Below are 57145 nucleotides of genomic sequence, written 5' to 3' on the forward strand. Positions count from 1 at the left end.
TCAAAGTGCTTCACACTACATATCACATTCACACACATACATATAGTGATGGCAGGTGCCAACTAACTCAGTCACACACACTCACACACTGATGGCACAGCCCTCAGGAGCAATTTGGGGTTCAGTGTCTTGCCCAAGGACACTTCGACATGTGGGCCGGGTGAAACCGGGATTGACCCACCGACCTTCTGATTGGTAGATGACCCACTCTACCACCAAGCCACAACCGCCCGTATATTAATCATCTTCTCCAGGTTGTGTACCTGTTAAATCCTCTGAGGTGAACACAATTTGGCAGGAACTTTTGTTAGAAACAATGTTCAGCATTGTGTCCCACCAGTGAAAATAGCAGACAAACAGCACTACCAGAAGGAACCACAGCTTTATTTAGACTTACCAAGCCATAGGAGGGCTTCTTTAATTACTTCTTGAGAAGAAAATTAGCAAAACAAAACAGAAGTAAGTACTGGGGTTTAGCTTACATGGGCCTTTTAATGTATATATGTAATGATGCTGCCAGAATGTTGTGGCAATATTCAGTATAATAATTTTTTCATTTGTCATGCCAAGAAAGTATTCAGTAATTCCCCCAGAACTGTTTGGAACTGAGTGGAAAAGCTTTTGAAACAGCACTTAGAAACTATACAGGAAACTGCATTATATCTTACAGGTGGACTGTAGTGACTGGCACATTTTGAATGATTGAATGACAATAATTGTCCCATATACTGACATACTGTGTATCAGTCTAGCCCTTGTAGTCTATACATGAAATAAGAATGACACAAAGTTAACAATGGAGATACAGCATGTAGCATATTACATATACAAATTGCACTATTCCTAATGAATAGTCATCCACAGAGCATCTGTATGTAACAGTAATCCAGTTTCCTCTAAGCCTGGTGTCCAGTACTGTGACATACAAGTTTTCCTTCCAGTTGACCAGCTCATTTCACAGATTTCTTCCTCCTCCTGATTCAAACTGTGTTGATCAAATGAGCAGCTGTCATGTTTGGCAAGTATTAAGTCTTTTCATGGCACAGGATTGGACATTACTGGCTTCAATAAAACTGGCTGTAACCTGAGAGCAGATAGCTGTACCTGATGTTGGGTTTACTTTGTGCGTGAATATCTGTTTTGCTACACTATGTCTGAATAGGCACATTTTCTGTTCTTCAGTGTCTTATGAGTCTTTACCCGGCAAAATCCCTGTGTGATTTGCTTGGAATAAAAGGAAAAACTGAGCCACAGCTTAAAACAGAAGAGTGCCACCCTTAGAAACTCAAACAGTGGCGTTTTGCTTTGCCTAGGAGCACAGTTTTCAGCTTTGTCACAAAGAAAATTAAAAGAATCAAGCTGTGGCACAAACAAGCCCTTTAAAAGCCTACTGGGAAAGTAGATTCGCCTGTCATCATTAACTGCAAGCACAGGTGTAAAACTAATGGGCCCTGAAGCTAACAACACAGCAACATCAGTCTCGCAGTGACGATGACAGCCAGACGTTTGGAGTGGACAGACTCTCTGCCCAAGGTGTTCATACCTGCTTTCAAAAGGAGCTTGTATTTGTTACAGTAATTTTGGGGAGACACTGTTGAAAAAATCTATCCACTCATTGAAGCACAAGCTCCCCACTCATTCCACGTAGTTTGTGAATGCCATGGGTTTCTTATTTGTTCATTATGGTGATGTAGCATGTGGTGAAGTGCAGTGAAGACACATCACAGTAGCACTTAGTTGTGGCTCAAAAAAAGAATTTCAAGGATACCACTTTAAGAGTAACTACACAATTGAAATATCATCTGTGTAGCACTTCTGACCACACCCAACAGCAGAGATGGTATTGTCTAGGTTTTGCTGATACCAATCTGTAGTTCTGGCACAAACATAGGATGCATTAAGCAAGGAGACATGACAGTTGCAAACTAGTGCTTCTTTCCACCCGAGATTTGGTCTGATCTGAGCTTTTTAGTTTCACCACTGGCAATTTTTGCCTTCTACTTTTTTTTTTTTTTGGTAAAATATTGAGAATCTGACTTCAGCAGCAAACAATGTTCCCTGTCTTACTGGTAACATCATCTGTGGTCACTAGACGAAAGAGTGGACGATCTGGGAGGAAGTGGAGCGAACTATAGACAATGGAAGTCGCTGACTCTCAGCTGAGGTATAGGGCTCTGGTGAGGGATGGCAGCTATAGGTCAGGTGGGGCTAGGCAGCTTACCTGCCATTTGCTATGACTAGGTCCAGGGCAAGGACAGACATCAACCAGTCCAGGAGGATGTGCAGGCAGGCACTGACAAGGCTTGAGTGCGCAGGAGAAGGAGCTTTCTTGGTCTGACATTTGGCAGGCAGAACCCCAGCGCATTAAATTCATGATTCAGATTGTGTAGGAATGCTTTGATATGTCAGTCTAATCCCATTGCATTGGGCAAGCGTGAGGTGCTGAGATCCCAAGGAGGAACTGTGGAGTATATCCTGAGCAGCTACCAGAAGGCCCTGTGAAAAGGCTGCCATTGCAGGCACCTTGACCAGGTGCTGAAGCAGTGTCGCATAAGACATCAACAGCCGCAACCACCTCCACGCGCTTAGGAAGCACACTGTATTCATGAGAGCTGGTGAGTAGCCTCAACCACAGTCGAGGGTGTCAACAGGCCTACTCATTGCAGTGACAGAGCTGCATGTGGACATGGGTAAGGGGTTCAAGTTCCCTAAAACCATTACACTGTTAGTACTGAGGCATGACATTGTCCTACTGTCAGATCGGAGGCACACAAGATAAAAAATAATCAGGACGTAGAGCTTTACACCGATCAGCCATAACATTATGACCACCTGCCTAATATTGTGTAGGTCCTTCTTTTGACGCCAAAACAGCCCTGACATTTCGAGGCATGGACTCCACTAGACCTCTGAAGGTGTGCTGTGGTATCTGGCACCAAGACCTTAGCAGCAGATCCTTTAAGTCCTGTAAGTTGCGAGGTGGGGCCTCCATGGATTGGACTTGTTGGTCCAGCACATCCCAGATGCTCGATTGGTTTGAGATCTGGGGAATTTGGAGGTCAAGTCAACACCTTGAACTCTTGTGTTCCTCAAACCATTCCTGAACCATTTTTGCTTTATGGCAAGGCGCATTATCCTGCTGAATGAGGCCAGTGCCATAAGGGAATACCGTTTCCACGAAAGGGTGTACATGGTCTGCAACAATGCTAAGGTAGGTGGCACCTGTCAATGCAACATCCACATGAATGGCAGGACCAAAGGTTTCCCAGCAGAACATTGCCCAAAGCATCACATTGCCTCCTTGCTTGCCTTCTTCCCATAGTATATCCTGGTGCCATGTGTTCCCCAGGTAAGCAATGCACACGCACCCGGCCATCCATGTGCTGTAAAAGAAAACGTGATTCATCAGACCAGGCCACCTTCTTCCATTGCTCCGTGGTCCGGTTCTGATGCTCACGTGCCCATTGTACGTGCTTTCGGCAGTGGACAGGGGTCAGTATAGGCACCCTGATTGGTCTGCGGCTATGCAACCCCCATACGCAACAAACTGCGATGCACTGTGTGTTCCGACACCTTTCTATCAGAACCAGCATTAACTTTTTCAGCAATTTGACCTACAGTAGCTTGTCTGGTGGATCGGACCACACGGGCCAACCTTTGCTCCCCACGTGCATCAATGAGCCTCGGCCGCCCATGACCCTGTCGCTGGTTCACCAATTTTCCTTCCTTGGACCACTTTTGATGATAGGTACTGACCACTGCAGACCAGAAACACCCCACAAGAGCTGCAGTTTTGGACATGCGCTGACCCAGTTGTCTAGCCATCACAATTTGGCCCCTTTGCCCATTTATCCTGCTTCTAACACATCAACTTTGTGGACAAATTGTTCACTTGCTGCATAATCCCACCCACTGCCAGGTGCCATGATGACGAGATTATCAGTGTTATTCACTTCACCCATCAGTGGTCAAAATGTTATGGCTGATCGCTCTGCAGTTCCACCATGCTGCTGGACATTACAGAAGCTGCACAGAGAGGAGGCATCAGGAACACATTGGAGGCTTCTGATCAGGAGGAGTGATCTGTGGGGTAGTCCTGCAGGGACACAAATTGGGGGCTGGTCAACCCTGGCTGGGTTGAGGGTGTCTGATGTTGGAAGACGTGAAACACCCAATGATCCCAGGTTTCGTCACTGATGATAGATACCAGTGCACTGTAAGGTCTATCTCAGAATCTTTTAGCTGGGCTTTTGTGAAACAGGCCAGGAGGAGCTCAGGTGCTCATTTGTTTTTAAACTGGGGATGTTTTCAACACATAAAGAGCAGCTGTGTGCTGAAGAATGAATTCTACCTTCTCTACTGCAGTAGCAGGCTCAGCTGTAATGTTATCCAGTGTGCTGCACTACTTCCAATTAATGCCATGTTCATTTGGTTTGACCTGATTTGTCCATCCTCAATGTGTTTGCTATTATTGCCTCCTTCACATATGGCAATCTCTGTTGACAAAGTTAGATTCCAACTGTGCACCCAAACTTTTGAGCAGCATGAACATCCATGCTAACTACATTGTCAACACAGCAACTTGCCTCCTGACAACTAGAACGTAACATGAGTGTGTGATTGCAAACTATGAAATATTTTTGAATTGTTTACCATTAATAATCATGTACTGAACAGTGACATAACAGTTTCACATCACAGTTTCCTTTCTGTTGCAGCAAAGTGACCAATTTCAATGTCTATGAACTTGGGTGAGTCAAGACTCAAATCAGAAGTAACAATGAAAATTGCCCTAGTCTTAATGAATGGGAGACTAGCATTTAAAAATTTTACCATAATGCATTTTATTTCACTGCAGTGATTTTAACTATCCTGCAACTGCATCATTATAACTGGAACATTAAGATCCATAAGTGTCTGCAGAAGATCCTCTGCTACACACTTCAAAGCTCATGTTAATTCTCTTTTTATACTGCATATACCTCATCAGTTTACATAATCTCATTAATTTCTTTTTGTCTCAGCATATTTTACTGCTTTTATTTTACACACCTTTACAATGTTTCAACTCATAGTTTTCATGAACTCTATTAACTTTGTTCCAGACACTGACCAAACTGTCCGAATCATAAGAATCTTACTGCACTGTGATTTTGTTTCTATGCAGCCTGTGGTGTGTTGTCTGCTGTCAGCATCATCAGGTCTTTGGTGCATAGAAATACAATGTTCTTTTCATTTCTTACAAACACAAGTTTATAAATTAAAATTCTCTCTCTCTCACACACACACACACGCACACACACACACACATACACATCAAGGCAGAGCTCATCAGCCCTGGAAGGCGTAGAGCTCCTCTTCACTGAAGCCCTGCTGCTTCAACAACCTAAAAGATGATCAAACAGAAAAGGAGGTCATACAACTGCTGAGTGCAAGACAAAGCTGACACATTCTAGGCAAGAACTGAATATCACTGCACTCTGAGGTCTACAGTGCTTAAAATTATAAATAGTGGTACATGTCCTGTGAAAGGACATGGGTGTATATGTGTATGTACATATGTAAATAACTGTAAGATATGCAGATGGGGGACAAATTAAAGGAGTGGAGAAACATATCAAATGCAGATGCTTCTGTGCACTAGGCCTCACTGAATGGTTTGGTGAGTATGAAAATGATGTGAATAAAATGCTACGGCCTTTACAGTGACCAGATCTCAACCCAGTTGAACACGGAAGATTTTGGACCAATGTGTAAGACAATGCTCTCCACCACCATTTCCATAAGACCAAATGATATACTAATATAAACTTTCATCTTCAAATCTATTTAGTGATGTCTGTGATTGTCTCTGATGTTATATGTCCTTTTGTTATGTCTAGCTATGTTTGTTTTTCCTTTCTATCTGCTGTACTCAGGTCTCTTGTGCAAAAGAGATATTGATCTCAATGAGATGACCTGATTCAATAAAGGCTGTATACAGTGGTGTGAAAAAGTGTTTGCCCCCTTCCTGATTTCTTATTTTTTTGTATGTTTGTCACACTTAAATGTTTCAGATCATCAAACAAATTTAAATATTAGTCAAAGATAACAAGTAAACACAAAATGCAGTTTTTAAATGAAGGTTGTTATTATTAAGGGAAAACAAAATCCAAACCTACATGGCCCTGTGTGAAATACTGATTGCCCCCTAAACCTAATAACTGGTTGGGCCACCCTTAGCAGCAACAACTGCAATCAAGCGTTTGCGATAACTTGTAATGAGTCTTTTACAGCGCTGTGGAGGAATTTTGGCCCACTCATCTTTGCAGAATTGTTGTAATTCAGCCACATTGAAGGGTTTTCGAGCATGAACTGCCTTTTTAAGGTCATGCCACAGCATCTTAATAAGATTCAGGTCAGGACTTTGACTAGGCAAAGTCTTCATTTTGTTCTTCTTCAGCCATTCAGAGGTGGACTTGCTGGTGTGTTTTGGATCATTGTCCTGCTGCAGAACCCAAGTTTGCTTCAGCTTGCGGTCACGAACAGATGGCCGGACATTCTCCTTCAGGAGTTTTTGGTGGACAGCAGAATTCATGGTTCCATTTATCACAGCAAGTCTTCCAGGCCCTGAAGCAGCAAAACAGCCCCAGACCATCACACTACGACCGCCTTATTTTACTGTTGGTATGATGTTCTTTTTCTGAAATGCGGTGTTACTTTTACGCCAGATGTAATGGGACACACACCTTCCAAAAAGTTAAACTTTTGTCTCGTCAGTCCACAGAGTATTTTCCAAAAAATGTTTTCTGGCAAAAATTAGACGAGCCTTAATGTTCTTTTTGCTCAGCGGTGGTTTTCATCTTGGAACTCTGCCATGCAGGCCATTTTTGCCCAGTCTTTCTTATGGTGGAGTCATGAACACTGACCTTAACTGAGGCAAGTGAGGCCTGCAGTTCTTTGGATGTTGTTGTGGGGTCTCTGAATGGCTGAAGAAGAACAAAATGAAGACTTTGGAGTGGCCTAGTCAAAGTCCTGACCTGAATCCTATTAAGATCCTCTGGCATGACCTTAAAAAGGCAGTTCATGCTCGAAAACCCTTCAATGTGGCTGAATTACAACAATTCTGCGAAGATGAGTGGGCCAAAATTCCTCCACAGCGCTGTAAAAGACTCATTACAAGTTATCGCAAATGCTTGATTGCAGTTGTTGCTGCTAAGGGTTTTTTTTTTATGGATAATTCTGGGTTATTACAATTTGGGTGGTTTTTTTTTTTCATTTTGACCATCATCATTCATATGATAATAATGTACAAACCAAGTTAATTGATGAGATCTGGGAACACACTTACACGATACGTAATCATGATAAAAGGTTTGTCTGTAAAATGATGAATCATTTTTTCTGGGTGTCACAAACACCACAAGATGATGTTTTGTTATAATCAGACTTTGATCTATTCGGTTCAATCCTGTGCAATAAGGGATTACTATCAGCATTTCAGATCTGCTCACTTACATCCAAATAAAGTTGTTCAGATAATCTGTATATGCTGTTTGTTTGTCTAATCAGGTTGTAAACTGACTGACTGCTCTGTCCCTACCCCATCTGACTTTGTTATACTGTAGTAATGTCAACGTGTTCCCAGATCTCAGCTATTACTTTGGTGAGTACAAATTTATCAAAACGGATAGAAATTGTTGTGAAAGCTATGAAAATAAGAACTAAATAGTAGTAAAGTGCACTATTTTCTTAGAGCAATAGGACAGTGAGGTAATGGTTCTATAATGAAGGTTATATTACACACCCTATTGTTAGCTCTGTAAAGGCAGTGGGGCCGCACACACACACATAGCATTTGGACCCATCTGGCCTGTTAAGGAAATCCTTGAGCATGGACTCATCCACCCGACCCTTTCTGACGGTCCAGCTTTCACAGGGCTCAGAGAGGACGTACTCCACCTGAAACCTGACACACAACACACACACACACATTCTGAAGATGTAGCAGAGTTTGTAAAGCTGAAAATCTGCTGCATTTCACACTTATTACAAATGTGGATGTGTCAAGCCTAAAATCACAGTGTACATTCACACTACAACTCAGTGTGTTCCGCAGTGTCTATTAGACTTGAAAAAGGTTACATAAAGTCACATATTGTCAAGTCTGATCTAGATGTGTATAAAAAAATCTGATCCCAAGTCTTGAATTTGTAACCATGGCAGTTTTGGTTAGCATAAAGAAAATAAATATATATCAACAAACTAGACTAGGTCGAAGCCTAGTATATGGCTGGACTGTGTATAGTCAATGTGATATATTGTGGCCAAATAGTTACATGGATAGTCAGTGGTGTCTATAATGTGAATTCCTGGATATTAGATGTTGATCTGCAATTTTCTTTAGTGGTCCCAGTAATATTTGTTCTGAAAGTTTGCTGAAGTAGAATATCACATAACATAGTTAGTTAATTATAACTATTGTAATTATCTATTAACTCCCCCTGCTCTTTCATTCGTTTCTGTGGGATGTCTCGTTTTTCTATGACTCACTCTGTATTGAGTGTTTTGTCAGAGTGATTGTTATTTGGGGTGTTTTAACTGCATGCTCTCCCTCATGTCTCTCTGCGCATGGAGAGCGGTTTTCTCTCCTACTCTGCTCTATGCTGGACTGTAAAAGTGCGTTATCATCATCTCCGCTTCTCACAGCAGTTGGTTTCATGTTGTTTTCCAGCTTCATTCCCTCATCCCTCTAAGCTGTGGGCCCCACTGGTTCCTTTAACTAGCTGAAGGAAAAGCTGTTTTTAGGACCCGATTGTCCGTTAGGGCCTATTCGTTTTGAACCCCCCCCCCCCAAAATCTGCTTAAACCTCACACAGAGGGGGGTTTCAGTTATTACAATAATTTCAAGTGACCAACCAGAAATCTTTGCAGGAACAGGCTGTCAATTCAAAACGATTTTTTTTAATACACTGTATACTGTGATACATTTCACTGTAATTTAGCATATCTTGTTGCCTTATAAGCATTTCCATTATCCCATCCCCCTCTGCCCTGTTAAGTTAACTGAAAGAAGACACAGGCCTAGATGAAATCTTCTCTCTTCAATATTTTTCCCAACTATAAACAATTATAAAGATATATTAGGAAATTACACTTATTACCTCGTAATAATCAATATGCTTAAAGTATGGACTTGTGACAACTCACCCTATTCTCTCACCTCTTCCCATCTCTGCTTGTAAATTCTCTTCTCTTCTGCTTCCTTCTCATAAGTCTTTTCTATCCTCACATGCACTTACCTTACACACTCCCCAACCTAATTTATTTAATTTATAATAAATAACATTTGCAGGCAAGGTTGTGGACGGGACAAACAGTATAAGGCTTTCAACACAAACACACAGCAGCAGTACCTCTCATTATTAGCAGCCAGTTCATCCAGTTGACAGCGCCACAGAATGTCCTCCTCTTGTCGGTTAAAAAAGAGCAGCTTGGTTTTTCTGAGGACACAAAAACATGTTGTGGATAATCAGGTAAAACCTTGGATTTATAGTAAAATGGAACACACTATGCCTGTCTCAAAACTGTACTCTGGATGGGAAGGGTTGATGATGACGATGAGGACAAGGAGTCTTTTTCCAAACAAAGAATAAGTTTGTGATACAGCTCTAAAACTTCTCATTTAAACCCAGAGTAATAATACTAAAACTTAATATTTATAATAAACATTTATATTAAGGATGTACTAATGAAGTACTACAGTATTTTAAACATGACACATTAAACAGCGAAGACAAGCCAATAGCAAGATAAAACTGTGTAAGTACGTGTACATAAATAAGACACAAGAGACAAGACTAGAAAAGAAGAAAACGAAAATAGATACATTTTAGTAAGTTAACAAGAGGAGCTGGTGTGTGAACTCAGAGTGAATCCATACATTTACACATTAGTTTAACTATTTAACGTTATTAGAGAGCAAATTATGCTCCCTGTATTATAATATCTGACAGTGCACAAGCATTGAATGACAGGACGTTAAGTTGGAACTCTCGTTTAATTCCTATAAGCTGACATGCTTTATGTGAAGACTTTGCTGGAAATTCTTTTTCTTTTTTAATCCACACAGTTGGAATGAAAATTGAAATTTTGGAAGAGACTGTTACTGTGGTTGTACAAGGGGTTTTTAAACCAGAGAAGAATCTCAACAACTTAAACCTGGCTCTTTCACAGTGTTTTTAAACTGATTTTATTTTGCAACAAGTGTTTTGCCCGGTGTGAGTCAACTGCAAGGTCCCACCTGATGGTGTCAATGTCCTGTAGGGCCAGTTGGATGAGGCGAGCCATGGGCGTGAACCCTGTGCCTGCTGCTAATAGGAAGAGGTATGTGACATCACAAAGGGGCGGAGACTGAAGGTACCCTCTGGACCACTAACAGATATATGGTCACCTAGAGAGTAACAACAGATAAGTGAACAAAAACATTATTAACACAATTGGTCACACAGTGCTGTCAGAGTAAAATAATCTGGACTAACTAAATTCAAGGCTGTCGACAAGAAGGGACAATGCAGACATTTTTGGATAACTTTTTCTTGCCTTTGTTTGGCCTTACTGTTTGGCTTTCTGTTGTTACATTGCCTTCTGGGTATCCTGATTTTGCTTTGCTTTGTCTGTCAAAGCACTTTGTAAACTCTGTTTATAATGGTGCTCTATAAATAAAGGTATTGTTATTATTACCTAAACATGCCTACAAGCTTAAGAATTATATCAAATAGTTTCTCATTTTGAAGTCAATCATATTTTCAGCTAAAGAGCTGAAACTGACCAGTTTTTGTTGTTGCTGTTGCTCTTGTTTACATTCCCACAGACGCAAATTCAAAAAATGCATTACAGGAACTGTTCGAGGTCATCAGCAGTCACATGACAAAACAACCTGATGGTATTTTTATTGTAGCTGGTGATTTTAATCAAACAGACCTCATAACTGTTTTACCTTAATTCCACCAGCATGTCCACATCGCCACCAGGGGAAACAATACACTGGATCATGTTTATACAAACATTCCTGGCAGCTACAAAGCTGTCCCTGTCCTCATTTTGATCAATCAGACCATATTTCCCTGCTTCTCCTGCCTACTTACACCCAGCTGATAAGTAGGGTCAAACCATCAGTAAAAACAGTTCAAATGTGGACAGATGAAGCAGCTCTACAGGACTGTTCTGAGTGCACAGACTGGCTCATGTTCAGAGATACCGCCACCCAGAACCACATCAATCTTGAGGGATATATCATCATGACATCATACATCAGCAAAGGTGTTGATGATGTGGGGATCACAAAGACAATAAATTCATTCCCCAACCAGAAAGCCTGGATGAATGGAGACGTGAAGGCTCTACTCAGAGCCAAAACAGCTGCTTTTCGGTCAGAAGACAAGGAAGCTTACAGCGCTGCCAAAGCGAGACTGAAAGCTGGCATCACGGAGGCAAAGCTGAGACACCAGGAGAGACTGGAGAGAGACCTCTACACCAGCAACACCAAAGATATGTGGCGAGCAATCCAGACCATCACAGGCTCAGTGACGTTGATAGGTTTTCAATGTAGTGAGTTCCCGGGGTACCCACAGTGGGTCCCGGGGAAATTGAGTGGGTCCCCAATAAAATGTGTGTTTTTTGACAAATTGTAGTATTAAACTCGTGTTTGATGTCATATGGTTATATTCATGTTAGGTGTGTAATGGTACACAAACGTCAGTTTGGTATGTACCTCAGGTTTAGGGTTTTAAATAGCCTTTGTGTCATTTATTTTGAAAAAATGTCAACATTCAACAGTGGCTCATTGGCCATATTTCTTACTGTAACAGATAGGGCACTCAAATACTGGCATATTGTCAAGAAAAAATAAATAACACAAATAAATAATAAATAAAGTCATGCTCCATAGTAAGACTCTGACCTGTTGAAAATTCCTGAACTTGTGCTCATTTATACAGAGCTGCACAATGGGCTGATTAACATGCACACGTGAAGGCACATTGTAGCAGAGCTCAAGCACTTTTACCATATGCTTAAATCCTGTATTCTCTAGACTGAGTATGGTCACATATCTGCAGAGATAAACACTCCTATAGCATTAGTTATTACTTTGACACAGTCCAAATCTGCAGTGAGAGGCTGCCTGAACGCTGTGAGGAGAAGAACTTGCCTTCCATTCTGTTTTTGTCTCATTACGCTATTTGACACATTCGGGTGATGCCGTCGTAAATGACGTGTTTCCACAGACAAACCCAAATTCAGTTGAACAATGTCAGCATACAGTTTGACACTAATCCATGGGTCCACGTTCGCTGTAACTAGCCGGGAAACCGTAATGCTCCCATTCAGTGGAGCAGCAATACTACATGAGCTTGACTAACCGGGCTAAATTGACCAGCATGCTACAGCTAATACACAACAACTGGTGCACTGCCAAAATGTTCCGGGTAAAACTTGTGCTCTAAAAGCGAAGTTTCTTTTGTTTATTTCTATGATTTCAACACGGATTTGTTGTTCACACAGGAGCATTATCGGGGGGAAAACGAGTGTGTTTCCCCTGGACGCGTCAATAGTGAGTTTACTGTGTCCTTTCAGAAATTAATGTGTCAGAGACGCAGGACCTAGCATCATCACTGCAGGCTACAAAAGCAGGAGCGCCCCCATCACGTGTGAGGCCACGTCGACAGACGGGCTTAACACATTTTACTATCGCTTTGATCTCCTCAACAAAGAGTCAGATGCCAAGTCTACTCCGCCTCCAGAGGACCGGCCACTGTCAGCATCCACAGCGGATGTGAGAAGAATCCTGCTGAGAGTGAATATAAGTAAAGCTGCTGGGCCTGATAACATCCCTGGCCGTGTACTAAGAATATGTACCAACCAGCTAGTTGGTGTCATTACTGACATTTTCAACATATCACTGTCACAGGAGAGTGTTCCCACCTGCTCCAAGATAGCCACCATCGTCTCTGAACCTAAGAAGTCTGCAGTGTCTAGTCTAAACGACTACTGCCCTGTGGCACTCAACCCCATCCTGCTTTGAGAAACTGGTTTTCACATCTAATCCAGCACATCAAAGACAACATCCGAGCCAGTTTGGACCCTCACTAGTTTGCAAACAGAACCAACAGATCCACAGAGGATGCCAACTCCACTGCCCTCATACATCTGTTGTTGATTTCAGCTCAGCATTTAACGCAATCAATCCCATGAAACTCTGCACACAAGCACTCTGGGCTTGAGTACCACACTCTGCAACTGGATAATGGACTTCCTCACAAAGACCCCAGACAGTTCAGATTGGCGGTCACACCTCCGCCAATCTAGTGCTCAACACCGGAACCCCCCAGGGATGTGTGCTCAGCCCCCTCTTGTTCACATTGTACACCCACGACTGCAACCCCCGACATGGAGAGAACTGTTGTGAAGTCTGTGGATAACACTACCATCATCAGCCAGATTACAAACAACAATGAAAATTCATATCGGGAGGAAATCAGAGAGCAGAGCAGAGTGGTGCACAGAGAACAACCTACTGCTCAACGTCAACAAAACCAAGGAGCTGATCATTGATTTTAGGAAAAAGGAAATGAAGACACACACCCCTGTCTACATCGGTGGAGCTGAGGTGGAACAGGTGAACAGTTTTAGGTTCCTGGGAATCAGCATCACAGAGAACCTGACATGGTCCTCTCACATCTCCACGCTGGTAAAGAAAGCTCAGAAACGGCTGTATTTCTTATGCTAACTTAAGAAGGCAAAATTCCCGTGCCAAGTTCTTGTTAACTTTTACAGAGGAGCCATAGAAAGCATCCTGACTGGAAACATTACAAACTGGCATGGGATGTGCACAGGAGAGCTCTGCAGCCAGAACATCATTGATACCCATCTACCAAGCATCAGTGATATCAGAGACGTGAGGTGTCTGCGCAGAGCCCAAAAGACACTAAACGACAACACAATGGTGGAATGAGCTCCCCACTGACATCAGGAAAGCAGAAACTCTACACATCTTTCATCGCAGACTGAAAACTCATCTGTTCAGACTGCAACATGGCCCAAAACACATAACAAAAACAACAACTCTTTCTCTAAGGCTAATTGTTTCTAAATGTAGCACTTGAAGCAGTTCAGCATATTTGACGAAGTTGATGCACAATTTCTGGGTTGTATAAAAGCATCAGCTAAATAAATTTTATGTAATGTAATGTCATGTCATGAGACCTATAGGATCTTGAGTACATGCAATAGATGTGTGGAGCACTACATCAGAGAAACAGCAAGAACCAGAGACTGAATGAACACCATAAACAGATGACATCAGCTATCTGTGAACACCAGACCAAAACCACTCACAGCATCCTATGGGAATTGTCAAAAGTCATTGACCAGGAGTCATGATGTGTGTCCGCAGCAAAGAGGGCATCTCTCCTTTATGCATATGCATCTGAAGGAGGACTAGCCAAATAATGCGAGGAGATATGATAAGGACAGAATTTTGCTTGAATTAGCCCAGTCATTTGACCATCCAACAAGCACTTTTGAAGACGCATACAGCTTCACTTCCAAGAATGCAGCTGGAGGGGAGTCTCAGACAGACTGCATAAATGCTGCCTTACTAAATTGCACACACTAATTACAAAGATGTGTGGGAAAAATGTATGAAGGCGTAGTGCTAACCTGCTCTTTCATGTATGTACATCTGACCCTTACTCTCTCTCTCTCCCACATGATTCTCTTTATTCTTTCCTCACATGACACACACACACACACACACACACATACATACATACATAGACTTATGTCATGCCCTGTCTGTGACTTACCAATGTGCAGGCTGTTGAGATGTGGGGTGAAGACTCCATCAGGGTAAACTTTGATCATGAGGTAGAGGTCTGATTCCTGTGAGGCTGCTGCCAGGTTCTGATCTACAGGAGTGTATGGCCTCACTATCTCGGTGTCTGGATATGGACAAAAATAATGATTAAATAAGTCATCTTATAATTCTATTAAGTATCTTGTTAAGTCCACTTTATTCGTTCAGCACAGCTTCAGTCCTCCTTTGTCAATGCATTAATAATGCTTTGAGAGATCCTCCCTGCAGCTGTACTGATGTGGAAATTTCTGTCTATACAGAGTAATACTTTACCCATAATATTCTCTTTTCATGACAATAAAGACTTGCTTTATACCGTTCAGTGCCACCTAATGTCTGTGTAAAAGCCATTTTGTTTATCGATTTATTATTGCATGAAAAATTTTAATGTTTGTTGACATAAACTGTTGAACTGATTTGTATCAAAGAAATGTCTGGATCAAAAAATTAAAGTAGATTTTAGAATCATATATTTTTAATAAAATATTTACTAATAGGTGTGGGCTTAATATTTAGTTCATGTTCATCTGCCTGTGATAAATCACTTTAAATGTTTTTTATATTCAAAAAAGATTTCTTAATACATTTAGGATATCACAAGAGATTTTTGGTAAAATGTTATTTAAATTTAGATAAATGTGAACTACAGTATCTCTACATGAACATTTTGTCACAATATAAGAATAGTAGGTACGGGATGTATTAGTTGTATTATCGTAGAAAAGGTTTCAGTCGTAGTCATCTGGACACGTTTCGGCTCCCATCCGGAAGTCATTCTCAATTGTGAAAATGGTCTGAGAACTCAGAAATTTAAGCTACTCTGTGTTACATAAGCCCTGCCCTCAGGAAGGAGCCTTCCTGAGTATCTGCTAATTACTCTGCCTAGTTTCACCTGAAACTGACCTAATTGTTTCCATGATGGCCCAGTAATCAGTAATCAGGCCTATTGTTTTCTGGCTGCACCTCCCTGTTCACTGTTCACTGTTAAGTACCTGATTAGCATGTGATAGGCGTGACCATGGTGCTAATACATTTTTCACAATTGAGAATGACTTCCTGACTTGTTTTTTTGAAGATTTCTGAAGACCGACTGACTGAAGAACAGTTTGCAGGTTCAATACTAATGTTCTAAGGATAGAAATGAGTTCATTTCAGGATTTACAATCAAACAATAACTTAATTGATTTTCAAATGTTAATTTTAAACATTTAGGCTAGTAGTTTGAAAACATTGTAAAAACACATTTTAAAACCATTCAGAACATTGTGGAGAGATCGTTTAAAAAAAAGTTCATTGTGAGGAGACATTAGTCATAACACCTTGAAGCTCATGCATCAACTTAAGCAAAATAAAAATAAAAAATATATAAAAATAAAATAAAATATTTCAACATTTCTGCCCTTTCTACTTTCTCCTAGGCTAAAAGTAGGCCTATACTCTTTGAGGTAATTGTATATAATATATACAATCACATATATAATATATGAATAAATATGGGTATTAATTATCTGAATTATGGAGCTGATTCATCAGGTGAGGTCAAAATTAGGGAGGAAAATGGTTCAAAGGTCAAAATGGAGAAAATCCCCCTTGAAACAGTCAAGTGGGCTTAACGGGAGCAGGTGGGCTTAAAGGGAACATCAGTGAATTTATGGTTAAAAGACAAAATATTTTATTCTATGCATGTCATTAAAAAACAACTACATGAAATAAAACTATATATGGTGCACTAACGTAACACAAAAAGTATAAATTGATCATGCAGAGACATTATTAGCTATACTCATTTACATCCACCCCAGACAGTGTGATTTTTTTTCCCAGCGTCCCATCAGGTAAAAATGTTAATTAAAAAATAAATAAAGATAAACATACACATTTATTGTCTATTTAACAGTATAATAATATAAACTACATATAATAATGTAAACTTATGCTTATCATGCTTGATGTCATTGCAATGAACCATACTGCGCAGCCACTGTACTGTATTGATGTGGTCTGTTTGCTGGCATGCTAAAACTCATATTTTCATTTCAAAAGAAACAATATTTCTAATTCAAGTAAGATTCTCACATGTCTTATTTAAAACACTAATCACACTAAAACTAAAAAAAAACACTAACACTAAAAAATTTTGATTAAAAAGTGAGTACTTATCAAAAACAGGAGTAGAAATATGCAAAATATTTTATCTTTTGAGGGAACCAAAATCACCAAAGTTTTTTTGCAACTTCCTCTGGCATCCCAGATCCCTGTTTATGGGTGAATAAACACATTTCTACAGTTAAAATATTTTTATTAATACTAACAACATTCTTAGTAGCAGTTCGAGCCCGACCGATATGGGATTTTTGAGACCGATACCGATTTTAGAGGGAAAACCTTCACCGATTACCGATATAGTGGCCAATATAGTGAATTTTTGAGCTGGATTTTGCACCAATATTCCTATGCAAAAGGTACTCAGAAGGCTGCTTTCTGAAACAAATAACATTATTAAAGAATATTTAAGTTAAATATTTTTAACATGTTAAATAATTGAACATAAACATTGTAAACCAATTCTAGAAACGAACATAGAGAAAATAAAGAATAAAATAAAATAAAGTAAAATAAAATATAGCCGCAAGCGGCAATTCGCAGGTTCAAACCCTTTTTTGCTCAACAGAAGGAAGCAGCTCAATCAGCCAAAACTAAAGCCGCAAGCAGCAACGAGTGGGTTTGAGGTTTCACAAAACCGAGCAAAGTCACTTCAACTACTTTAATTCTGCTTAAAGAAGGAGTGAGACCAATCACACGGATTTATATTCCTATTTGTGTTATGCCATATCCAGTTTTTTCATTTGTAGCGCCCCCTAGTGGTCGATTTATTAAAACTTTCAGGGTATGTTTAAGGTACTTATGTGGGCATATCCTGGAAGTTTTGTGGTGATTGGCCCAACAGTTGTTGACTTTGGTCTATTTGTGCTAGGCCACGCCCCCTTTGAAGTTCATTGGTCAATATAGCAATCGGCCCTACGGAGATGTCAAAAATGTGTTTTTCAAAAAATTCTAAATGGCAGAAAATCAAGAGATTCGTGCTACAGTATGTTCCGATTCTGAACCATAATTTCAATGGATTGAACTCCAATCAGAAACGCCTTGGTTCGTGCTTATCAAAACATGTCATCTGTAGCAACATTTCGCTGTTAATGAAACGGTCACAAACTCATGGTTCGCTGCTGCTGAGTCAAGAGATAAACAGCGCCTCTGCTATAGACGTTCAGGGGAAACTTATCCCTTAAAAAACAGCTCCTGTGACTCCTATATGGGGATGTTATCTATTTACTTTCCAGCATTGCATCTCACCAACTATATAACGCAGTGTGAAGTCAACACTCAACAGACTCAAACCACCACCGCACCGTTGTCTGCTGAGCTGCAGAATGATGAAGAGTTCTGACGCTAACCTTTCAATCTGCTACTGCCTGACAAACTATAGCTGGCTAGCTACCTCGCTAACACAGCAAACAGCTGTGCGACGTGACTGTTGTCAGGGACAGGGTTATATTAATTCAATTAAATTTATTCATATAGCGCCAATTCCTATAGAGCAGGTCCAGACCGCACTCTTTATAATAGTATTTACAGAGACCCAGCAATTCCCACCATGAGCAAGCACTTGGCGACAGTGGTTTAATGTTTATTAACTTTCCAGCAATGTATTTCACAAACTAGTTAGCAGCTTACCGTGAACAAACGCTTTGACTCCACTACGTCTGTTCAGCTGTGCACACGGCACGGTGCTGTGCAGTGGAGAGAATATTGTGCGATAGCGAAGGCCCACATTTCCCAGCATGCACTGCCTGGTGCTGAAAGCAGTTTGTCAAGTTAGCTGCCTTATCTGGACGGCTATGGAAGTTTTTATTGGACATTATTAGTTGTAACCTACAGAAGGCAATCCACAAAAGTGTACCATGACCCATAACTTACTCTGTAAAAACACATTTTAATTTCACATAAAAATTATGATGAAAATTATGTTTTACAAATGTAAATCGTTTCACCACAACAAATACATGTAAAAATGATATTTATGCATTTGTGGATCCATTTTTACATGTGAAACGGGTTTTGCACATTTGCAGATTGCTTCCTGTCAGCTATGGCAGTGGCACCCTGAGTCTGGTTCTGCTTGAGGTTTCTGCCTCTTAAAGGAAGTTTTTCCTTGCCACTGTCGCCAAGTGCTTGCTCATGGTGGGATTTGTTGGGTTTCTGTAAATAATATTATAAAGAGTACGGTCTAGACCTGCTCTATAGGAAAAGTACAGTGAGATAACTTCTGTTATGAAATGGTGCTATGTAAATAAAACTGAATTGAATTGAACTAATGGGGGTCAGCGGGCAGACATGCCGCTCGATTAGAAACATCTCAAATGTACAGTAGGGCACAGAATCTAGAGATTATTTTTATAAGGTCTTAGTTCTGATAGTAAGTTAGTTAAAAGGGACAGTTCACCCCAAAATCTAAAATAAATATTTTTCCTCCACAGATTTGTTGTGAGCAGTTTCATGTAGAAACAATTTTCTTAGTTCCGACATGAAACTGCTCATAACAAATCTGTGGATTATCTTGAGTAACCGGGTCATGATTTCTGGAAAGAGATACTGCTGTTGAGTTTTTCAAATGTGTTTTTTTGGCGCTTTGAGCTCCACAAGCCAAGTGCCATCTAGTTCCATTATATTCCAAAAAGGCAGATATCTCTACGACTGATATAACCAAATCTCTGAAATTTACACCAAACCAATCTAGATGGATACATAGCACTACAGGTAAGAGGAAAAAAAATTTGATTTTTTGATTTTGGGGTGAACTGTCTCTTTAAAATGGCCTTAATATTGGAAAAAACAATCGTCGATCATCTCTTCAATCGTCAATATAGGATCCGATCGCCAATCAGCACAAGCCTAACACACACACACACACCAGGTGACAACCAGGTGCGCTCCAAAAGGCAAAAATGCCGGGGGCTCAGGGCTCAACAATAAGGATTTTCCAATTGCCTGGGGCAAGTAAAATGCCATGTATTTATGTTTTACAATCATATGCTTTCATAATACGAAATGTTTATGTAAACACTGAGTGCAAATTTAGAGCCCAACTTGATGTTGTGGTCAGAGGTTGGACTGCGTTTTCTGTGCAGCTCACAGTGCCCCGAGAAGATGAAGCACATATGATTAATGAAGGACAATAGTTACATATTCTGAACTAGCATCTGTGGTGAAGAAGCAAGCCCGATAAACTATGAGCCAAGGATGTGAAGGCACAACTATACCAGAGAGATGGAAAAATGAGACATCTCTAAATGAACTTTAAAGCAGACTGTTAAAACCAGCAGCCATGGGACCTACTGTACTTAGTGATTCTGGATGATGAGGAAGCATGCTGTCCAACGTACAAGGCAGCCTTGGTAGATAACAATGGCCTTTTTCTACTGCCTCAGTATACCATACTGAAGCTCTGGTGTGGCGTGCTGGAATTATGTGTACTGCACCATCACCACTGAAGGTCGCAGCAAAAATGTTTTTCTTAATTGTTTATATGTACAAGTTTATTTCAATGAGTTAAGTGAACAATGTTTCTTAAGCATAGAGGACAACATTCACTGTATTCAGTACAGTGTAGTCCGTCTGTTTGGTTCCTTACCTTGAATGCGGGCTTTGAGGTAGACATGTTTTCCAACAGGCACATGCATGACAGTCCCATGTGGAAGTTGCAATCTGAACACATGGGTGTTATGGTTCACCTCAGTCTTAGACATCAACACACACTCCCGGTAGTAGAGAGCTGTAAAAAGGAGATCATTGATGTAGACTCATTATTCACCTTTTTCTTGGGTTCTTAATAAGCAAGCAAACATCCAATGTTATCTGATGAAAGATTTTTTTTTTTAAATGATGCAGAATGTGGAGGAGGAAGCAGCTCTGGCTGAGACGAGCCTACAAAAGCTACCTCATACTTTGGAGGTCTTGCAAACTTTAATGGAATTCCAACATAAAAGATGTGTGTGTATTTGCTATAAATGTAGACATCATTATAACCACCGTTTATTCTTTGATGCAGGTTTGCTGTTTAATTTCCTGCACGTCTAAGTGACTAATTGGTGTGATACAAGGTATGTCATTGACATTCAAACAGGCTACAAATAAGTAGGGATGGAGATCGAGACTCGGTTCTATAAGGACCTGGTTCCAAATTTCTCAAAACCTGAAAATCAACAAGATCAGAGCTTTTCGATACTGCTATCGAGACCAACACGTTATGTCTCGAGAGACGAGAGTCGTGTCATTTAAATCAAATCACTGGTGCACAAACATACTTCGATTGTCTAATAAAGTTTCTGAATTGAATCGAATTGCCTGCCAACTGCCCTTAAACTAAAAGAAGAAGAATTTCGTTCGCTTCATTTCTCATATGGTCAACTGGTTGCTTGCTAGGATGGTTGAACGTGCAAAGTGGTCAAAGGCTTGGCTACATTTCAGTAAAGCCAAAGATAAGGAGGAAGCAAAATGCCATTTATGTTCTAAGTTCATTTCCACCAAATTAATAGAAAAGTATCGATAGTGGTATCAATAAAGACTCGGATCATTAAGCAGTCTCGAAAATGGTATCAATATCAATAAAAATTAACGATCCCCATCCCTACAAAAAAGTGGCAAGGAGTAAAAAAAATCCTTAGTGGAATGATTTCTTTTGTCTTGGATCTCACCTCTGTCTTTTTTGCGTAGAAATGTATTGTGAAATTCCAGCGGTTGACCAAGACTTGTCCATTTTCCTTTAGCCTGTTTGCGTAAGCTGACCTGGATCTTTCCCACTAAGAAGGCAGTGTGGACTGTTGAAGAAATGACAGTTTAATAATAAGAACCAGACAAAAACACAGATTTTGCTGGGTTTTTTTATTGAATCAAGATATTGTCTTACCAGCAACATTTCCCTCAACTTCATCAGCTAAACCTGACAAGAGCATGGAAAGGAAACTGATGTTACAAACAAAGTCATGTGTACATCAGCATAATACTGTGTACAGTGTGTCCATGTCACACACTTGCTAATCACGGTTGTTTAACAGTATTTAACAAAAAATGCTAAATTAAATTTAGCTGATCTCGGAGTCCTCCTCACCTCAATATATGAGGCCAACATTAGAAGCATCTTACTATATAAAGCAGTCAAATACAACACCACAATCTATCATCTCAAAAAATACTACAGACTTTAATCAACACCTCTCTGACAGTGTAAATAACCATTAAACTGGACTTTGGACCATAAACATCACTGCAATACTTGAAATAATTGTGCAATATTCTCAGTTTAATACTGCTGTGCAATATCCACCATCTCATAATCTTAATAAGCTACACTTAACTTGACAGTACTCATTATTGCACTACTACTTATTACTTATATTATTACATTGTATTATTATACCGTGCATACTTATCATCAACCGGTAATCCACTTTTGTACTTACACTTATTTAGCTTTTATACTTATATCCACTTAATTTATCGTGCCTGTATTATAGTATTATATTTTGATTTGCTTATTATTCTATTCCTGTGTGCACTGACGTGACAGTGAGCAGCTGTAACAAAAGAGTTTCCCCTCGGGGATCAATAAATTTGCAATGGTAGTGTTTCGTACAGGACTAAGGTACTGGATTACATTACAGTGCTCACATGTTTCTAATTTTCTAGTCACTCAGCATAGTGTAGGATCTTACTGCATATTTTCATGTTTGTTGACTTTGTGAAGCATTTTGTCCAAAACAATTTCCTGCATGATTACAACACTAATAATTCCCCCTATCAATGCCACATGAAGAGCAAGTACTTTGATCACTTGAGGAAATACGTTTGTTGCTAAAACAGAAACACACAGACTTGTGCCTTGATTCTGTTTGTCACAACCAGTTCTCTGTTACAATAAAAAATGTCTTTAGTATTATTTTAGGAAACCTGTTGTAAAGATGAAGAGACCACAAGCAACGATTGCAGCACTGCCAAACCAGCACTTTAGATTAAGATGTGGAACCAGGACTGATGGTAGCAAGGGTTCCTGAGAGATCACTGATGAAGAGTAGACACATAACTCTGAAATGATCTTTATATGGAGTTGTGTGGCATTACTGTCAGTCTACATCAACTGATTTGAAGAGGGAGTAAACTAAATGTGCTGCACCTCAGTGTCCCACTTTTTGTAGAGGACAGCAAAATAAAATGTAGAAAGCCATATCTCTACTCACGTAAATGTATCATGTAGGACATTTTCCCCAGCAGCACTTCCAGTCGTAGAACACCAGCCTCAAAGTCAACAGTGGTACAGCCTGAGCTGGGGATCTGACATAAAAAACAGTACGCTTAAATATGTCATCTTCAACCACTGAGCCATGCACCTCTCTGGCCAGTCGGTAACTTCATCCTTCAAACTTTAGGCTAAAATAGGCTAGTTGAGCAGCTGTTACAGGCAACAGAAATTCTGTGTCAACGAGGCCAGAAAAAGACATCGATGATATCTACGGAAAGCATTATTCACCTTTAAAATCATACAAACCTGTCAAAAGAAGAAAGTTTAGAACGGAAACCAGAGAAAAAAAGAGAGGCCTCGGAGCAAAGAAAAAGACAAACCACAGTTGAGCCAGCCCATTCTACCACACCAGACAATGTCACAAATCAACACGCTAAACCCTTAATTGTTACTGATTATTGGGCCTGTGAATCCCCAATACCAGACCTTGAGCCTGCCGGGGGAAAACGCGCAACCTGAAAAGGAGCATATGGCTGAAGAGAAGAAGACTGAGGAAAAGGATGAGCAGCCTAAAGAAGAACACAGTACGAGGAGAGGGAGCTTAAAAAGAAATTTGATTCCAAAGCCCTGAAAAGGAAAATGTATGTGAGTAATAATAATCACTGAATAATTGCTGAATGATGCATGCAGTTAAAATGTATAATATTGAGTAAAAAGGATTAAGACAAGTAATTAAGATTTAAGAATAATGATACTGTTGATTCTTTTTGAGTGATTATGATAAGTTCTTATAAACTAGAATTATCACCCTGTGGTTGTATACCTCCGCCAACCAGTCAAGTTTCAGTTTACATCCATGTCTGTCCAGACTCATATAATACATATGTAGTGAATACTTGGAAGGGATTGAATAAAAAGGTATAAACTGCATTTTCTGGCTAAATGGAAGTTATCATTATATTGATGATACATATCTAAGATTCCAGTGAATATACATTGTTGAACTGATTAATGATTGATTATCATAGATGTATTGGCTAAACAGGTACACATGTACTTGATTACTGTGTAAAGATGGATTCTTATAGAGTATAGCTACACAAAATGTAGTGCTTCTGTTCTCTCCTGGCATTTTGAGATGCGAAGCCTCTCTATGAGCTGTAGGTGAAACTCACTCACAGGATCACAATTAGCTAGGCGCGCTCCAATACGTTGTTTGCTGTCACGTGATTCTGATGACGCTCGAAATTCAGAATGAGGCAGGAAGTGAAAGGCAGAATGAGAACGAGATGGAGGAAAGCCCGTACTGTGCTAGTTATTGTTTACTCATTGTGTCGTCAACATGTGTGTGGACTCTGGAATCGCCCCAATTCATTCTTAAATTATGGCTAAAAACCTATGTAGAGGTCACTGTCCGACCAACTGTGAAATATGGTCACAATCTCCCCTTCTGTTCCTGACTTGTGGTGTTGAATAATAATTTTTTAAAAAGTGTTTTTCCATGTCATTATTATGTCACAGTGAAGATGACCTTTGACCTTTTGGGTAAAAAATGTCATTACTTCATCGTTGTATCCCATTAAACATCTGTGTGACATTTTGTCATAACTGCCTCATCAATTCTTGAGTTATGGCCAAAAAGATGTTTTGTGAGGTTACAGTGCCCTTGATCTTTGACCTCCAAATTCTAATCAGTTCATCCTTGAGTCCAAGTGGACATTTGTGCCAAATTTGAAGAAATTCCCTCAAGGCGTTCCAGAGGACAGGCGGACGGACAACTCAAAAACATATTGTGCAGAGGCATAAAAATGATTCCTGATAAATGATTTTAAAACGTTTTATAGAGACTTTGAAGAAATAAAGTTGATGTGTGATTGTTTGACCTAATCATAATTTAACCTGATGTGTGTATCATGAAAAAATAGGGAGAGAAAATGCTGATAGAAAATACCTGGAAGGCCGAGCGGACACAGATGGCGGGGGAATAGGGAAGTATCTAAATCAAAATAGAGTGTTGATTTGCAAACTCGTAGCATCCGATGCTGTCTACAAGAATCCAAGGAGGTCGTGAGTAGAGCTGGGTATCGCCACTGATTTCCCGATTCGATTCGATTTCCGATTCGATTTAATATCGATTCGGTTAGGGACATTTCAGTAACGATAACAATTTTGCTTGGATATGAAAGATTCTCAGAGAACTAATGCTGTAAATTGTACAAGGAACCCTCTAACCTGGTGCATTACTAAAAACATTAATGTTTACATTAAGAATTTACCCTTTAAATCACCTATGACAGAGCTGATATTTCCACTCAGACACTCTCACCGCACAAGCGCTTGACTCCAGCGCTTCTCTGCCAGAAAAAAAAGCCTATTGACACAAAGATCAATCTCTGATTTTATGAACGGATAATTCAAATGAAGATCGATTTGAATCAGAAAATTGATTTTTTAAACCCAGCCGTAGTCGTGAGTACAGCAGTGATAGGAAAAGATTGGAAAGGGATAGAAAGAAATTAACTGTTTGTTAAAATTCTTTTTTACCATATTTTGAACTTGTCATTGCATTGCTTTTGCATCTGCTAAATAAAGTACCCTATCTGCAGTTAAAGTAACCATTTCATAGCTTTATTCTTTTATTCATTAAAGAGTTTCTTAAAGTGTTTGTAGCCTCTCCTCAGTGATGCAAAAATTCACATTTGGTGTGACTAAGTCAGGTCCATAGACGAAGGCTTAAATCGGTTGGTCTACACTCTGAAATTAACATTCCCTTAGCAGCACAAGTATATTTGCAGCTTAAATCATTGATTAGAAACCTGTTCTGTATATTCCTAGGCAGGCTAACCTCTACCACTTTGAAGTGAGGCTGACCTGGGTTCCTGTACCGGAGTGCCAGGGTTAACAACGGACATTAAGCCTGCAGATCCTGGTTTGTGCTGCAGGGGAAACACGTGAAGTGATTTCAGGGATCTTTTGTTGTGCTCTGTCACACACTATATCTCATCAACCACCTACTGGCATTTTCAACTGCAGTTTCCATTGTCTGCCAGCTTAGTTACTTATTTGATGAGTGCTTACCTTCCTTTTAGCATAAACGACCAGATGAACAGTCCCATCAGTTTGGAACCAGTCGTACCTACACAATAATGTAAATAATAATAATATCAAATAACAATGTCACTGATTATGTATACATTTATTCAACTTTAAGGTGTCTGTATTATATTTGCTTTTATATGTACTATCTTTCATACCGAGGCCGAGAGTCTTTGTCTGGGGGAGGAGCCAACGAGATAGGTGGGGCGAGGCCAGTCGGTGGTGGAGGAGGGATGATAGCTGGGATGAAAAACAGAATAAGAAAAAAAACATCACTACAACTAAGACTTAAGCTCAAATTAGGGTTAGACTGACAATAACATGTTGCTATTACACAATATGAGGCCAATATTAACCTTTTATTAAAAGGATTTTACATGTTTTAGTCCATTCAAACCAAAATTGCCCTGGGTCTTAGAGGGCTATGCCTATACTCAGAATCTGGAGTTATAATACGTAACTAACGTTCTATTTCATATAGGCTTTGCCCTCTAAGAGCTGTCATTATTGGGTTAAGGGCGAAGCTGACCAAGGTTCACTAGCAGATAACAACCCCGTAAATGTGAAGCGTAATAAGGCAAGGGGGCACCGGCTGTGCCATGGTTAACACCATGTCAGCACTGTGTGAAGAAAAGGGGGCTGAGTGATATTACACTCCCTCCACACAGCACTGCCGCTGCAGAAGGGTGGGACGTTGATTAGGTCCCCCATGCAGAACACTAATCCGTGATGATGGGATTAGAGGCACGACGTTTGGCATGTGCGAAAAAGTGCCAGATCTGACAACAGGTAATCTGCTGTCTAGCACTAAAATTATTTATTATTAATTAAACTATTTAAAACTGAATGAGTCAGGGAGGACTCAGACACATCGTGCAGATAGAACCGGATGAAAGGGCACGGAGAAGCCCTCTGAGGAGGGCCGTAGATGAGGATAAAGCTCTCGTGGAGTGCGCCTGGATGCCCTGCGGAGGCGCCACTGCCACTGCACTGTTGGCTTGTGTGATGGCATCACACAGCCAGTGAGACAGACGCTGCTTAGACAGAGCCACGCCTTGTGAGTGCCCTCTGAAATGAACGAACAGCTGCTGTGTCTGCCTGATGTTTGCTGTGCGCAAAACATACTGACACAAAGTGCGCACTGGGCAGAGGGGAGACGCATCTTCTGCCTCATTTCTGTGAGGCGGGGGGGAAGAACCCATCGATGGAAATAATTCTCAACTGAAAAGGACTTTGGGTGTTAATGAGGGATTTGGCTGTAAAGTTGCTGCGCAATAGAAAGGCAGGATGGCGAGCCCGACAGCATGCATATGTCACTCACTCTCTTGGCCGCCGACAGGGCTAGGAGGAGGGCTGTTTTTTGGGCTATCGACTCGAAAGGGGGACCCCCCCAGAGGACGCAGCACCAGGAGTAAATCCTACTGTGGTGCTAGAGAGCGTACGACTGGTTAATGTCATCTGACTCCCTTTAAAAAGCGCCACAGCAGCTGCACCATGGTCGGGAACCAAGACGTGCTTGTGCGTTCTGGTGCCACCAGAATGCCCACTAGATTCTCCTCCTTAATGCGCGCTCAGAGGCAAGGAGTCAGGGGGACTGGGGGAAACACGTAAAGGAGAGCTCTGGTCTAAAGACAGGTTTAAAATGGGCCTCATCCCGCCTGTTTTCTTTGGTGTGAGAAAATAATCCTCTCCTGGACAGACGCAGGAGATCGCTTTCTTCCCTTCTGAGCCGCGGCCGACGAATAAGGATACCGTGGCAGGGAAGGAGGAGGTGCAGCTGCAGCAGGTACTTCTGATGAGGCTGAGGTGCGGTTGACCCCCAGAAGGTGTGCCTCCTCACCCTCTCCGCTTCCTCGGCTACTTCATGTAGGTGAGCTTTAGCACTTTGGAGGAGTGGTCTCAAACAGTCCATCGGGGATATGGGACCATCCAGCAGCTCCAGTCAGATTAGAAGGGGAAGCTGAGACATGTGCAGCCAGATATTTCTCTGCATCATAGTTTGCCACGCCATTATCATGGATACAGCCACTGGTGTCGCCATGGTGAGAGTCAGGACAGCTGTCATAGCCTTCCCAATGTCTGTAGCTAGCTCCGGGGAAAGAGCCCGGGTTTAGTGGCCATAGCGGAGACAGCTGAGGCCAGCAGTGCTTTGTTGTTCTGAGCTGCAGCAATCCGAGCGGCCAGTTAGCACTAGCCCGGCGTGCTCAGCACCAAGGCAAACCTCGCAGCGGGGGTGAAGATCTGACAGCAGGAAGTAGCCACTTTGACAGGCGGGGCACAAGCAGACACCTTCAGAGAGGTTTGAATTCTTCATCTTCTGTTCTTCACTTATTGACTGCTTGACGCTGAAGAAAAGTTTGTGAGCAGAGCTTAGGTTACGCAGTTGATATATACTGCGAAAGAAAATCTTCATGACAGCACATGCGCGCGGGAATAAACCCAATGGCTTTAGCTTTTAAAGGTTGTACGAAATAAAACTCTAAGCTAACCTGATTGCATTAGTGGGAATGAGACACTGAGCTGTTGTTCCTGCAACTCAGGTACAGTACAGGCCCTAGTGCTCTCTACTGTGTGCAACTTAAGTTCAAAGAGTGCCAAAGTACATGACAATCTGGTTAACACTGAGGTAACGCTGCAGATCAACTACAGCAGTTAGACACAGCATGTGAGCACACTGATGCAGACACTGTAGGTTCTGTGTGTGTGTGTACCTTTAATAGCTGTGGTGGCCTTAATGGCCATCTTGCCCACCAGGCACTCTTTTAACATGGACTCATAGTTCACCCAGCGATGGACCTGTGCACACACACACACACACACACACACACACACAGATGTTACCATAGCAACACATGTAAACCCATCAAGTCACACATACCCACCTTAAAGAGCTTACAAAATAATATATTTTATCAGTAGCAAATTCTGTCCCAGTTTGACAATAAAACCTATATATTTTGAAAAAATCTGCATGAAAACCGATACAAAAGCTGACAATTACCGAACTGAATTAATTTTCTTAAAATCTAGGACTTCTGAATGTGGATTTTTAACAATGGATAGTAGAGCTGCAGCTCATTTGCAGAGAAGCTGCCAGTATGAAATTATACTACAATCAGGAGTTTGACTATTCATCACCCATTGCCAAAATTATACCAAATGGATTTTTATCAAAATAAACTTAGAACACAGATACATTCAGACATACCAAATAATTACAGTGTCTTTAAAAGTATCAACTCCTGGACTCTTTTAATCAGCAACATGAATGTCATTTTATTGTGACTTTAATACCTAGAAATGCAAGACTGCACCTTTTCTATTTGTACCTTTAACTTTAAAAAGTAACATGAGAACAACGGTGCATTCCTTTCTCATCACCTTCCATACCTGGTCAAACAGGTCAGTGCCATCTATTCCAGCTGCCTTCATCAGCTCCTCTTCTCCACCAGGGTGGTAGTCCATGTAGGGGGTCACATTGTAAACCATACCTGAAAACATACAGAGAAAAAAGAGCTTCATGTATATCAGTTCCAGTGCCCTCTGCGGACAGAAACTGCTACTAGCACAGACACTAATATCAGATGATGAAATTAAAACAATTTAATATTAATTAATTAAATCATTTGAAGAGGGATTCTGTGTGTCAATCAAATTACTTTTTACCACAGCAGAAAACCCATATAACTGTCAATTTAGGGTGTGACATTTGCAGTTAAACACTGAGCCCTGTGGACAAAACAGTGTCATTGCAGGTAAACCAGGCCATCAAATAGACAAAATACTACTGTAGGTGTATCAGAATCAACTGTTTGGTATATTAAGACAAAGAACACTTCGAAAGATAGCCTGCGTTACAAACTGAAGTAAATTTTTTTTAAAAAGAAGAGATTGATTTGTTGAACCTGGATGAAGTTATCTTAAATAACAGTGCACTCTTAATTTGAAATAAAGGCCAAATGAGTCAAGAGAAACCATAAACTGTATAAAAAAATGGACGTCACCCATAGGTTTCTGAAGCTCAAAGTGGGTGGCTCTGGCCGTCGCCATCTTGGCAGCGCCTGACTCCGGCAAATCAAAAAATGGGCAAAGAGGTGGAGCTGAGGTGGCATGAAGCCTGGTTGATGAAACCACCTAGTGGCAAGCCACCTGATAGGGCACCCACCTGTCACTCAAAGCGGCCATGTCCTTAATTATGCAGAACTTTAAGCCCTAATATAGCAGTTACATGAGGTGGGTGTGTTGGGGGAAACCTCCCAGCATGCACTGGGGAAATAGATTCATGGACATAAGACTCATTTTCTGTGTTTCTGCGTTGTTACGGGTGTCATTTACTTCTACATTGTGCTCCACAATGTTTCCGCTGTTTTCACACTTTCATCACTGTTAAACATCAGATATTACCAGTGAATGTGGTCAGACTACGAGTAATGTTGGGTGCACGATTGGTGGAGTTCACATTGGACTTGCAACAGACTTTTCTGCTATAGAATGAAACCTTACTAAAATCTCTTTAAAAGCTGCTTTAATTGCATGAACAATTTTCAGCAAAGTGAGTCCTGCAGTTGATCATTTAATACATTTTATTGTTCAAATGACAAATTCACATTTTAATGTCAAATTAAATGCCATATCTGGCTCCATTAGTCTTTTAACAGTCATAATCTTATAGTTGAGTTTGTCTTTTTGCTGACAATATCTCCTTGTTAGTGTACAAACTTTTATTTTATTGTATATTTTATCATGTATACAGTTAGTATCAGTGTTTCCCCTATATGCACATAGCAGGCGTTACGCCGCTGCTAAAATATGACCACAGCTGCTGAATTTTTTTTTTCTTCGAGAGGAGAGGAAACTAATGTTATATTACTTTGTGCTACGGACACTTCATATCCAGGTCAATTTACACACCTGTGAGTAAACCATATAAACGAGAAACTTACCTGATGATGTCTGCACAACGATTATAACAAAGAGCACCGGGTAGATGTCAACAGTGACGCAAGCAATGCTGATCATGGATTCAGAATTATCATTCACTGAAGGGAAAACAGTCCTGCAACTTCACGTGAGTATCGCACAGTAACATTACAGCAAACGCAATCTGACATCAATTTGATAGGAATACGCAAGGAAACAAATACCTGTGAAATAACCAACATTTGGATACAAAGATAGTAGGTATTCCACATGCATTGATTGTTTTCTTTTTCCTGGAGGCGGGCCTTACAATGCGCAAGAGCCACCATGATGCAAGAAAGCTGTCATTCTCAAAGACAACTCACAGATTCCCACAGATGCTTGGGTAAAGTTAGGGGGGAGGGGAGGTGGGTCTCTGCTGTCTGGCAGCAATGTTTTGAAAGTGGAGCAAACGGATACACAATTTTTTGGAGAGACCAAGTTCTTCAGTGGTTTTACATGTTGCCAAATGCATTTTTATTGACTGTATCGCCTACTACACAGGACAGGCGGTGAGGCAGGGAAGCTCAGATGTGAGCGGAGGACAGAGCAGAGGAAGTGACACACAGAAACCTCCCGGCACAAAACAAACAAACAAAAAAAACATTTTTGCAGGCGCACTTGGAAACACTGAGTATAGGTAATTCCTGATTCTAATAATTGATTACACCAACAAATTATAGCGATTTCTCAATAACCTGCATGTTCTAATCTAAACTCATAATTATGTCAACACTCTTTCATTATAAATATAAGAAAGCAAGCCATTTGTATTTGAAAATTAGTTCATGTATGGGGTTCAGCCTAAAACGTCTTTGTCAATCAGCTAATGTATTTTAAACCAGCTTTGAATTCTAATCTGGATAACTCAGGCATTACGATCATAACAAAAGAAGTTACTGAGTTGCATTAGGGGAAGTGCAGGTCCAGTGCTTATAAAGCTTATCCCATCCTAGGTCAAGATACCTCTGTTGCATCAATTTTGACCATTCTTTTATTTGTTTTTATGTCTCTTGCAAGTCCCCCAACTTTATGAAAGTGCAATACCAACACAGCAAAACCAGCCCCTGTCCCATGTCAGACTACCATGTAGGCTCACCTCGTATGCAGGTCCAGCAGTCATCTCTCCTGTTGTGTTTCTGCAGCTCTTCCTGGGTAACTTCGATCAGGCGCCCTCTGAGCCCGGTCAGATCTTTTCCACTCTTGGAAAACCGAATCCAGTCCATTAGACTGTGGCCAGGCTTCAAGGCCACCTAATTAGGCAAGGGTGGAGTCAAGTAACAGAGGAAAAGCTGGTTTTAATGCATTTCTAGTGGTGTGTGAAGGCATGTTAAGACCAAATTTAAGACACAGTTGCGCCATCTGGAGTCTGTGTGGCTACATAATAATGCTAACATACCAGTTATTAATGACGTTATTATTTCAAATTAACACCTAACTACTATAATGTGATTATATGTATGCCGAAGTGAAGACGGGCTCTGAAGGATTCAGCTAGACATGAACCTCACTATTATTATGGGCTAAGTATGTACTTGTCCCTCTAAAACAACTGTAAAGTGTCAGGTTATGGAAAATGGTTCGGCATACTGTCTATAGAGAGGAAAACAGGGTTTTGCCTGTTGTGGTTAGTGTTACCTTGTTCCTCCCGGACTGGCCGGATGGAGCGACCCGCTGCTGAGAACTCGGCGCAGGGAATGACTGGGTCGGAATGTTCAACATGTTGTGAACGCTTCGGAGGCAGCCCCAGTTTGGAAGAAAACCTATTTAACCAACGGCAGTTTACCACAATAACACATGAAGGACAGTTTTGTAGTCACACTGGCTGCTAGGTGTTACTGGAACAAGTTCCACCCTTGTTGAGACACATCTCTGTTAAAACTGTGTTGAGCAATGCTGCTTAGCTAAAGGACTTCGCTAAGCTAGGCTAACAAGACATTACGTGCTGACTACCTTACAAGCTAATGACATCAAATTTCGATTAAAGTTACTATTTGCTGTGTTAATCAAATTATTAACAAGCAAATGCACAAGTTGCTCGCCTTCTAGTGATTAACTACGAGCTAACTTCTGCGTTTGTGGTTCCGCTACCATGTAAAGACAAGTCGCACACTTTTACGACAGCGTCAACAAACGGTGTCATCAAGTTGCGACGGTCCTCCGTTGCAGACAGTATTTACAAATAGAGGAACTGTAAGGCCCGTAAAAGTTGAGGTAGAACAAAGCACAACCATGTTTTTTTATTTTTTAACTTTAATATGTCTAGTTTTTGAAATGGATGGTTATATAAAAAATATTTTACTGCAAAATTTGTTTATTTGGTTGATGTTTGGATCCTCCGTGTATCTCTGGAAATAATGATCAGAATGTCACCAGATTTGGACTGGATGTTCACAGGCAGCTATTGCATACAATAAAGCAAGGATTAACACACATCAATTATAGGCGGAAATTGAATAGAAAATGAAACATCCAAAAGATATGTATGTATATGTCTGTCAGGAAACCAGTCACCAACAAATGTCATTTATATGTACTAAAGACTTTTTTTTATCATAAAAGCAGGTTTTTGACTATTCACCTTCTGATGCCACCAGCCCCTAACAAGTAACTAGTGCAGCCAGCACTTCTAACTGACACATACAGTGGGGCCCTGCAGGTGTAAATATGTGAAGAGAAGGACACGAACCACAGATTAAGAACAAAAACAAGATATAATATAACTATATATTTTAATATATATAATAATAAACACTTCTTTATCATTCTAAATACATCGTATTTATGTTATCTTTGAAAAATATATGATTTGATGATAATATGAGCAAACCGGCTGCATGACACAATATTTTCACATAATTTAATTGACATTTTTGACTGAATGAATTGGAAAAGTCAAAGATTAATCAATCAAACATTGAATCATAAATGAATAATAAATTATATACAGTATAGATGCACACTAGGGTTCTTCATATTTGCATATGCTTTATACAACCTATTGTTGTATTTCCATTCCATTCCATTCCATCAGTTAATCACTATCTATTTATGCCATATCTCGAAACAGAACAAAAGCGGGTTGAAACTAAGTGTTTGAAGCTTGAAATCTAATAAAAAAAGGTTTTGCAAGACTGAAACTACGTTTTGAAGGCTTGCATAATGTTTTGAAAGGCTGAAAAAATAATTCAAATCTCTACAAAACATTATTTTGTACTTGAGTTTTCTGCAGCACAGTCTTTTTACAGTGTTTCTCCAACACATTTTCAGAGTTTCAAATGTGTCACAGTTCTCCCGGTTAGTTTGTTTTCCAGGTTTGAAACCTTGTAAATGGGGATCTGAAAAGTGGTGCGCATATGTTGGGAAACAAGTTCTGAAATGTTGAAACTTGAGTTTCGAAAGGGCGAATCTTTGTTTTGAAACTTTTGCAGATGTACATTTGCACTGGTATCGCAGACTGTCCTTTCAGAGCTGAGTTTACAACACCCACTTTCCAGAGTTCTGCCCACACAGTTGCGAGACTGCGAGTCACGTGATTTCTGGCGGTACTGTCTCGCAGCTGTGGTCTGAACGGCGAGGGCCGGGAGAACTGTTTGAATGGGAGTGCAATCTGTCAGCCAGCGGCAGCAACCAGTAACCGTCAGCTGACAAAACACACAACAATGTCGGTCCACAGTGCAAAAGCCATGGTAGCTTTCCAGGTTGACAAATAATTATCAGCATGGACAGCAGTGTTCACAATATGATTTTATGCAAGCCTGAATTACATGCAGTTCTCACTCCCCCCTGAGCTGTTTATGTTTGTATGGACAGAGCGGAGCATCCGGCCTTTTAAAAGGTGTGCACACTCCGCCTACTCTGCGCACCGCAGGCCTTCGCCGGCGTCGTAATGGTACGGACCCAATCTGAAAAGAAAAAGCCACAGGGACATTTGCTCTTAACCTATTGTTTGCTCTCTGCTGAAGTACAGTGCAATCACATGTCGTATTTACCACACGCTTCTCTGCGCTGTCTGGCTGTCCCCGGCCATATGGAGCCAGGACAGTGACTTTAACATCTGGCACTGAAAACAAAACCGGAACTGAAAAAGGAAACATTGGCATTGAAACTTTTGTACTGGAAAAAGCTGTATTGGCACTGAAACAAGTTTCACTGAAAAATAAAACAGACATTACCATTTATTTCATTTTATTTTGATATTTTTTGTATTCTGAAGTGTTTTTCAATGAAAATGTTCAGATTTTTCTTCATGTCACTCTTTTCAGTGACTATTTTTTCACACTGTCAGTATTTTTCAGTGTCACTGGTTTTCAGTTTCAACTTTCTGTCACCGTTTTGGCGTGGAGAGGAGGGGTCTGAGGGCTTTAGTTACTAGTTACTTTACAAATTAAGATTTTTGCACAAAACATACGAAGAGCTAATAAAATATGTTTTGTTATAAATTTAACTACACAACAGACAGAAAATTAATTGGCAACTATTTTGATAATCGTTTAGATTTTTCATACAAAAACATTTCATGGTTCCAGCCTGTGAAGATTTGCTGCTTTTTCTTTTAATTGATTTAATTGATTAAAAAAAAACCTCAAACAATTGATTAATCGAGGAAAATAATCAGCAGATTAATCCATAATGAAAATAATAATTACTTGCAGTCCTATACAAATCAGTTTGCTCCACCTCAACCCACAACAGTAAAATCCTGCTTTTACATTAATGCATGAGTAATAACAATCTAATGATGTAATATACAGTATAATAGTATAACAGTCACAGTACTTTTACTTAAGTAACATTTTCAATGCAGGACTTTTACTTGTAACGATTATTTTAACAATGTGGTATTAGTACTTTTACTTAAGTAAAGGACCTAATAATCTACTAATTTGAGAAAATACAGTGTAAATATGAGAAATGATTGCCGAAATGCCGAGTCTTTCTTTATCCTTTTTGGCCGCTCTCCTTTTTTTATGCTCTCCTTGCCCCCTCCCCTCAGACCCCTCCACTCCACACCAAAACGGTGACAGAAAGTTGAAACTGAAAAAAAACTGACAGCATGTCACTGAAAAAAGAGTGACATGAAGAAAAATCAGAACATTTCATTGAAAAACACTTCAGAATACAAAAAATATCAAAATAAAATGAAATAAATGGTAATGTCTGTTTTATTTTTCAGTGAAACTTGTTTCAGTGCCAATACAGCTTTTTCCAGTACAAAAGTTTCAGTGCCAATGTTTCCTTTTTCAGTTCCGGTTTTGTTTTCAATGCCAGATGTTAAAGTCGCTGTCCTGGCTCCATATGGCAGTGCCTCTGGCAGGCATGGACGTCAAATGAAATCTGCAGTAGATAACCAATTAACAGTTAACTAGTGCCTGCCACAGGCACTGCTGGGGTACAGCCAGACAGCACAGAGAACCGCATATCCTGTGTGTCAGTCTGTCAGTCCCACCTAACCCAGAAAATACAACATCTGATTGGACTGTACTACAGCAGAGAGCAAACGCTAGTGATGGGTTGGTCGCTGAGAGCTGATTTCTTTCTTTCTTTTTTTCTTTTGTGTAAATGAATACAAGACAGAATAATAGGATGATCCTATAACGTATCTGTTAAATACAATCCAGAAGTGTCTCACTTTGGTAATAACATTAAGAGCCAAGCATGGTGAAAGTTTTTTATGTTGCGCCAGTCAGCAACTATACTCAGGCTGTGGCGTTTAAACAATGCTCAATTGGTACTAAGTGGCAAAGTGTGTTAAGAAACTACCCCCCACACTGTTACACCACCACCATCAGCCTGACCCATTGATACAAGGCAGGATGGATCCATGCTTTCATGTTGTTTACTCCAAATTCTGACCCTACCATCTGAATGTGGTAGCAGAAATCGAGGCTCATCAGACCAGGCAACGTTTTTCCAATCTTCTGTTGTCCAATTTTGGTGCGCCCGTGCCCACTGTAGCCTCAGTTTCCTGTTCTTAGCTGACAGGAGTGGCACCAGGTGTGGTCTTCTGCTGCTGTAGCCCGTCTGCTTCAAGGTTCCACATGTTGTGCATTCAGAGATGCTCTTGTTACGAGTGGTTATTTGAGTTACTGTTGCCTTTCTATCAGCTCAAACCAGTCTGGCTATTCTCCTCTGATCTCTGCCATCAACAAGGCATTATCGCCCAGAGAACTGCCGCTCGCTGGATATTTTCTCCTTTTCAGACCATTCTCTGTAAACCATAGTGATGGATGTGTGTGAAAATCCCAGTAGATCAACTGTTTCTGAAATACTCAAACCAGCCTGTCTGGGACCAACAACCATGTCACGTTCAAAGTCACTTAAATCACCTTTCTTCCCCATTCTGATGCTTGGTTTGGACTTCAGCTGATTGTCTTGACCATGTCTACATGCTAAATGCTAAATGAGTTGCTTCCACGTGATTGGCTGATTAGATGTTTGCGTTAACAAGCAGTTGGACACGTGTACCTAATAAAGTGGCCGGTTGTTGTGTAATCCCCCAGTTGTGTAATTAGGTGTTGATGAAATACAGCAATAGCTGCCTGTGAACATCCAGTCCAAATTTGGTGACATTCTGATCATTATTTCCGGAGATACATGTGATAAGACAGACGCTGTCCTTTTTGGAGAAGCCTACATTTTCACTATTTTCGGTTTTGGGGAGGATCCAAACATCAACCAAATAAACAAATTTTGCAGTAAAATATTTGTATACAACCATCCATCATAAGTTTTGCGTTCCTGCGCAAAACTTTTCTTCTTCCAGTCCTTCTGAGCCGTATGTCTATTTGTAATGGAAGGTAGTGTGGAGAGTCTCAAGTTAATGCATTTTTAATGCATTTAGCATTGTTTATGGACACCTCACCTTATATGATGTCCAATGCAAAGACGTTATCAGATGGAACATTATCAATCTTCTGGGTAGGAGCTGTCTGTATAAGGAACATCAGTTATTGCTCCACACTCACAGCAACAGGCCTTCTACCAAAACCTGTTTCAGCACTGAAGGTTACTTTGATTTGTTTTGTGCGAAGAACAGAGGACCCTGTGCAAAAACGCACAAAGCTTTCCAACTTCTCTGCATTCCTGAAGTGTCTCTGCAGGTGGTTCAGCGCTGTCTGCTCTCTCTGTGCCAGAACCACTGACTCTGTTTGCAGCATTTCAGTCGCCTTCTTGTTTGTTGCTTTTTTATGAGGTAGATTCAACTGCACATCTGTAATTCCGCCTCTGGAGACGTCTCCTTTTCCTCAGTGAAACCCCTCTGTGTACAGTAACTGTTCACGGATGAAACCGACAGCATCCTGCAAAGTGCCGTACTGCGTTCTTCTGGAGAGACCTCTCGATCTAAGAATTCGGTTAAGTTTACTTTCATTTTACATAATTATGTAACCATGCAGGCCTATTGAGCACTAGTTCAATATCTGCAGACTTAAGGCCCAGTTCAAAGTAAAATTCATTGAGCTGATATACTGTTGTGTTGCGCAGGGAGCAGCTGAGCGGAAGTAGACATATGGCTCTGAAGGAATGGAAGAAGAAAAGCATTGCGCGGGAATGCAGAACATATTGCGAGGGAATGCAAAAGCAGTGCTCAAAAAAATTCCTTTAGGCATGTGGTCTTTTTTTATAGATATTATTTACAGATATTTTGACATGCCATACCACAAGAAGCACAGGCGTACTTAATAACATGAATAATGGCTGCATCACGTTCAGGTGTGCCAGTTTCCAGGCTCTAGTAGACTGTTGTGCATGCTGGCTCTCTAACATGGTTGAGACACTTAAAGGAGCAGCCATCATTTATAGTATTAATTACACCTGTGCTTTTCATTCAAACTGACATGAAGAATGTCACAAACCCACCTGAAATTAAACGGCTGAAAAAAGTGGTGACAGATGAACCATTTCGTCCTCCGCTTGATCCACAGGCACTGTCATCATCGTCATCCTCCTCTGAATCTCTCTGGTTTTCATCTGACATCGTGGAAACATGGTATCTCACACAGCTTTGATGTGGTATTTAATACAGTCTACACTCTGACTTCCATCAGGGCAACTGCAAGGTTTGCTTTTGAAAGGCTAATCTGCTAAGAGGATTCACGGACAAGCGTTCTCTCACTTCAAAATAAAGGTCCATGTGCACCTAGTAAAGCCTTGGCAGAGCTTTTGTGTAATGTTGATGAACTCAAAGAGGTAGAAAAACCTATTAGACCTTTTTCAGATGGCAGATATTTTTGACTTGTCATTGCAGGTAGAGCATAGGTGGGAATAATAATGATTATTCCAATAATGATAGCTCTGTTTCATTAAGTATCCCAGTAAGCCATTTCAGTGACCCAGCATGCACCATGCCAGAGCACTGGAAGTGGCTCACCTAAATGGAATACAGTCATGATTAATGTTGTGTTACTACACCGGTGCTTTTCTGTGAAAAGGCCTGTGCACAGTTACACAGACAGACAGCAATGGAAGTCTTTGTTACTGATGACTGGATGGACATGTAGACAAAACAATGCAAACAGTCTATGCCCTCAAGCTCTTTGTAATGTGACAGACTTCTATCAAAGTTAATACAATTCTATGTTAATGTCAGTTTTTTTCATTTTAAATTTGAATTTCTACATCCCTAATTAACAAGTCAACATTAATTATGATAGAGATATCTTGTTTGATTTCCTTTGATGGTTTTATGGTGGCAGTCTCTAGGTGGTGTCTTAGGGAGGGTGCCACCTGGGGGCACCTGGAAGGAGGTGAATGTGAGGTCTCTACCTGCAGGTCTTCACGCTCTCACCTCCTGGGGAATTCTTCCTGAATTCTTGGGAAAGCGGGAGGCACTGAATTTGATTGTACCACGTTAAAAAAAACCTCAAGTCCTGAGGCAGCTGCTTGGAGTCGAGACCAGAAGGTTGGCAGTACCTGTCATGGCAACAAACATCTGTAGCAACCAGAGAACCCACTGGGGGACACCAGAAGGGGAGAAACCGTCAAGCTGAAGAGGAAGGCCTTTTGGTCTATGCAAGCAAGTAACTCATCGATCAGCAGACAGGTATTAGGTGTCATGGACGAAGACGTGTTCACTTCATCACATCACTCCTGTGGGAGCTCATAATGTTTTTGCCTTATTCTTACTCAATCATCATTTCTACAGTTTTTATTGGTCATTGTATCTGTTTTTGTGTTAATATTCTGCTTGTTTTCTGCTGTGCTGGAATTGCTGCTACAATCACCCAGACCTCCGTGAGGATAAATAAGGAGTACATGTAACTGCAGCACGCCGTGCCACGTTCTTCTGTGCAGCTCCCTGCAGATGGCAGCAAAGATCAACAATACTGATTCAATGGCTGACAACTTTTTTCTTGGTTTTGATGGATGTTTTGTTGTCTTCCATAACATGGCAACATGAGCGCAGATTAGCCAACTCTGAGTTATGTCCTGTTACTGTTGGGCATTGCACACACATAGAGGGCTATATTTTAAAGTGAATATTACATATGGGAGCTAAATGCTCTACTGTAAAAGTGCCATGTTTGTTGGTTCCTTTAGTGCTGTATTCTACCACTATCCTCCTCTTGCCATCTCTTGCCTTCTTTTGTATTCTACCTCTTTTTCTCCCTCTCTTTTGTCACTCCACCCATCTTTTCCTCTCTCCCTGTAGATCCGGCACAGGGGCAGATAACTATCATTTCAAAACCATTTGCCAGATCATTACCAGCTAATCCCGTGCTTGGTCTGATGAGTCACGCGCCTCATTTGCCACGGTGCTGGGCAGCTTGGGGCCCTTTCGCAAACACTAGCCAAGGACCACCGGCCTGCCCCGTGGGGCCACCACATTGCTGGGGTTGGGGGTGGGGTGGTGGGGTGTTCCTCCATGACAAGCAGAGATCACAAGACCCAGCAGAGTGGAAATTAGAGGACAGAGTGTGAAGCTAGACACGATTTTTAATTATTATTTAGACTTGTGTTTGCCTTAAAAGACTGTATCCATTGGGACTAATTGTCATCTTGTCTAAAGCGTTTCGCTGCTTAAGAGCAGTCATGCAGTGGTGATAAAAGCCCTTTCATGATTTTTCTTCATATAACCTACACCAGTTTACACTATTAACCAGATGTACACTCTTACTCTCGTTTATCTGTTTTTGGTCTCCACCAACTCCTGAGAAAAATGCCTCTTGAGCCAGCTCTTTAGTTTTAGTATTACAGTGCCGCAGTTGGATTATGGTATGCAGGTATACAGTATACGTGTGGATTAAAGCTGCATTACTATATCCAAAAGATTAAGTGTTGGATTCTCCTGATTTTAATTTCCATTCAAAATCATGTTCAACATGTATGCATCCTAGTAAATTAACAGTGGTTTCTTTGAGTTCTTGCAGGACTCTCCGTCTGTGCCAGGACTTTACATTGTAGCTGTGGAGACAGGCAGCATGAGGAACTCTTGGTTTTTACCAAAAGCAACCCATTAGACCTTAATGTCCATCTGTTTCTTCCTCTACGTGTTCAGGTCTTATTGCCAGTGTCTTCTCATAAACATGCACACCCAGTGGACTGTTTTCTGTTGTTGTTGACAGCTATTTCCCAGCGGCACACTGGTTGTCAATGCACACGCACTGCCATATGGTTGTATGTGTGGCATACCAGCCTGTGTTTCCTTCAGTGGGTCAGTTGACCACACAGCTCATGATGCCACAGCATAGGGAGTTTCCATGGCAACGCATGCGGCTGAGGCGTTTGGATCAACAAATATCTGGCAACCATTTTATTCGATGTGCTGCACACCTTTTACGTCACTCCAGCAGTCGATAATTGCCAAACACATCAGTTGTGTTTTGTGTGCACAAATGTGCAAATTAATCTGTCATACTGAAGTCTTGATTACTGTACAAGCCAAGATATTTTCTCATGTATATGTGGCATCCTGGTTAACTACAATTACAGCTATGGATGGTAAATTTGGACTGATTTATTCATTGCTGGATAAATCGGGATGAAGATACTGTTGGCCTACAACCTAAGTGATGGGTTGAAAAAATGCCCCAAATATCAATTTGTAAACATGAGGATTTGGGTTTGAAATACTTGATATAGTGTCATTTCAGCTCTAAAAGGCAACTTTTTTTAAAAAGCATCAGTATTATGACTAAGCAAAAACGAAAGAAATTAGAACTGATGCAGCTTGGTGTGATTGTGTGTCTACAAAGTCCCGTTTCATATGATGTTTATGGCCTTTACTTAGATATCTGATCTTTGACCTCACCTGTGTATTTTTTAAAGCTGCATTAATAGATTGTTTTGGCCACTCTTCAAAACACAACACCTGACGTGTTGTCTCCTTATAAAGTTAATATGGCTAACGTGTTAGCAAACATTTTCCTATTTACACATCCAGAAGACACAGAGCATCATTAGCTTTTATTTGGGGTTATGTTTGCATCCACCTAATGAATGTAAGTCCAGTATAAACCCTCCTTTTAGCTCAGTTTTGGTCTCCTCCATCCCTGGAGAAAATATCTGACTCTTTAGCTTTCTAACAGTTAGACACCCCCCTACGTTTACCAGCTTGTGGCTAACTCGGCTGTTTGGTGCTGGGCCAGTAGCATACTTGATTTATTATACTTTTTCACTAAAAAAAGCTGCCTACTGCTGAAAACAATGAGAACAAAACAATTAGCTGTAGAGCTGATTGATAATTCTGTGTGGGTTCATCACCAGTGACCCCTTTCACATTACACATAGTCTTTTGATCCATCGTTCATATAAAAAGAATTGTTAGTGTAGCTTTAAATATCTGATCAGATCAAGTCTTTCCAGGGTAATGACAGAGGACTAACGTCTAACAAATCCTCCATCCTGTCTTTAGGAGCAGCAGCTAAATACATTTTACTAGTATATCTTTCATTTCAATGGATAGTTTTCATGTCCAGTGATGTTCTAAATTCTCTTCATATACATTTTTGTGAGAGGTGAGATCTCTGAACAAGAAGTGCTTCCCAGCCTCTTACTGGCTGTCCTGCTGACCCTTCACCTCTGACCCCAGCTCAGAGACTCACTCATCAATGAACCAATCGATTCTACCTCAAATGTTTGTAGTGATTCTTCTCAACCTGGCTGAGTCTAACTCAGATCCATGTTCATAGCAGGTTACCAACCCATAAATCACTCGGACAACTCGAAAACGTCCAAAACAACGAATTTTGGACGTTTTCTTTTTCATTCATTGTGAAATTTTATTTATCAAATTCACCATTTTCTGAAAGTTTTGTAGCCTGGGATTATCTAAATAATATAAATACAAAAAAATGTTTTGTTGTGTCCCTTTAATGATTCTAAGTGCTGCTTTATCCATTTGTGAATATGTAAAATACAGTTCATTTCAGTCATCACAGCAGCTTAGCTTGTAGTTTAGAAATGACATGGAATGTTGTGTATCTCTGGCTTCATCAGTCAAACAGCATCTAAAGGCCAAGAATGTGTCTGCATGTGTCTCCTGAGACCCAGAGATGTCAGTACAACCTAACTAGCGTGGCAATGCCCCGTTCACTATGGTGGGTCAGCAGGAAGGGGAGGAAGAGCAGGAATGGCGCTGTTACTGTGAGGGCTGTATGCGTGACACCGTGGAGAAACTCTCAGCAGGACAAAACTAACTGAGAGCCCATTAGACCTGTGGGAGGGCAGAGCCTGCCTGTCAAAGCAGGCTTCTGTTTTAAAAATGTCCTCAGTTTGGTGCCAGCTGACACTGTAAAAATATCCAGAGGTGAACGTTTTTGACTGTACCTCTTCCTCTTCCAACAGAGATTAAACATGATAATAATAATAATGAACTTATTAACTTACAGCACTTCTCAAAACCCAGCTTACAGCCACACAGAGAAAAAACAGAATACATACAGCAAGCAATGCAAAACGTAAAGAAGGTTACCATGTCGTTCAACAAGATGAACCGATAAGAGCAAAACAAAAGAATATAAATAGATATATAAAAGCACTGAATAATCATGCACATAAGATGGCAAGGCAATAGGGATGTATTTTTGATGTGATTTTAAAAAATATTAACAGATTCTGCAGCCCTCAAAATATACCAGGAAAGGTATAGACTAATCTGACTCACTGAGCCAAACCGTTGCACTGGGCAACATGTTCCTTCATCACCATGAACACACACACTGTAGTTCATTTTGACTCAATCCTACACACACCGTCCTGCTGCCCCAAACACTCACTAGAGCACCAAATGTGGATTAATCCGCCGCTGAAAATAGTCCCCAACAAATGCATTTCCTCCGGTTTGAGTAACGTTTACTAAAAAACTACAGTGTTTTGTTTTAGTTCCTAAAACAGGTGGCCACTTTACTTTAGAATTACCAAGTCTTTTAAAAAAAAATTCAACTATATATTTATGAGCCATTTTTATAAGATTTCGGTCTTCAGTAGGAACCAGTGCCTGAGTGCCATAGACAGAGTAGGGAAGTCAGAAAGTGGACAGAGATAGACTAAAACATTGTTGTTGTTTTTTATGGGATTTGTTGACAATAAGACAAATCTAAAATGATGCCAGCTTTATCCTACCAATAATCACATCCTGTTGCACTGATCTAAAGAAGATAAGAAATATAATAGTTTCAGCGCTACCATTGAGCTAGAAATGTATGAATGAAAACCTTACATTTTTACAACGATAACTTAAAATGTATCAAAATATCCAGATTCATGCATTGTATATTAGGAAAAAAATGTTTTTGTTATAGTATGTGCAAAAAGTTCTTGTTTACATGTACAGCTGTCAATGTTGTCTTAAATGATCCAGTACTTAATAACAAGTGTATGTGCATGTGTGTGTAGATGAAATTAAATAGTGACATTAATAATAATAAGCCTCTACACTTGAGTTCACTGACTTAAAAGGTTTTCCAGTATAAAATGCTGCAACAGTAGATGCGGAGAAGTGGTCTAAGATGTGATAAAAGTAACAACTTTGATGCTTGTTTCTATCCTTTTTATTGTTTAATTAGGGGTCCAAACACTGCAGGTTATAGCAACTTTCAAAATTCTTCTTTCTGCATCCTTTGTATGATTTTGCATCTTTTTGGAAAGGAATCTACCCATTCTGACCATGTTATTTTCTGCAATTTTTAATTATGTCCAAAACTTTTAAAAGTTGTAGGTTGTAAGTTATAGGTTTTAAATTTGATTTAATCTTCACAAAATTTCACGCATCAAAAGTGGACCGAGCTGCACAAGTTTTCAAATTTTACTTTGATACTTTGTTCCGTTTGGTGCCCTGTATAGGTCTCAGTCTCTTTATAAATAGTTTAATATCAGTGTTCATTCGTCCTGAGCACCAACAATAAGCAGAAGACAATGGAGCTGCCACTAAATACTGTCCTCCATAATGAGTCTGACCTTTGACAGCTTCTTAAATGTTCTGCACTTGTCGTAATTAATGGAGGTAGCATGCTCGTACTAATTGCTTCGTGCCTTGTCGCTGACAGTCCTCATAAAGTAAACCAGGGTTTATTAATTACTGCTTACTGGGTGCTAATGATATCACATGAAGCCCTGAAGGCCAGGTCAGTCTAATCACCATTGGACAGGTTAAGGTCTTCTTTTGGCACAGTCGACTTTCACATGGGGTTTCAGGAAAAAGAAAAGTTTTCATGTGGATTTTATGAGTTTTTTCTTTAAAATTTTCCTAATTTTGTTACTTTGTCACATGCTGATATTCAGATGGAAGGCAGGCCCAAGCGTTTTTTGGGGCCGTAGTCAAATGATCAAAGCTAAAAAAGTAAGTAAGTAAGTGTAAGATCTTTTCCAAAAAAACAGGTTAGTGAACTTATCTGGATGACTTTGTGGAGTATAATTCAGAACCCCATCAAATCTGGAGCACTGTCTGATGAAAAGACCTGTTCAGGGTTTTACACCGCAAAATTATCCAGATAACTCAGCAAACCTGCTTCTTGCAACAGACTTCCGTTTTACTCCTGAGATTAAAGCTCCACCAATCAATGTTTTAAAGCTGAAGTAGGCAATATTATTTAATTAGAATTTCAGTTGAAATACCTCATAATGACCATTGCATGATCCTCACAATATTTAATTGAAGGCTTTCTTTAAAAAAATGTGTCTGTGGGGGCTCGCCCCTTTGTATTTAGTTTTTTTAGAAACTGTACCTGGTCTGAACCAAACAACCAATCAGGCTTAGCCAACACATAACTAGCCAATTACAGCGACTCTGTACAAACAACGGTCATCCGGTTTCTACATGCCTTGGTTCCTTCCTACCAGAGCCACTAGGGATCAAAAGACTATGTGTAATATGAAAGGAACTGCTTGTAGTGAAAAACCCACAGAGAATTCTCAGCAACTCTGCGGTTCCCCTCATTTCTACAGAGCTTTTTAGCCTCTTACAGCTGATGATTTGGCTTTACAGCCCACAACTTTACTGTTGTGGTTGCTGGTTCTGTCTCATCGCTCACATCAACCTCTTTTCCAGCAGCAGGCAACTGTTTTCAGTAAAAATCTCTGATAAACCCACTGTACACTACCAGCCCAGCACTACGCAGCCGACAGACAAAGTTAGAGAATAGCTGGTGAACAGTGGAGCATTTGGAAACCAAAGGGCTGGATATCTTTCTCAGGAGTTGGTGAAGACCAAAACAGAACTTAAAGAGAGTGAAGATTGGACTTACAATTATCAGGTGGACACAAACACGAGTCCAAATGAATGCTAATGTTGCTCTGAGTCTGCTGGATGTGTAAATAGGCAAGTATTTTGCTAACACATTCACCATAACAACTATATTCTGCTGCCCCCAAGTGGCCAAAACATTTAACGTTACAATTCAATTCAACACAACTTTCACAGCATCAGAGAACATTAATACTTTAACTAGTTGTTGTCTAGTGTTAGTCCCACCATTAAAACATATATCACTTAGAAGTGATAACAGGTTGTTTACATTTGAATCAGAGAGTGTGGCTTTAAATTCTGGCCAGAAATTAAATTGTGGAATCTCAAGGGATACTCCAGTTTGATGTTTTACAATCTATTTTGGAGGCATAAGCTGATCCCTGGTACCACTAAACCAAAATGATTCCCCACTGATGCTTCAACTGCAACAAAACAGAAAATACTACATCGCAGCAAATATATTTTCTTCAGATTTCAAAATGATTGCATTTCAAAACCATCAGCCGCTGCAGCAGGGAGACGTTAACTCTATGCTACAGAGAAGCACACTTTAATTTGAAATTTCTAAATCTCATGATAAACATGGGTTTCACTTTATCTGCTACTTTTACACTGGATGTAAACTGAATATGTTCTGGAGGCTTCAGAATAATACTTACATTATCATCAGGCCATTACAGAAAATTCTATTTATTTGAACTTTGTGTTATTAACCATGCATCTGACCCAACATGTTATATGCCTTTTAACTTTTGTATGACTTCATTATATTATGCTGTAATTGAGAAACTAACAATATTCTTATAATGATCTGAAGATCTATCTGAAGATCTAAAATGACATATTGTCATGTTACTAAAACTAAAGTGTTACTAAATTTTTGCAATCAAATAGGAGTTGGAATTTACTTGTAACTCTGGCGAGAGGAATCGCTCTACTGAAATACTGACTAATTCCAAACTATTTCTCCAGATGTGGCACACTTGTTTATTTCTTTCCCTTTTGTTAGAGATGCCTCTACTACCTAATACCTAGTAGTACCTAGTAATAAATTATATTTGGCTCTGATAACAGCGAGGCCTATATTTACCAACAAGTGATGGTGCAATTTCCCACCTTCAAAAGTAAATATGTACTCTCCCACACTTCACTATCAAAGAGTGAGATAAAGAGGGGTAAAGAGATGCAGATAATGACTTAGAGAGAGAAAGGCCAGATTTGGGGTGTAAACAGTGGTTGAATAAGCTGACAGTGTGAGCACAGCTGATAGTGTTTAAGTCACACTGTCTCTTCTCGTAGGTACTGCATTGTTCTCTGCTGCCTCTGGCTGTAATTAGAGCTTATTTGACTTGAAAACACCCACGTGCTATACATTCCCATCTGCTTGGTTCTCACTTCCTCCCTTATCCACAAGCTAGAAGAGATGTGGTTGGTTTTCATATGATTTTATTTCCATGATGCCATTAATCAGCAGTCCTACATGTTCATATTCTGTGTAGAACTGTCAGTTTTGTTACTCAATATGACTGATCAACTAATTATAGTGGTGTTTTAACCTATAGCCTTTAAAAGAAAGCTTTTCAATGTGCAGTTCTAAACATCCAGTGGCTCTTTTAGGGAAAAACTCCTCCATCCCACACATTCAATTTACATATCTGGTTTGTCTGGAATAAAGAGAAGTAGGTGGTTAGCATGACAAGTGATCTATGGGAAGCGTAGGGCAAAAACATCATAGCAAAGGCTGCTATGGGTCAGTGTTTTGATGCCATTGATTGCCTCAGCTGGCACCAAACATTTCAGCAAAATACATAACCAAAATCTTTAATGCATGCATAAATACATGAATAATATCTCACCAGAAAGGTGACCAAAAAGAATACCTTTTACTAGTCCAACGATTTACACTCTGTTACTGTCCAATAAGTTCTCAGTGCATCCATAACAACCCATATGAGTGTTTTCTGATGGGTTTAGGCAGCTACAACTGCTTGGTTAAGGTTAGGGAAAGATCATAGTCATGGTTAAAAGAAACAATGCTGACTGTTGTCAAACAGGAAAATTAACAGTGGCCCCCCATGTCCAAGTCACGCACTTTGTTGACCCCATCCATCCACCCCGACGTCTTCCATACAGTATGTAAGAACTGCAAAAATATATTGTCTTTAGGACAAACAAAATGACAAATGCTGACGTTTTTCTCTTGGGGACACTGACTAGAACACCAGAACATCCACCTTTACTCACAGTAGACATTATTAATTCATTCATTATTTGTAAAACTACAAGAGGGAAGAGGGCACTTGTCAGGAATATGTAAACGTTGATGGTTCTGAGAGTTGAACAAACCATGAATACAGTGTTTTTCTGGTCTCAAAAGGTCCAGTATAAATAACTCCTTTGATTTACATTGGCTGCCAAGAGAATGTATCTGTCCTGTGTGAGTTTTCCACCACCAAGCAGTTGGGAGTCTCATAATCACAGCACAAACATGGCCTCAGAGGTCAGCAAATTGGATGACTAGGCTTAAATCAACTCTTCAGAGCACGGCAAATGAGACCAGCCTGTCCTCGTGGAAGTGCATATCGAGTTCTTTTTCAAGTTCAACTTCTTTTATTGTCATATGCACAACAGTTACAGTGAAGCAGTCATTTGCAATGCAATTCTTAATTCTCAAGCTCCCTCCAACAATGTTCAAACTAAAATAAATACATATAAAATATAATATAATATAATATAATATAATAATGATATAATATTCTGGTAGGCAGGTGTACAGTAATGATATAATGAATGTAATAATAAATGTAATGTAGGCAGGATTTTAGACAGGCATTGCACTAATACATATATATACTGTGAAGGTTAAACAGCTTGTAAACAGGTAGTCAAATAAATATAAATAAATAAATATATACAAATACTGTAATGTATGCAGGTATAAACTGTAGATATAAACAGAGATGTAAACAGGTAGTAACCAGTAATAATAGTATAAAGGTAAAGTGACATCCGTATCATTAAGGTGCGAGTAAAGTGACAGTAATAAGCTTTAGAGCTCAAGAGTTCAACAGTCTTGTGACCTGCGGAATGAAGCTGTCCCTGAGCCTGGTGGTGCGGGACTGGATGCTGCCGGATGGCAGCAGGTAGAACAGTTTGTGGCTGGAGTGTCTGGGGTCTTTGATGATCCTGTTTGCCGCTGGGTGTAGAGATCCTCCATGGATGGCAGCTCTGTCCTGGTGATGTGCTAAGCAGTTTTCACCACCCTCTGTAGAGCCTTACAGTAGAGGGCAGTGCAATTGCCAGACCAGGCGGTGATGCAGCCAGTCAGGATACTCTTAATGGAGCACCTGTAGAAGTTGCAGAGTATCCTGGAGTCCATGTCGAGCCTCTGCATCCTGCGGAGGAAGAAGAGCCATTGTCTTGCTGATTTTACAATGGTGTTGGCATGATGAGTCCAGGTCAGGTCCTCACGGATGTGAACCCAGTGGAACCTGAAGCTGCTGACTCTCTGTATCATAGTCCTATTGTTGTATTCCACAATCAGCTCTTTTGTTTTGCTGACGTTGAGATGGATAGTTGTTGTCCTGGCATCAAGAAGTCAGGGCTCTGACCTCCTCTCTGAGCTTGATGATGAGCTTGGAGGGCACAATGGTATTGAATGCTGAACTATAGTCAATGAACAGCATTCTCACATATGTGTTCCTCTGGTCCAGGTGGGAGAAGGCACTGTGGTGGGCTAGGGTGATAGCATCGTCAGTTAATCTGTTTGGTCTGTATGCAAAGTGAAGTCGGTCCAGTGAGTCAGGGAGGGAAGAGGTGATGAAGATTTTGACTAACTGCTCAAAGCAATTCATGATGATGAGTGTTACTGGGTGTTAGTCATACGGGCAGAGGGTTTTGGTCTTTTTGGGGACAGGGACAATGGTGGTCTTCTTGAGACATGTGGGGACTACCGACTGGACCAGTGAAAGGTTGAAAATGTCAGTAAAGACCTCCATCAGTTGATCTGCATACACCTTGAGAGCTCGTCCAGAGATGCCATCAGGTCCAGATGCCGTGTGGATTAATTCTTTTGAAGGATCTACACACATCTGCCCCGGATATTACTAGTGGCCTTGGCATTTTGTATCTCCTCAGCCAGGAAGTTCTTCTCAAAGAGTGCATAGAAGGTGTTCAGTTCATCTGGGAGAGATGCAGACATTTTCTCCGCACTGCTGGTTTTCCTTTGGTAGTCTGTAATAGTTCTTAGTCCAGACCACATGTTCCTGGAGTTGGAGCCCTGGTAGTTAGACTCCATGTTGTCCCTGTATTGTTTCTTTGCACTGCTAATAGCTCTCCGGAGCGCATACCTAGATTTCCTGTACTCCTCCAAATCACCCAAGTTCTAAGCATCGGTCCGTGCTTTAAGTTTGGCGTGGACTTTCCCGTTAAACCAGTACTTCTGGTTCAGGAATATCCGTACATTAATCCTCGGTACAACATCGTTGATTCATTTGCCGATATAGCCAATGACCACGTCCGTGTATGTATCTATGTTAGTCTGAAACAGAACTGAGATGTGATCTGATTTGCCGAAAGGGGGGCGAGGGAGAGCCTTATATCCGTTCCGGAAAGGAATGTTAACATGGTCGAGTGTGTTACCACCACTCGTAGAAGACTAACTGAACTGAAGCCAAAAAATGAATTGTCAGTTTAGACAAAGAGTAGGTTTTCTGTGTGTTTGGAAAACCAGCCTTTGTTGTCCCAAGCCTAACACCTGAAAAGAACATCGATATTGCTTGATTCTGTAAAACTGGAAGGAATTATGACTCTTGTTTGTTGGGAGCAAAATAGGAAATAGTGTGATGTTGTTATAGAGCAACAGAGTCCACAGAGGGAGGAGGTCAGGGTGGACGGATGGGTCAATCAAACGTTGGTCTTTAACAGGGGAGGCTGCTGTCATTTAATTTTGAGCATTTGTTGGACTGCAGGCAGGTATCTGGAGTGCATCTGGTGAGGGATAAAGAACAGAAGAAGTTGTAGCCAGGATGGGTTGATCCAGGGAGCGAATGTGATTCAACCACTGGATTGGCCAAAGGAGAATGATCAAATTTAATATCGTCAGCTTCAATCCCAAATATAAAACCAAGATGGCGGAGTGTGCAGAAGTACACCAGTGCACAAGGCTCAACGCCTCTCCAGATTCGACGAATGAATAGTTATCTGCCTATTTGTTGCAAGTCTGTTCACTCAGACAGTCTTCCATACACACAGCCGACAAGAACTTTTGGACATTGGATTTCACAACTCAGAAAACTTTATCTGCCATCTTCGGCACAGTAAACAAAGGGAGACTAAAGACTAAGCTCACTCATCATTGTCTTTCTCCAATGTGCGGTCTCAGACAAACAAAATAGATGAGCTGTGGCTTTGTTATGTAAACAAAGCTTGATGCATGGACATTGCTATAATTGAGAGTCACTGCTCTGCTAACCTAGAATATTTCATGTTTAGACCTTTCTATCTGCCCAGAGAGTTTATATCTACTGTTGAGTTTGCAGCATATATCCCCTCAGTTGCTAATACTAAGCTTGCAATGAAAGAATTGCATGCTGCCATAAGCAAACAACAGGCTCCTACACACCCAGAGACAGCCTTTATTGTTGTGAGTGACTTCAACCACTCCAACCTGAAGACTGTACTCCCCAAATTCCACCAACATGTCTCCTGCCCCACTAGAGGAGACAAGACCTTGAACCGTGTTGACACCAACATGGTTGAGGCATACAAAGCCATTCCCCTCTCCCACCTAGGACAGTCTGACCATCTTTCACTGTTCCTACTCCCTAAGTATACACCACTTATCAAATGTATGAAACCTTCAGTGAGAACAGTTAAAGTGTGGACAGAGGGGGCAGACTCTGTACTACAGCACTGATTTCAACACATGGAGTAGAGTATGTTTGCTACTCATGACAACCCACACAGACATTGATTCCTATGCCTATAGTGTCATGAATCTTAAATGGATTACAACGTTCCCAAATCAGAAGCCATGGATGAACGCTTTCGGATCAGGTGACGCACAGGCCTACAGTTCATCCAGGGCTAACCCAAAGAGGGCCAAGAACAACCATAAGTTAAGTATTGAGGAGCACTTCAACAACAACTCCGACCCCTGACGCATTTGGCAAGGTACCCAGGTCGTTAGACTACAAATCCACCACCACCAGCCCCCAGCAGCAATGCCTCCTTCCCTGATGACCTTAACAACTTTTATGCCCACTTTGACAGGGACAACCAAGAGGTGGCAAGCAAGGCTGTGCTTCGTGCAGACCATCAGCCCATCACACTCTCCCCTACCAACTTGTGTGCTGTACTGAGCAGGATTAATGCACGCAAGGCTGCTGGCCCTGATGGCATCCCCGGACACGTGCTCAGCGCCTATGCTGGACAGCTGACTGAGGTCTTGACAGACATCTTTAACCTGTCACTGGCTCAAGCAGCTGTCCCCACGTGCTTCAAAACCACCTACATTGTGTCTGTGCCAAAACACTCCACTCCAGTGAGTCTAAACGACTTCTGCCCTGTTGCACTCACCCCCACCATCAAGAAGTGCTTCGAGAGGCAGACACACTTATGTGAATGCTGTTCATCGACTTCAGCATTGAACACCACCATCCCCTCCAGACTGATCACCAAACTCAGTGACCATGGCATCAATTCAATTAAATTTTATTTATATGGTGCCAATTTATGACAGAAGTTATCTTATTGCACTTTTCCTACAGAGCAATTCTAGACCATACTCTTTATAATATCAACACCTCCCTCTGCAACTAGATACTGGATTTTCAAACCAACAGACCCCAGTATGTTGGGTTAGACAACTACACCTCCTCAATCCTCATCTTGATCACTGGCGTCTCACAGGGCTGTGTGCTGAGTCCACTCCTCTACTCCCTCTTCACCCATGACTGCACACCGGTACATGGTTACAATATCATTATCAAGTTGGCAGATGACACAACGGTGGTTGGCCTCATCAACAACAACAATGAATCAGCATACAGGGAGGACCTTGCAGTGTGGTGTGCCAACTACAGCCTGGCCCTCTACATCAAGAAGACCAAACAGCTCATTGTGGACATCGTCAGGGACACCTCTCACCCCAGCCGCAATCTGTTTGCCCTCCTCTCCTCTGGGAGATGCTACAGGAATCTCCATTCCAGGACCAGCAGGTTCAGGAACAACGTCTTCCCCTCAGCTGTCACCTTGCTGAACTCTGCACATGTTCATACTGTATATATATTAGCGTATTCATATCTACCCCTTACTGTTTATTTTCTTTATCACCTCTATACATATATACATTACTCTGCACTTTAGTGCTTTTTGCACTTTTGGTTAGATGCTAAACTGCATTTCGTTGTCTCAGTACTTGTACTTCGTGCAATGACAATAAAATTGAATCTAATATACTTGGGATTGGTATTAATGGAGCCATACTTGTTGATCCCTAGATAATCAGCACCTGTATCTGAGTATTTAAGGCTGGTCTGGAAACAGTGTTCTGATGTGGCAGAGTGCCAACATGCCAAAGGAACCATCTGGCATCTTTCAGAGAAAGAGTTCATCTTCATTATCCAAAATCCCCCTGGCTACATCGTCTTCCCTTTTTCTCCATTATGTTCAATGCTGTAAATATCAATATCAAGGAGTGTTGACTGATTATTTCAGATTATTTACCCCCTTAACACACACACAACACCCTAACCAACCCACCACACACAAATACACATCAAAGGCAAACCTATGCTTTACTAATCAGCTTAGCATTCTCTTGCTTTGTCTCTCACCCCACTTGTAGTGTAGGATTGATATCTGATTATGTCGGGTCACTCATCCAGATGGACCCACATTCAGACACCCACCCGCCCCACGCTGCACCACTCCTGACCTCTGACCTCCTGTGGTGTTGCCTTGGAAACCTGTTCCGTGGAGATGAGGAGTGTGAGGATGGAGAGGTGGGGAGAACCCATGAGGAGGAGCAAGTGGAGGAGGAGGTAGGGGGAGGTATCTGTTTTTGGTATTCCGGCCCAATCCCATGGCTGGTTAAACTCCATGAATAGATAGTGAGCCATGACCATCTCTCCCCCTCCCCCCTCTCATCCCTCACTGTCTCTTCTCTGTGTCTTTTCTTGGGTACTCCACCTATCTCATACTCCTCTGTCTGCTCTCTTCTTTTCTCTCTGGTGCCAGACACACAGTTCAAAACACAACTATTTGTCTGAAGTTCGGAGAGCATCCCTTACCACGCTAATAAATAAACTGGAGGAAGAAATAAGACATGTTCTTTGTGAACAGATGCACTTCCATCCATTGCATGTATACATAATGATACCGGCTCCTTGTCAATTTTGAGACTGGCACATTCTTACACTCTTAACAAAAAGTTTACATACATACCATTGTTGGAGCTGGTTTATTACAACATTGGTCTTGTTTTTGTAGTTTTGGCCATCATTACTATTGGTTATAATAACCTTGCACTCACCAAAGTTATAAGCTCGGACAGTTCATCCAGATTATCTAAACCAGTGATCCCCATCCAGGGATACATGTATCCCAGAGGATACTTATGTAGTTGCCAGGGCTAATTTGAAGAACAGAGATTACGATTTGGTAGAGAGATAATTAGATACCAGGTAGGACAAAAATAAACACCAAGCCTAAACATTGACACTTTGTCTTGTATGAAAATATAACCAAGAATCTACAGCCATGCTAGCAGCTCTATGAGGATGTACTTGGGCAGTACTATGCGCTAAATGCGGCATGCTAACATTCTCAAAATGACAGTGCTTGGCATTGGTAACATGGTAAACAATTTAATTTTATTTTATTTATATAGCACCAATTCATAACAGCAGTTACTGTATCTCATTGCACTTTTCATATAGAGCAGGTCTAGACCGTACTCTTTATAATATTATATACAGAGACCCACCAATTCCCATGTTGAGCAAGCACTTGGCGATAGTAGCAGGGAAAAACTTCAACAGGCAGAAACCTTGAACAGAACCTAGGCTCAAGGTGGGTGGCCATCTTGGATTTGATGGTGCCTGACCATTAAGAGCTGTGTAGGTGAGGAGAATGGTTTTAAATTCTATTCTGGATTTTACAGGGAGCCAGTGCAGAGAATATAATATGGGAGAAATATGATCTCTTTTCCTAGTTCTGCCATCTAGAGTAACTATATCTTTATATAGTGTGTTTTGGAAGTGTACAATAACTTCAGTTTTGTCTGACTTTAACATCAGAAAATTGCTGGTCATCCAGGTTTTTATGTCCTTACAGCATACTTCAAATGCATGCAGGCTTGCTTCTTAGTATCAGCAACATGCTGATACTAAGAAGGTATAACGTTTACCATGTTCACCATCTTAGTTGCACTTGCTAATTAGCACTAATCACAAAGTACAGTTGAGGCTGATGAGAATGTGATTAAGTTTGCAGGTATTTGGTCTTAAATCAAAGTATTAAACAAAGTTTAACCTGATAATGGCACTAGTATAAAGGGGAGGGATCACCAAAGTGATTATAATTCATTCTGAGGGGACTGTGAATGTTTGTACCAAGTTTAATGGCATCTCATCCAATACTTGTTGAAACATTTCACTCAAGACGATAAATATGGACCTCATAGTGGTGCTAGATTAAAAGTCAGGGGATCACTAAAGTCATTAGGATTCATCCTCTGGGCACCAAGAATATCTCTATCAAATGTCATGGCAGTCTATCCAATCACTGACATTTTACCAAAAGCCAAAAATGTTAACTTCATGGTGGTGCTAAAGGTAAAGTCAGGGAACACCAAAGTGACAAAGGGGTACGTCAAACCAAAGAGGGAGGGATCGACTGATCTAAACCACTTTATTTGGAGGTAAACCTGAAAGGCTGCACACTAAAAATATCAGTAATAAAGACTCATTGGTGATATGCACAACTATGGTAAGCACCGTAGGTCAGTACTTTTTCCCACTCTAAATTCCCCTCTCAAGTTTGTAATGATATTTTTAAGGTTAACAGTATTTTAACTTTGTATCTGAAAAATCATGTTTTTCCATCAAATTGTCATAGCAGAATGCTCTAAATACTACAGTACCTATTAACCTTGGTCACCATTGCCATGGTGAAAGAGCCAGTCAAACAGGTGGAAATCAAAATGCTTCGT

General features: G+C 40.7%; 1 protein-coding gene across 1 annotated transcript; it reads right to left on the reverse strand.

Moving 5' to 3' along the window:
- Positions 1 to 363: 363 nt before the first annotated feature.
- Positions 364 to 33387, reverse strand: LOC122881225 (cytochrome b5 reductase 4). Its single transcript, XM_044207107.1, is given in 16 exon segments — positions 364 to 5386; positions 7787 to 7948; positions 9396 to 9482; positions 10283 to 10385; positions 10388 to 10432; positions 14847 to 14981; positions 20586 to 20726; positions 21649 to 21771; positions 21861 to 21893; positions 23188 to 23281; positions 26268 to 26325; positions 26444 to 26525; positions 28997 to 29081; positions 29676 to 29776; positions 32344 to 32497; positions 32883 to 33387. Coding segments are annotated over 16 exon segments (1542 nt in total). The 5' UTR covers positions 32967 to 33387; the 3' UTR covers positions 364 to 5331.
- Positions 33388 to 57145: the final 23758 nt, after the last annotated feature.

The sequence above is a fragment of the Siniperca chuatsi genome, linkage group LG9, assembly GCF_020085105.1.
Source record: "Siniperca chuatsi isolate FFG_IHB_CAS linkage group LG9, ASM2008510v1, whole genome shotgun sequence".
Classification (NCBI taxonomy): domain Eukaryota; kingdom Metazoa; phylum Chordata; class Actinopteri; order Centrarchiformes; family Sinipercidae; genus Siniperca; species Siniperca chuatsi.